Source organism: Dryobates pubescens, chromosome 15 (assembly GCF_014839835.1).
Source record: "Dryobates pubescens isolate bDryPub1 chromosome 15, bDryPub1.pri, whole genome shotgun sequence".
Lineage (NCBI taxonomy): Eukaryota > Metazoa > Chordata > Aves > Piciformes > Picidae > Dryobates > Dryobates pubescens.
The window spans coordinates 11,118,470-11,177,835 of record NC_071626.1 but is presented as its reverse complement, the minus strand read 5'-3'; the positions used below and the strand labels follow the sequence as shown (position 1 = coordinate 11,177,835).

The 59,366-nt window shown below is 43.2% G+C and overlaps 3 protein-coding genes across 5 annotated transcripts; 2 read left to right on the top strand and 1 right to left on the bottom strand.

The window, feature by feature from the left end:
• The first annotated feature begins 4,995 nt into the window (after window positions 1-4,995).
• On the top strand, window positions 4,996-23,175 carry PWP1 (PWP1 homolog, endonuclein). Its single transcript, XM_009908371.2, has 15 exons — window positions 4,996-5,123; window positions 5,212-5,270; window positions 6,672-6,826; window positions 7,265-7,350; window positions 9,756-9,852; window positions 11,515-11,625; window positions 12,293-12,423; window positions 13,743-13,816; window positions 15,941-16,037; window positions 16,910-16,971; window positions 19,016-19,127; window positions 20,353-20,443; window positions 21,226-21,347; window positions 21,842-21,947; window positions 22,653-23,175. Exons 1-15 carry the CDS (start codon window positions 5,058-5,060, stop codon window positions 22,763-22,765), a joined length of 1,482 nt encoding a protein of 493 aa, XP_009906673.2. The 5' UTR covers window positions 4,996-5,057; the 3' UTR covers window positions 22,766-23,175.
• A 2,057-nt stretch (window positions 23,176-25,232) lies between these two features.
• PRDM4 (PR/SET domain 4) lies at window positions 25,233-46,088 on the bottom strand. Of its 3 annotated transcripts, none has more exons than XM_054167843.1 (11): window positions 45,925-46,088; window positions 44,211-44,344; window positions 43,361-43,546; window positions 39,544-40,338; window positions 35,857-36,006; window positions 34,501-34,640; window positions 32,776-32,861; window positions 31,514-31,641; window positions 30,223-30,537; window positions 27,262-27,430; window positions 25,233-25,944 (listed from the first exon to the last, which is right to left on the bottom strand). In XM_054167843.1, exons 1-11 carry the CDS (start codon window positions 45,933-45,935, stop codon window positions 25,635-25,637), a joined length of 2,424 nt encoding a protein of 807 aa, XP_054023818.1. In that variant the 5' UTR covers window positions 45,936-46,088; the 3' UTR covers window positions 25,233-25,634. The 3 variants fall into 3 exon arrangements, with proteins under 3 accessions (XP_054023818.1, XP_054023819.1, XP_009906657.1); XM_054167844.1 differs by lacking the exon at window positions 45,925-46,088 and adding an exon at window positions 45,781-45,900; XM_009908355.2 differs by lacking the exon at window positions 45,925-46,088 and having other exon boundaries at window positions 34,501-34,619; window positions 44,211-44,366.
• Window positions 46,089-53,338: 7,250 nt separating this feature from the next.
• ASCL4 (achaete-scute family bHLH transcription factor 4) lies at window positions 53,339-53,905 on the top strand. The gene has a single exon (XM_009908356.2). The coding sequence runs from the start codon at window positions 53,339-53,341 to the stop codon at window positions 53,903-53,905; it is 567 nt and encodes a 188-aa protein (XP_009906658.1).
• The last annotated feature ends 5,461 nt before the right edge of the window (window positions 53,906-59,366 follow it).

The following is a 59,366-nucleotide window of genomic DNA, read 5'->3' as shown; positions in this document are numbered from 1 at the left end:
TGTGGAGCGCTGCCAGTTGTTTTTCTTCCCATACCCATATGTTTACTGACTCTACTGGCAAATCCTTAGCATCTTGTATCGTTCTACACTTCTTTCCAACTCCTTTCATTTTCTCTGTGTAAGTTGGCCAAGAACAGCTTGCTAGGTCCTTGACTGTGTCCTTCCTTCATGTGCATCTTAATCTTCCTCTCTCACATGCTTCCCTTCCTCTCAGCTCTCTACTCCTGGATTTCTACCAATGCATTTATTTTTCCCTATTGGGTGTATGTGGTAAATGTGTCTATTGTCCATATCCAGACATCTTTCCTCCAGCTTGCTGAGAGGGCACTGGCAGTATTTCTTTCCCTTCCTTTATGCTGCTTCCAGCACTGACAGCAGTCATTGCAGAGATGATAGGGTTCTTACTCCCAAACTCTCAGCACATCCTTCAGGGAAGCAAATGCTCCATAAACATGCCTCTCTACCCTGGTAATATATTCACTATATTCCAAGGGCCAAATTTTGATCTGGTTCACATGAGATCACACATATTACTAGGCACAGACTTAGTTTCTTGCATAAAGTTAAGGAAAGAGCCCCAAAAGCAATACCTCAGATCTGGGAGGATAAGCCTTAGCAAAAAAAACCCACAAAGTTTTATTATCTTTTAAAGTGAGGAGGTTGGTGATCTTCCAAAGAACTCCTTAAGGAGATCACAGATGAAAGAAAATCAAAGCAGTCTTGTTTCAACTACCTGAAAAGTTAACTTTACATTTAGCTATCAGTTCAAGAGTTCTTCCCTCCAGGCTACACTGCTGTGTGCAAACAGGGTATGCAGGCTCCCTTGACAAGATGCTGCTCTACTGAGATCTGATCTTCATTTTGTTTCCTCACACTATTCATGCTCTGTATTTTACAGAAACACACAGGGAATACAAATAGAGACTCAAAAGGCAACCTTGAGGACTTTTAAATCTGCCCTTGGTGTTTCAAAGCCACTCTTAAGTACTCCTTCCTTTCCTAAGTAAGAGAATTTCTTGATGTTGTGACTTTGGTTTTAGCTGCTCAGCATTTCTGGGACTGCAACACTAATATTTTGCAGCACATTTGAGAAGACAAGTTTTTGTTTTTTTTTTTTTTTTTTTTTTTTTCTTATTTGAGGGAGATATATGCCAGTGTATCAATCCCTTTCCCCTCTTCCCATCTGAAGAGGTCAACTGAACCACAGCCATAAGCCTACAATGTAACTTCTCACAAAACACATTAAATTCCCTTTGTTTTCTTGCTCACAGCCCACATGATTTGCAAGATGGTTTTGTAGTACCCTCAAGCTGTTGTACTGGAAATGTTGACAGCATCTCTGACAGTTTGATGATTCAAGGTATACCAAGGTCCCTCCAGAGCTTTGGACACTTGGAGCTCTTCAGGTTTTTAAAGAGTTTTGTGAGACCCTTCTGGCACCAGCTGCTTCAACTCCTCATCAAACAGCTCTCTTCTTCCTTCCATCCCTAGTGTACAGAGTACCACCTAGTTCTCTGGGCACCTTGATATATATCCTCTAAAAAAAGAAGCTGGACCTTCCATTTGGAGTAGCCACTGATTTTTCCCATTGACCCCAATATTCTTGACCTGGTAAATTGATGCCAGAACAAAAGTTTGCTCTTCTTGCTAGGTAGCTTAACCCACCTGAACCTTTCTGGATGTTTATGAGAACACCTTGAACAACATGCAGGCACACACTTCCTGATGATGAGTATTGTCTGGCACTTGCATCCTCAGGTCAAAAGCAGTAGGTTGGAATGGGTCAAATGTGAATCCAGAATTAGGAAACATGGTTTAGTGGTTTTAATTTCAAATGGGCAGAAATTTCTGATGCCAGAATAGGTGACTAAACTGAACCAATGAAAATCACTACTGGCACATCTTGCTTTACTTTGTAGAGGTCCACTGGGATGAAAAGATCATCAGAGGATAAGAAATGGGTCTAAGAGGGATTCCAGTCACAAACCAGCTCTGGAGGAGAAATATGGCTGTCTCCAATTGATGATGGGGGCAGGGGGAAGCCTTTTAAGTTTTTGAAGCTCATATTTAGGAAAGGTCCAAAGGCAGACCAGAACAGACTATGGCATGAGAGTGTTTGACAACAATTCTTCTGGTCAGAAACCTTTTACTTCTGCAGGAACTGAAGTTGGTCCTTGTATCCTTCCTGGGACAGGCATTTGAGTCCTTGTCTCCTGGTGCTTGTATCTTTCTTCCCAGCCATTTCTTTCAACTAGCAGAGATTCAGAGAGACTTCTGTCAGTATACAGCCTCATTTCTGACTAGGACAATGGCTGTGTCAGAATTGCATCCAGATTAAGAAATGAAGATCTGCTTTCTTTTCTAAGCCTTGCACCTCTGTGTCTGAGTCATCTTTGGACATTAAATACCAAGAAGACTGTTTTTTTGCTGATGTGCTATAACCTATGAGTCATCCCTTCTGGTTCCTTGGGGTGAGTGGGCTGTACCACACTACATCTCAGGTACTATCAGTTAGTATCTCAGGTGTTTTCAGGGTGCCTTGGACAGCACTGCTTCAACTCCATCTCTGTGATTGCCAAGGCATCATGGAACAATAATATGTTTAATGTAACAGTTCTGAAGAAGTCCCTGAGAGCCAGTTCCGAATCCCTAACAAGCGTGTGATGATGTATTGGAATCACCCGGCATTTATGGACAGGCTCTTGGATTACTAATAACTGCAGCTCTCTAAGCTGTAATATCCATGTACACAGTTCCTGGCTATTTTCCTTCCTTTCTCCTTCTCCAAGTCTCTTTGGTACTTCGGCTGGGGAGCCTCATCCTAGTACGCTGCTATTTTGTGGTTATGTATGTGGTGGGAGGGAAGGTAGAGCATGTGTGCCCCCTCTGGGTATTGCTTTGGTAAAAACAAGCCTGCATCAAGTGTTGGGGAACCTCCACGCTACAAATGTATCTATCTAAAACACCTACACACACATACACTTAAAAACAAAACCACAACCATATGCAGGAATAACAGCTACTGGAAAGTAACCTTGCTTTCCTCTTTGCTGCATGACTCTTCCTTCTGGCTGTCCTTTGGGGATTGCATCCGCTCACACAAAACTTCCCTCAGAATCTGGAGGAAGAGTGACACTCAAACAGTAGCCAACTGTTGTGTGGGAGGACAAGAAGTATTTCTTGAACACTGTAAGAGAAGGTGACCAACCAAGCAAATAATAACAGCCCAGCAAAAAGACAAACATACCAAAAGGGAAAACTGGTAATTATCTAGGCCCCAGGTAGAATTGGGGTGCCCCTGCGACAGGGTACTGGCAGCAATAACTAGAAATACACAGGTTTGCCTGGGTATGTTTGTCTGTATGTTAGGACAAAATGCAGCCAGTGGGTGAAGTGAAGAGGGTAGTGAAGGGGTAGTAATGTTTTCATAGATACTTATTTCTCTCTAGTGCCAGAACCACAGAAGAATCAGGATACAAACAAGGCAAAGGCGATGGTGGTGCTGTCTGGTAACACGCGGATGAAATAATGCAGCCGTTCTAGCCCCAAGCTGAAGTGCAGTTGCCAAGTCCATGAGCTATACCATGAGAAATGCTCCTTCCCCTAACCTCAGCCACCCATCCATGTAATTTGCAGTTATCCACTAAATTAAGAGTTCAGTAATGGAAATAGCAGTGAATTCTGTGTGCTAGCAAGAGACTACCTTCCTGTATACTCCAGCTGACATTTTACCTGTTTTCTCTGATTTAATGAGTTAGCTAGCATGGGATACCGACATTTGGGAGGGCAAAAAGCAGCACTCCCATGATGATGCCAGTCCTTCACAACTTCCCGCAGCTCCCCCTCACCATTGACTCTATGCATTGGTGTCTTCTCCTTGGATAAATTTTAGAGATTGGTAACAAAAAGGTTTTCCCAAACCTTTAATTTTGGCAGACTTCTGCTGGGATACTTCAGAGCCAAAACGGAAGCAAGTAGTGGTGGGGCAGGTCTCTTCCTGGAAGCAGAGGAAGACATGATGCAGTGCAGAAAGTAAAGGATTTCAAGCATCTGGAGATGGGGCAGCATGTTTCTTCACCTCAGCACCCAGGAGGAGCAGTGACAGGAGGAGCAGTGACAGGAGGATCTATTACATGGCAGAATTCTGGTGTCTGCTATTAAATGGATCTTGGGAGCTGGTCCCAGCCTCAGCTAAAGATGTCAGAGCTACCAAATGAAGGGCTTAGAGCACAAGTCTTATGAGGAACAGGGGTTGCTTAGCCTGAACTGAAGGAGACTCAGGGGAGACCTTATTGTTCTCTACAGCTACAAGAAAGGCAGTTGTATCTAGGTGAATGTCATTCTCTTCTCCCAGCTAACAAGCAATAGGACAAGAAGAAAGAGACTCAAGTTGCACCAGGTGAGGTTTAGATTGGGTATTAGGAAACATCTTCTCCAAAAGGGTTCTCAAACACTGGCACAGGCTGCCCAGGGAAGACACCATCCCTGGAGATATTTAAAAGATGCATAGATGTGGTGCTGAGGGACAGGTTCAACTTGAAGGTCTCAAAAGTCTCTTCCAACCAAAACGATTCTATGATTCCAAGCACGACAGGCTGGGCTGATTAAGAGAAGAACCCTTCTGCAACTAATTTAATGAAAACCAGAGCAACTGTTGCTGAAGGCCACTGGTCTCCCCAAAAGCCCAGTCAGAAACGGACCGTTTCCTAGCCCTCGGCCCTGACGCGCACAACCAGCGCAGGGATCCCCCTGAGACCCTTAGCGGCAATTGCCGGTCCCTGCGCCCCGCCCCTCAACGGCCGCACAGGCTCCGCCCCGCCGCGCCCAACATCGAGGCCCCGCCCCATCCAGACCTCTCCCCACCCCTTCCAATCTGGCCCCGCCCATGCGCTCCTTCCGGCCTTTCTCGGCGCTTGGTGATGACGTCACAGCACGTTCTGCCCTTTCCGTTTTCTCCCTCTATTGCAGGCAGCGCTCCCTAATACGTCACTCGCTGTGCGCCAGAGCCGCCCGCACGTGCTGCCACCGCACCGTTCCGTGCCGCCGCCACCGGTGCCATGAGCTGCCCGGTGACGTGCACTGCCTGGGTGCGCTGCGGCGTCGCCAAGGAAACGCCGGACAAGGTGAGGGCGGGGCCCAGTCTCGGCTCCGGGCTGAGGGTCCCCCTCAGACCCCTGCCCACTCTCAACCCTGCTTGTACCCTCTGTGCAGGTGCAGCTCAGCGAGGAGGAGCTGAATCGTCTCATCGGGGAGGCCCAGGACAGGCAGGGGTGAGCTGCGGGAGCGGGCCGGGGCTGGCCGGGCTGGGCAGGTGGTGTAGTATGGTGTCGTATGGTGTCGTGTCGTGTCGCGTTTCCTGGGAATTTCCGGGGCCCCGCCACTGATAAGAATTGTGGAGGGGAGCAGGCGCCCCGGGTCTGCTCGGGCACCGGCTCACCTTACAGTCGAGGGGGGCCTGGCTTGGGAAACAGCAGCGAGCGATGGAGATCGGCACCAACTAGCACTAGTTCTTCCTGGAATGACTGTCAGCTGAGCCTGATCGCCTGGGAAGGTCGTTTGTCTAGCCAGTGAAAGGAGAAATATCAGATGGCGTATATCCTGCCTTCGTAGTGGGTGCGACAGCGCGGGTTATCTTCCCATGCGGTTCTTCAGTTGTCAACCAAGTGTCATCTGACAAGCTGAGCGTTTCAGGTGAAGTCCGCAGGGACATGTTTGGGCATGGTCCTCGTTGGACTTGCTATTCCCGCTTGGAGTGTGGAAATAAGAAGTTGGGTTTGCAACCACGGGTGCTTTGGAGAGGTGACAAAGCAAGATGGAAGTCCTCAATAGTGAAAAAGTGGATGCTGAGGGTGAGATATTACAATCTACATTGAGTCTGGAGGCCACAGTGGAGCTCATAGTGATTTGCTATTTATGCTTTGGTAAAAAAGGCAGAACATGACTTGGGTGTATTTATGGCTTAGGTGTGAGAATGGAGACATCACAACTCTCCAAACAGCATTGAAAGTCCTTAGTTGTGTAGTTCTGTTAAGCTTTGTTTCTCTGCTTTTAGCAAAAAGGTAAATAAGCTTATGAAAAGAATTACAGACACTAGAGATTTAGGAAACAGTCTGTGGAAGACACGAAAGAAATTACTTTCTTTTATCTCGAAAAAGATGAAGTAATCTGTAATATATCCCTACCTAATGATTTTTATGTTGTTCTTTCCTTTTAATGTAAGTATCCAAAATATGAGAAAATGAGGTCTGTAAAATACTGAAGAAATGCAAGTTTCATCACACATGACAGGGCTTGTAGAGGGCAAAAAAAAAAGGAGGCATGGACAGATGAACACACAAAAGTGAGGCTGAGAGCATTGTATCCACAGAAAAAAGGGTAAGAGAAAGGGATTTGCACACACAGTTTAGCTTTGTTGAGCAGCTCCTACCAGTCTCTGTCTTGAAAGCTGTCAAGGAAAATCATTCTCTAGAAGCCTGAGAATAGTGGTGTCTTGTATTTAGAGAAAAGGTAGGAAAAGAGTGAATAGATTTCCAGATAACTGGCAAAAAATGCAAAACCCGTGTGGACAGCTGGCATTGTGCCCTGAGGTTGTTAGCAGTTCCCTAAGCAATTGCCTGGAAGCAGCATTGTAAATGTCTGTCACAGTTTCTCAGGGATGTTTCTTCAAACAGGGATGGCGCTGGTGGTAGTAATGAGGACCAGATGGCATGTGGCACAACTGATGCCACTCCTGGCACAGCTAAGTCTTCTCATCAAAGTGAAGACCAGTCCGATCACGAACTCGATGAATATGATTTGGACAACTACGATGAAGAGGAATGCACAGGTAAGAAAAATGGAACAAATATGCAGTGTGAGTGAAGAACCTTTTCACCACTTCTTGTACTTGGGATACTAATGTATCCTAAAACTACACAGTGCTATATTTTCAATGCTAGAAGTTCACATTTTTAATTATTTGCTTGTGCCACTTGTGGAAGTCATTTAGTCAATGAAACAATTCGGGGTCCCCCTCCTTGGTACTAGAACGAAGAGTACATAGGAAAGATTGTCACTCCCCCTGCTGTAGTGCTGGAGCAGAGCAGCAGAAGTGCCAGAAAGCACTAAGGAATTTAGCTTACTGCGGTTCTTGTGTTTGGAACTTGGAGGTTCATTTAGCCCACTCCTGCTATGCTGCAATTCAGGTAACACAGGTATTGGTACAGGAGTTTCTAACTTCACCTGTCATTAACATGTGTAAAAACGTTCTGAAATTCCCATCTAGGTGATCTGAAACTGGGAGACACTTTGGCTACTCTGGCTGTATATGGGAGTAATGAGCATGATCCATACATCACTCTGAAAACCACCGTAAGTACTGTAAAAATGCTAAGTATCTTAAACAACATAAACTTAAAAATCAGTTGTGTTTTCCATACTGCCTTAGCTTCTCTGAGTGCTTGCAGCCTCTTCCAAAGCTTTGCCAGACTTTTGGTCAGACAGAAGGTGGCTTTGTACAGTCCCCTCTGTGCTTTTCACGTGTAAGCCAGATGTTAAGGTGAATTGATTTATTTGTATCATGTGCTTCTGTATGTGGAGTGATTTGTCACCTGTCTAGTAGGACACAAATAATGCTTGGAGAAATAACAAATCTTACTAATTTGGCCACTAACAAGCCAACTTAGAAAACTGGTGGACCTGGGCTACAGGTCAAATTAGGGATAAGGCATGAAGAAATATGTCCCTGTTAAGCATATATGTACAGCACGTTATGTAGATGACTGCTTCTGCCTGTATCAGTTTCCACCAAGTATCAGATGGGGAGCTTCTTTACAGCAAGTGGCTTTGTAGGGGGCAAAGCAGTCTCTGGCAGCAATCTGACACAAGCTAAGTGTGTCAGCAGTGCTGTCCTGTTCTCCAGCCTGTTTGTCTCTTTCCGGGAAACAGGGATGCAGCGGGGACGGCAGGAAGCAATATTTGTACTAAATATTGGTATTGTGTTGGCTAGAATATTGGATGCCTCTTCAGAAAAGATAGGGAAATAGTCCAGAGAATATAGAATGGAATTGAATGGAATTGACCAGGTTGGAAAAGACCTTTGAGATCATTGAGTCCAACCTATCATCCAGCACTATCTAATCAACGAAATCATGGCACCAAGCACCCCATCCAGTCCCTTCCTAAACACCTCCAGTGATGGTGACTCCACCACCTCCCTGGGCAGCCCATTCTTTATCCCACACTTTACTTCAGAAGGATAGACTGCAATTTGTGATTAACTTAATTGACATGGGGAAATTACAGGAATCAGTTATAAGGTGAGGTTTCATCATAAGGGATAACTTACCCTGGAGAGCAGCCAGGAGAGACTAGGATCATCGGGGTCAGGGTGATGGAGCAGGTGAATTTTTGAGACCTCTTCTAAACATAAAGATTTTGAGATTTTGCTGTGTACTGTCCTTTCTATAAAATTTTGGGCTCTTTACAAAGCTAGTGAGATTGAAAGAAGAGTAGCTGTAGGTTTCTAGCACAACATTTAGTTTGTGTCAGGGAACACTGTCAGAGGTTTGTGGTCTCAGACAAGTTGTCATGGTGACTTCACATACTGTAACAAAGCTCAAGGAGGAAGCCATATATCTTATCTTTAAAACAATATCACTTGCTATATGCAATTTAGGGTACTGAATGTTTTCTATGTGTTCCACTGACTGGTTGATGATATTTCTTGCTCCTATGTGCCAGTAGAGGAGAGGAATGCTTTGAAAGTGATTTTTATAGTCGGAGGTATTCACATGGGAATTTGGAAAGAATATGAGCTGCATTTATTTTCTGTCAGAAAAGCTAACTTTCTTCCAGACAGTGGAAAAGTGAACACCTTTTTCTCAAGCCTTTCTTCCTACAATCAAGTCCTTTCCTCAGATTCTGAAGGGGAATTGCTTTTAATTCTTCAGCGTGTGTTTTAGGTTGACTTCTGGTATTTACTATTATTACCGTTGAAGACCTTGTGTAACATGAAGTTGATGAGTTCAAAGAATTGCAGCACTTGATAGAATTCAAATATTGAAAATATGCTTGAAGTGAACAAAAAAGAAATTTAACACTTGCAAGGAGAAGTCCAAAGAAGAATGGTACTCTGTAAGAGTGTTGACTTCTGTGTACAGTTCATTGTTTCCCATTAAGATAAATTCCCTGAATGCCTTCCATTCCTCAGCAACAATGAAAATTAGAGGAGAGGTTACATCTGTTCTGGTACAGCTGAATGCCCAGCATAGCTGCAGGCAGTAGCTCTCTGAAAATATTTTCCAGAAAGTAGACAGTGCTTTAATGCTCTTGGAATTGCTTCCTGGATGTGAGGAGCAGTTGCAGTGTGCTTATTGTGTAAAATGTTGTTACACTATATAAATGCTCAAGGCATGAGAGCACAGGGGAAATAAGCTATGTATGTGGGCTCCTGGTGGTGATTTTCTTTTCAGCTGCATCTTGGTAGCCTCAAAATATGGTTTAATATTTGGTAGTTAAACGGTCTTTAAACCCACCTAGGTCCACTAAACAGTCTGTCAGTCTGTATAATAACTATTCAATCTCTCCATGATTAGGTCTGGTTCCTGCCTTTCTCTGTTTACCGCCATAAGATGTTTTTGGGCAGATGGGCATCAGGGTGTTAGGTTTTCTTCTCACAGTAAAAATTATTACTGATCTGACTTTAGAAGGTGTTGTTTTGTCTGTTTATGTGCTTTGCTTAACATCTGCTGTCATCTCTCCTTTTTGCTGTTCAGGATCAATACGAACAGGAGGACTTCTTGATAAAGCCCAGTGACAATCTTGTCCTTTGTGGCAGAGTTGATAAGGATTACTGTAGTTTGGAGGTCCATGGTAAGTAACACAGGGTTTGTTCCTTATAGTGAGTACAGGAAATGTGTCTTGCCTAGAGTGTTCCATACATCTGTGTAGAAGGGGATTTGGAAGGGTTTTGTCTCACCATCTGCCCTATGTCAAGTTTTGTTCTCTTTCCTACATCACAATGCTTTAGTCACTTACCAGAACTGCAGTATTTCACATGGAGCTATTTAGAAGATAGTGTGCTTTTTTTCAGGATGCTTAGCATTTCCTTTCCTTATTTAATTTCTAATGACTAGAATAGAATAGAATAGACCAGACCAGGTTGGAAGAGACCTTCAAGATCATTGAGTCCAACCTATCACTCAACACTAGCTAATCAACTAAGCCATGGCATCAAGCACCCCATCCGGTCTCTTCCTAAACACCTCCAGTGGCAGTGACTCCACCACCTCCCTGGGCAGCCCATTCCAATGAGCAATCACTCTCTCCTCCCTTACTTAGAAAATACAATGGCATTTTCATTCTCTGAACAATGGCATTTTCATTCTCTGAACACACAATAATTTTTTCAGACAGTCTTGCTTTCTATATCATGTAAGCTTCGCGTAGAGGTTTGTTGTTTTGGGTTTATTTGGTTTCTTTCCTTCCACTTTCTCCTTGCTTCTTTCAATGGACTTTCTACTGCTAGGAGCAGAAGAATCAGCACTTTATCAGTTTTAGAAGAGATGATCCTTATTAAGGTCTGAATACCACTTGTTCTGGTCATTAGCTTTACTATGTAAAGGCTTTGTCTGTTGCAGCAGGGAGTGCTACTGTGTGTGCTGAAGCTACTGTATTTTCTTATGGTGGTTCTTTGGGGGAACGTTTCTGGCTACTTCTGCTGTGGTTTCTGCTAGCAAAATAATTCTGTTTTAAGAAAGCAAGACCGAAGTGTTTGAAAGCATCTCTTTGATACCCATCTGGTGTTTTCTGAATCTGGAGGTGTTTTCCCAATAAAAGCTTACAAACCAGTAGCACAGGCTTCTGCAGTTTGTAACACTGGATAGCCCTTTCTTAGTTGACTACCAAGACTACTTAGTTAATTGAAAACTCCAGTTGGAGTGTGTACCTGAAACCACCCATTAATGGGCTTTCTCTGCTGTCCAGCTAGTAAATTATTTTAGTATGAGGAGGAAAATACCTGGCTAAATGGAATGCTGTGTTTCATATGTGGTTGCTTCACCAAAACTCTCTCTGTATCTTGGTTACAACCTGCTAAAGGTAGCTTCTATTGACCTTCTTCAGCTTCCTCTAATCTGAAAACTGTTTATGTTTTACCTCTGTTTCTTCTTTGATTTAATCTGGATACACTTCTTTTCTTTCTTTTTTCTTTTTTATATTATATTCTGATGTAGAAAGTGATGGATTACAGAGCATCTATTTTGAAGGGATCTTACAAGCACAGTAGTGTCTGAGCTTTGCTGAACTTGTTACTTCTTTATCTGAAGCCCACAGGAGAATGTTGTTTGTTGTATAACATTAGTGCTTGGAGGCTCTGGTCTCTATGCTGAAACTCTGAACACACTGCAAATTTACTTCCTGTATCTCCTTGACAGTTTAGTGTTTACCACACATGCCCTTTGCAGAAGTGGAGTGTTTATAGTTGCTTGCTTTCACTCTTCACTGATGTTTTGTATATCTTGAATTCTTTTTCAGTATATAATCACGAAGAAGACTCATTTTATGTACACCATGATATTATCTTGCCTGCTTACCCTCTAAGTCTGGAGTGGTTGAATTTTGATCCCAGTCCTGAGGAATCACTAGGTAAATTACAAAAGACCCTGTAAATGTCAAATTCAATATTGTTTTGCTTGAAAAGTATATAAATGTAATGTTTTCACAAAATAAATTTCCTCCAGTGGTGCAAACAGAACTGAAGCCAAGATTTTAAGATGGAAAAACTGAATATGAGTTTTTATGGTTTGGTGGTACAGTGATTTGACTGATAACACTTGGTGTTATTACAAATAGCAGACCAGAGCAAACTCTTCTCTAATCTGCTGTGTTTTCCATTTGCAAATAAAAGGTTGCTTTTGTTCCAAATCATTATGGCCAATGAAGTTGATGAACTGTAAAACATGGCAAAATTTATATATATATTTATCTATTTAGTAGACATTTTGCTGTGATTTACAGATGGGTTTTTTACCATAACACAAAGATTTTTTTCCCCTTTAAAAAACCCAAACAAAACATGCAAGAGCTTCTTTGAACAGTTACTTGTACTGAAGAGGAACTGCGTCGGAGAGCAACATCTTCTGTCAGTTGATGTTTTAAAATTGCTCCTTGACAGTTAGGAACATCAGATCTGTTCAAATGGAAGATTTTGCTACTTAAATTTTACTTAATCAAAGAAAGAAGCAAGAGCTGAATTGGCCAAATGTGTTCTTTTGTAACTTTAATGTGGTTGCATTTGGGTTTCTGCTTGCAGGAAATTACGTTGCGGTGGGTAACATGACTCCAGTTATTGACATTTGGGACCTGGATGTAGTGGAATCCTTGGAACCAGTCTTTTCTCTTGGAGGCAAGAAAGAGAAAAAGACAAAGAAAAAAGGAAAGAAAGTAAGTATTACAAAATGGCTTATCTAGTTGGATAGATAAAGAATAATGTTATTACTCTCTTTTCCCTACAAATAAAACTCCTAGGTAATCTGGTTTTATTCTGTGTGTGGTCTTACTCTGGTCACACTCTGTGTGTTTGGACAGGTTACAGAAGATAGTGGCATGGTTCTCTGAATAGGTTAAAACTGGTATTTTCCTGCCACTCAAGAGTTGAAAAGGCATTGAGCAAAGGACAAAGTTGAGACTAATAAAATACAGTTTCTCAAGATTCACCTTTGTTGGCTTTGGCTATATAAAATTTAAGTATGCCTTAAGGTAGTCATCAACATTGCCTAAAGTGAAGTCATAGAGGCACATGCAAAGAATTGCTGACTTTGTTTTAGTGGACTGCAGAAAAAGCCTTAACTACCAAAGAGGAAGTCTGCTGTTTAGATTGGCTGCAAAGTTATGTGAGATGAATCTGACCTTCGTTGTATGCCTGAATGTGGTGTTATGATTTGTCCAAATTCTTTGGGACGTAAAACAAGTATGAAAGATAACATCACTTAACTTTCCTAGATTTTTGCCTGTAATAGATGCTTCAGGAAGTGCTAAAAGACTTCCAAGAGTAAGCAGGGAAGGGGAATGCTGCGTGTCTAGCTAATCTTGGCTTCCGGAATAAAGGAGCACCGCAGTGTTAGCTAAAGAACCACTCTCATTTTGAAGGGGATTTACTTCTTGAGCTCTCAGACCTCCATTTTAAAAACAGTAAAAAAAATGTCTTTGGAGGGGGAATTTATTTTGTGAAACTTGCTTCTGAAAATGACTGAGTTGATCAGAATTGCTGCTGAAGATACCATTCATAAATGCTGCCTCAGTTTGATATGCTAGTTGTTACCTGTATGGATAATTAAAGTCTGGAATTAAGAACAGAAGAATTAGGTGGCTTATGGGTGGTTTCCAGTTGCTGTCTGAGTAAACTGTAAAGCTGAACCATTTTAAAGTAGGATTTGTAGGAGCTGGCAGTTACAAATTCCTAAGGCTTAGTTGATTGGGAGGAGAGAGAGAGGAAACTGCTGGGAGTGTTTAGAAAGAGCTGAAGAAGCTGCACCTTTTCTGTTAAGGTAGTAACCAGTTCTGTAAGCCCACCAGCTGTGAATGGAGCAGTCTTGAGACCTGGGGTAGGTGGTGAGGTGCAAGAACTGCAGAGACAGTTCTACCAGAACAATTAAAACCATGAAGTTTGTGAAGGCATTAGGAATTCATACTGGTGTGATGTAATGCTGGATTTCCAAGGGAGGTGTAATGTTTGTCTGTTTATGTTGTGTCTGCACACACAGAGTTTATCTTCAGAGGGGACCCTGAAAGGACATACTGATGCTGTGCTTGATCTTTCGTGGAATAAACACAGCAGGTAAAAGAATTACTTGAATAATAGTGGATGGTAACAAATTTGCATTCGTTTTTCACACAAATCCAAGATCTGAATGTAATGCACTGTTGGATTTGAAAGCAGTGCTGAAATGAATCAATTCTCAAATTGAGCCCTCCATTTTTTTAAAATTTTTTTTTTGAAACTGTAAGTCTTGATTAATTACTTTATTTTCAAACCCCAGATATCGCTGATCACTTTTTACTTGCAGGTTGTCCAGGTGTGGGTAGGGCTTAGGTAGGTCTAAGACGTTTGATGAAGTTGCTACATTGAAATCGGATGCACAAATTGGAGAAGCAAAGGGCTGCCCTGATCTGTGCCAATCTACCAATGACCTAAATCACCATTTCCACAGTTAGAATTAGATTTCCAGAAGGAAGTCCTTGCTGTGATCGTTTTTTTTCCCCTCTGGCTTTTGCCCCAGATCTGTGAACAGACAAGAGACTGGAAAAGTCCTCATAGCACATGTGTAGAAATGCCTTTGACCTTTGGGTCATTGGAGAGGATTCCATGTTGCCTAAGTGTGCTAGCAATGAAGTGCTGCTGTTGTGGCAATATGAAGCTGGCCCATCTTGGGGGAAAGGTCAAAGACAATGTGCTGATTGAAATAAAGATACTGCTGGGCTTTATTGCTTAGGTGGTTGTTAACGGTTCAGCCGTCAGAGGCTCTTCAACATGGGCCTTGAAACTCTTGAGTCAGGCACAGGCTGGTTTGCATTTTGCTTTTCCAGCAGCCATAAATGCCTCTGAAGGTACACAGGTCACCTCTGCACACTCATGATGAGCAGGTGTGAGCCTTCACTCAAAATGCTTTGTTATCTAGGAAACACCCATACAGATGTGCAGTAAATGTACAGGAATTGCCCTCTTAATTTGCAGTGGGCTGTCTGTTCTTAAACACATATGAAGAGAATGTTAGTGATCATTCCATCAGTCTTAAAAAACAGTAGCTTTGATGTACCTAGAAATGGTTATCTGGTGATACTATAGAGACACAAAAATCATGGCTACAGTAGTGAAGTGTCTGGAATGCATAATTCTGTAACATCTGAGTTAAGAGCCTATTGATGCTGGTTGATCTTTCAGGAAATAAAAGTAGCCTTGAAGTGGGGAACTTAAGGGCAAAACAAGGAAATCCTTGGAGCAGCTTATATTTGTTTTGTTGTTGGTTAGTTAGGGTTCTTTAAAGCAAGACATGCTGTGACAGCTCTCCACGAGTAACCTTCTGCCTGTAGGTCATAATGGTGTTACTGTAAAATGCTGTCGTAGCCTTCACTATGCATTTGCTTAACTTTCCTTTTAATGTAGTTTGGGAGAATGTGTTTCCAGGAGAATGTTAGCTCTTTCAGTCAGAGAAACTTGGTTAATATAAAAAGAGAAAAGTAAGGGTAAAGCAGTTTCAATCAGAAACAACATCTTGAAGTAATAGATCAGGTTTTAAGAGTAGTGGAGCAGTGATATCAATTGTACTGCACGTTTGACAGGCCCTTGGGAATGCTTTGGGATTTTTCTGATTAAACTTTAAACTGTGTGTTTACTACTCTTAACTAAGTTGATTGAATTGAAGTTGAAATGTGGGGCCTCTGAACTGTTAGTGGTTCCTTTCAGCTTTCCACGAGGCCATACAGTGTTGGGTCTTCAGCAGTTACACAAACACTCAGACATTAGAGAGCAAAGTATTCTAAAACCAGGTTGCTCTGGCTCTTGGCTGTCTGTGTATGCAAACAGAACTGTGTTGCATAGGTAATGTTTGAAAATACTGTCTCAATGTCAAAGGAAAGAAAGGGCTTAAAAGCCTTTCTTGCTTTGTTTTCTTTGAGAAATCTTCCAGTAAATGATACTTTAAGTGGTGTCAGGGGATAAATACAAGAAAATTGTCAGTGTTGTTCTTTGTAAGCATTGTACTAACGTAATCTAATATAGTCTGTAGTCTTGTAACTTAGAATTACCTTCAGGGAGTTATTCCTTGAGCTTGAGAGATGCAGTCAACAGGCTAGAGTGGTGTTGATCTCAGACTCAGGCTCTGAACGTATTTTGGGTATTTGTTTATATAAAGACTTAGAAAACTGTTTGTTTGTTTGTTTGGGGGGTTTGATCTGTTCCCAGGAACGTTTTAGCAAGTGCATCTGCTGACAATACTGTGATTTTGTGGGACATGTCTGTGGGCAAGCCAGCAGCCAGCCTGATGCTACATACAGACAAGGTTTGTAATACTTGTGATGTTCCTTCTGCTGTGAAGTGCAGATGAAAAATGACTGCTGTTTTTCATTTGCTGCTTAGTAGTGAACCCTTAGAACAGCAGTCCTGTGATTTTTCTCCAGTAACTGTGCGGAGTTCTTTTAATTTATGAATTGGTTGCTTTTGCAAACAACTCTGTACTTGCTTTTACAAATGGTGTCTAACTTATCCTTGAGAAGGTCTGCAAAAATTTACAGCAGTTTTTTCCAGTCCCAACCATCAGGGCTTTCACACAAAAGGTAATCTAATATTCCTGGTATAAGCTACCAGAAAGAGATCTGTGAGCACAGGTCCAATGGTAGCTTGAGGAACCAATGAGTATCAGTGACAGTTTGTTCTAGGTAAGAATGGTCTCAAATGATACTAAAATACTGTAGTGATGGATACTTGAGAAATTAATTAACCTCATAGTAATTAAAATATGATAGATACTAGTAGCTACAACTTTATTTTGCTGTCCACAAAGTCACTGCCCTTGGCAAACTGATTTTGATTTGTTGTTAATATCTACATTTTTCCCCAAACTAGAAGCAGCTACTCTTTTACCTCCTCCAGACTTTTTTCTTTCCCTTAATATCTAGGGCAGAAAGGGACCATGTGGTTCTGTTCAGTTACATTATAGTGGACAAGATCATGTTTCCAGTGGGTGGGGGTGTTTGAAGAAAAAATTTCTTGCACTGTTTTATGAGAAATCTGAGTAACAACAGGAGAGGGCTTGGGGAGGGGAAAAATGTGCTGGTTTTGGGGAGGAGGGAGCGTGCTCTGTTCACAGAACCTTCCTGTATGTGCCTTACATCTCAATGCTTACTTTAAACAACAAAATCTTCTGTCATCTAGGTCCAGACATTGCAGTTTCATCCATTTGAAACTCAGACCCTTGTTTCTGGATCGTATGATAGGTATGTCAGGGTAATATTTTCAGCTGATGCACACAGGGAGGGTGCTGGTCTTGAATTAATCCTGTATTACCTTATGTTTTCTTTTGTGTTTGTGTGTAGCCCTGCCAAATTTGGGTAATGCTCATTTTTGTAATTACTTTTTTTTCCAGCAAGGTAGCCAGGTTTGTATGTGGCCAAAAGATCATTTTCCTTAGCTGTTTCTCAGGACTAGCCAAATCTTTTAGCCATCTGGACTGGCATTTTCTGTGCCAGGTGTCTGCTCCAAACTGAATTTATTTCTTAATTTGGCCTTCTGGCATTTTCTTTATCAGGCTATCTCCTGTGATGGCAGCCTGGAGATGCTTTGGAATGGTTTGAGTGTGCACACTTGGACTAGTTCTGTAGCTGTGGGTTCTTATAAATTCTGCCAGCCAAAAGGCTTCTCTTCTCCTGTCTCACAGGGATAACATTTGAATTTTGTTCTGTGATCATGTTTTTCTTACATGGATTTTCTTCAATTTTTATTCTACTTTCAAGACTTTGTCCTTGTGTTAAAACATTTATGAACTTGTCAATCTTTAGCCAAGGCTTTTTCATTCTCTGGCTTCTATTATGCCTTTCTGCATCTGCTTAAGTGAAAGTATGGGGCAAAAAATCCTAGTAAAATGAAGGAAAAAAATCCAAACACTGAGACCAGCTGCTCAAGCCCTTTGATACCATGGACACCTGTAAACAAGTGCAGCATCTATAAGCTTGCAGACTGCCTTTGTGGATTTTTCCTGTTAAAGCCTTCTGGGACCACAGGCTATTCAATGACTGTTGGCAGATGCCTCCAGAACCCAAAAATCAGACCACTGAAAATCGTGTATGCACTGCTGGTGCAAAATGCCTGCTGAAAGAGCTGAGTAATATAGATCACATTTCCTTGGCTTTAATTGTAGGACAGAGCAGGAGTAGGTTACATTGTGGATGTTCATTTCAGTGAGACATTGTGAGAGTCCTTGCACTGCATCCCGGAGTGTTTTTGGGCTGGGCTGGATTCTGCTGCCACTGGGCTGAGCACAAGCCTGTGAAGAATCCCAGAGGTTCCAGTAACTCCCATCTGCTCTTTCTCCTTTTTGGAGTAGCATTTCCCTAGCTACTTATAAAGAGTTTGATTTCCCCCCCTCTGCTTATTTGAAAATGTTTATGCATGTGTCACAAATCGATTTCCTTCCTAATTCATGCATTATTTTGAACAGCCATTGTTTTACTTTACTGATGTCTGATCATAATTAAGTGATACATTTGCATAATTATGATCTCATAGTTGATAAATGTCTTCTGTACTGAGTAAATTGAAGCTGTCTTTCCTTAGTTTCAATAAGGGCAACAAAGCTGGTGAGAGGTCTGGAGCACAAGCCCTATGAGGAGAGGCTGAGGGAGCTGGGGTTGCTTAGCTTGGAGAAGAGGAGGCTCAGGGGAGACCTTATTGTTCTCTACAACTACCTGAAGGGAAGTTGTAGATGGGTGAGGGTTGGTCTCTTCTCCCAGGCAACCTATGCCAGAACAAGAGGACACAGTCTCAGGCTGTGCCAGGGAAGGTTTAGGCTGGATGTTAGGAAGAAATTTTTCACAGAAAGAGTGATTGGCCATTGGTAATGGGCTGCCCAGGGAGGTGGTAGTCACCATCACTGAAGGTGCTTAAGAAGAGACTGGATGGGGTGCTAGTTGCCATAGTTTAGTTGATTTAGATAGTGTTGGGTGATAGGTTGGACTCTGTCTTGAAGGTCTTTTCCAGCCTGGTCTATTCTATTCTATTCCATAGAATGGGTGTTTGTAGCAAAATGAAACTTGGAAGCCTGTGGAAAATGCTTGTGCTTATCTGAGAAATTCTCATCAGTTACTGAGCCGCAGGACTAATTAGTGAAGTTGTTTCTATTTTAATTGTTGAGGTGTAGTTTACATGGACCCTCTAGATGCCAGTGGCAAAGCAAAAACTTCATGAAGTGTTCTTCCTGTTTCTTGTGTGGGCTTTTTGGTGGGGTTCTTTTTTGTTTTCATTTCCTGTCCCTCTTTGCCATAGATCAGCTGTGCTGTACGACTGCAGAAACCCACAGGACAACCATCGAATATGGCGCTTCAGTGGGCAGGTTGAAAGAGTGACTTGGAATCATTTTTCACCTTGTAATTTCTTGGTGAGTGCATGCTCTTCTGTTCTTGGTGTGTTGACTGCTGGCATTTCATTCAGCATGTATTTTTGTGCTTATAATGCTTCTGAACCGTCGAATGGAGCTGAGGGGCAGTTGGGCTGCTGGCATTGCTTATTTTAAAAATGCAGAGTGTGGAAGGATGGGTTTAGGTAGTTTTTGAACCAGTGTGTTGAGACCAGCTACTTATTTGGTATCTCAATCATGACAGTAGAAAAGCAGTTGATGCTGATGCCGTTTCGCTCCAGAGGTGGCATCTTTGCCATGTTGTCAGTGTGTTCAGTGGTAGGGATATGTTTTCCTTTGCATAGTTGCTGTTTCATGTAATGAGGCAACTGCAGCTGAGAAGGAGCTAATTATAACTAAGATCCTGAATCAAAGACTCAGAGAACAGTTAGAGTTGGAGGGGGCCTTACAGATCATTTAGTTCCAACCCCTGTGCCACATACAGGGACACCTTCCACTAGATGAGATTGTTCAAAGCCCCATCCAGCCTGGTCTTGAACACTTCCAACGATGGGACACCCACAACTTCTGTGTTGATCTCACCACCCTCACAGTGAATCACAGACTCTTAGAATTATTAATTCAATGCTTCAAATCAGCACTAGAGAGCACTGCCTTCCCAGCTGGTGTAGAGTGAAAGTACCTTGGTTTTGCTGAGGTTTTCGTAATAAAATGTAAAGAGTAAGTTAAAAAACCCAATGTGTTTTGTCTCAATGGCTGTCTGATTCTCTCTTCCTTTGTGTTTACAGCCAACAAAATCAGTTCTCAGTTCTGTTGGGTTTATAATGTAGATCTCTCTCAGTAGTATCATGCTTGGCTTTGGACACAACTATTATGTGCCTGCCGGATGGCTCCAAAGACTGTGACCTGACAAGAGGCCAAAGGCTCTGTACTTCATTGCCTAATTGAAGAGCCAAGCTTAGTTGCAACCATCTTCAAAATACAATTTCAGAAATTTGTATAGGATTAAGGCTTCCATGTAAGTCAGTGCAGCAGACTTTAGGTATATAGAAGAGCTCAGGCAGCAGCTGGATAGAGTCTGACTTGGAGCCTGCAGACCTGTGTACACTGTGTATATGCCCTACCAAGTAGTGTAAGGCTGTCCCAAATCATAGGGATTTAGCAGAAGGTGGTGTTATTTCATAGGAACTGTTTTCCAAGGGAGTGACTCTGGTTGGTTGGTTTTAAACTGTTGTGGTTTCTTTAGGCAAGCACAGAGGATGGCTTTGTGTACTGTCTGGATGCTCGTTCTGATAAGCCGCTCTTCACTCTGAAAGCTCACAATGGAGAGGTGTCAGGTAAAGTCTGTTTGTTGTGTTTGTGAGTGAGGCAGGTGCTTTAACTGACATGACTGAGGTGATAGTGATTCCTTGCTTAACCAATCAGTTATGCATACTGAGTAGCTAGTGCATGAAACAGATCTCTGCTGAGAAGCCACTGTAAGCAAAGTGTTCTAACATGTGAAGTTTGGTCAGTGAATGCCATGAATAAGCACATCGGAACAGATCTATCCACTTGGGACACTGTCCCTGTGGTCTTTTGGGTGAGGAAGAAAAAAAGAACCTATGGAATCTGGTCTAGGAGTATGAACAATGTTTACCTGCTGACATTTGCTCCAGAGATGATATAAGTATGGCACATGGAAGGGTTTTCACACTGCCTCCTTTGGGTTACTTTAATTATTCGATCAGTGTAGGAGCTTCTGAAGAACAACTTGAAGCAGCTGTTCAGGTGTCTAAAGTGAGATCATAATAGCAAAAGAGATGGTCTTTGGCCAATGAAGAAAGTTGCCAGGAGAAGCTGGATTACATGAAGTAAGAAGCAGAGCAACAGCATCTTTGCATTGTTAGATTTGTTAGAATGAGAGCCAAAATAGGCCCACCTGGAGTCAGTTTGCTCTCACTCAAGGAACCAGTGGCTGCATGAATCTTTCATTAATGTTTTGCACCTTTGTGCTGGAGCACAGCTTGGTGTGAGAATATTGGGTTTGTTCTTATGACTTTGTTTCAGAATCTGTCATCTCTTTGAAATGGTGATTATGTGCTGCTCTCACACCACTGCTGCACTCTTAATCTTTCAGGGCTACAGCTAAGCAGCCAGATCAAAGGGTGCCTTGTGACATCATCTGCTGACAAATTCGTGAAAATCTGGGATATCCTGGGGGACAGACCGAGTTTAATCCATTCCAGGGATATGAAAATGGTAGAGTAATATCAATTTCTAGATTCCAAGAGGGTATCTATATAAACCATGTCTGCTTATTCCTTTTTATATATTTTGGGGGGGGGGGGTGTGTGTCTAAATCTTGTTTTATCTAATTTACCATCTTTTAGGCAAAAAATAATGGCATCTGTGTATGCTGGGTAAATCATTCTCATTGCAGTGCAGTGTTCAACATGTACTTGGCAGACTGCTTCAGAGCCTCAGACCTGAATACCAAATAGAGCAGTCTGAGTAAATATAGGTGCTCTGAGGTGTACCTGCCAGGTTCAAGACAAAGATGGGGTTGACTCTTTGTAATTAGCAGCTTTTGACTTTAATTTTGTGTCTTCACAAAGTAAGTTTCAGGAAACTTAGCTTACATTTGTTAAAACTTGCTTGGTCAGAGTGTTTCCAGATGACATTCATTTTAGGATGTTTTGTTTGGTGTGTTTTGTTTTGTTGTTAAATTCTTTTTCTTCCTCCCACCTTCCCAGGGTGTTCTCTTCTGTGCAGCTTGCTGCCCTGACTTCCCTTTTGTTTTTGCCTTCGGAGGGGAGAGAGAAGGGCTGCGTGTTTGGGATATAAGCAAGATTTCTGCAGGTAACATTCTCGTTTCTTTGAACCTTGTGGTTTTCCTCTTGCCTCAAGGGTTTATTTGCATATTCTGTAATGTGTTGTGGCTCTGAGAGGGTAATGTTTTTCGCTACCCCCAAGGCTGCATGTGTTCACAATCTCAGCTTCAAGAAATTGATTTTTTTTTCTACATTGGAGAACTGCTGTTTGCCACAGGATTTACTTTCTTGCATTGGAGTGCAATGCATGAGTTCTTACAATACCTATGCTTCTCTTAATGCTCCTGGTGTAATCAAGCATTACATTATAGAGGGTACTTGTAGGAATCAAAGTGAGGACTTGTCTTGATCAGTTGTTGTAGCTACACGTAGCTAAATGGCATGAATCTTTGGAGAGAGCTTTTAAGAGCTTGGTGGAAACCAGAGAGTCAAAAACCAGAAATAAATTATTTAAACTTAATGTTTTGGTCTACAAAACATCAATTTCACAGTACTTTATGCACTGGGAAACCTCTAGAGATGTTTTAGGGTAAAAAGAACAGGACTTGTAATTTAAGTACCATAGGCATGAGATTTTCTGACATGTACACTTCAACTCCTTACTCTGGGGAAGGGGAAAAGCTCTGAAAATGCACCAGGTTAGGATTTCTGTTCCATTCTGTGATGCTCACCATGCTATACTCTGGTCTCTGTAACAGAGTAACATGAAAGCAATCCCTTATCTGTGTTGCAGTGAATGAAGTTTTTGGAAACAGACAGAGACTTGTGGCTGGCACCAGCTCTGTGGCTTGCAGCTCCACAGCCGGCAGTAGCAGCAAAGACTCAGAGACAGCAATGGAGTCGTGATGGACCAAATGTCAACAAGATCAAAGTAATTATTGGGACTACAACTGATGTGTATTCTACAAATCTCTCTGTTTGGGGAGAATTCATAGAAATTGCTTGAGTGTCTTGCAATCTGCAGGTTTCTTTCTCTCAGACAGACACAGGGTGATGTGGTTAGCTCAAAGTCAGCAGTTTCTGAGTTCCTGCCTGTGTTACTGGCTTTGAAATACTAAATCACTTGCTTTTGCCTGAGACGATGATCTCTGACACAGAGGCTACTGTATGTAAAGCTGATACATGAAATGAAAGAGTCACTCGAAAAGCATTCTGCTGCTGCCAGAAGTTTGCACAATACTGCGAGGAAGGTAACTATCTTCAAAGGGCATAAAGAGAAAGACTTTAGGCAACAATTGTGTAACAAATACACAAAACCTGAGATGACCATTGGAAACAGAGAATTTATCCTTATTACACATTTCTAACAGCTTGTGAAAGTTGTTCTGTGTAATGTCTTTAAGGCTTCTTGATCATTTCTTGGGCAGTAAGGTGGAATCCCCATGTAGAATCTTGGAATGTATTTGTAACACTTCAGGTCAGCAATAGCACACAAGAGAGAGCCCAGTTCTAGCCCATCAAGATTTTTTTCTTTTCCCTGGTTCTACAGCATCTGAAGCTTGCTGGTGTTTGTGTATTGGGTTTTTCTCTTGAGCTGAAAATGTAATATATATAAAGAGAATTTCAACTTAAATAAGGAGCTATTAGTCAGGAGAGGATGAGAGGCTGTCAGGACACAAAGCAAAAGTCAGCTGGTCACTGTCATTGGTGAAAGTCGTCTGTGTTATGTACTTAGGTACTTAATTCCTCCCAGGCATTTCTACCTGAAACCCAAAGACATTCTGAGGATCAGTAAGCACTGACTTAAACTGCTTCATTTACAGCATTAGGAACCTAGTCAGGGAGTGTGACTCAATTTCCTCACATTTAAAATGAACACCCAGGTGCCTTACCCCCAGGCCAGAAGTTAAATGTTATGATACTCCTAACCTCTGGTGAAGTGCTTCCCTCTCCACACACTAGAAGATCTGTTAAAGTGGTGCTGCTGCTAAAATACCCTGGATATCAAAGCAGCCGTAGGGGCAGTGCATGCAGTTGACAAGATCTTGCCACTGTTTTCCACCCTAGCTCACTGTAGCTAGTAGCTATCGCTGGTGAGGTCAAGCAGATGAATTGCAGCAGTACAAGCTGCAGATAGATAGGGAAAAGGTGGAGCTGTAGGTTTTGTTCTCTTGCCTTGAAGTGGCTGCTTCTAAATCAAATTCAGCTGTTTCTAGTCTGGTGACAGGTGTTTAACATGGCTCTGCAGGAACGAAGAGTGTTTTCAAGTTGTTGGGATTCCTGCCTCAATCCTTTCTCTGCCAAGCAATGTGTCAACAACAAATGAACAACTGCTTTTAGAAGCTTAAGAAGGTGAAAGCCTCAGGCCCACCTCTGTTCAAGTGCTCTCTGATGAAAAGCTGCAAGCTTTTCAAAGCTGTCATTTGAAATAAATGGGTTGTGTTATCCTTTGGGGATAGCAATTTCTGATGTCACTACTTCTGGTATGAGCTGGCAACATAGCTCTACAAGTTGCTTTTTGTTACTGTAAGCAGCACATCTTTCCCTGAACTAAAACATCCATTCACATTTTTATTCACATGCTGTGATGTCAGAGGGCAAGCATTATGCATTTTCAAGTCTGAAGCAGCTCTCCAGGAAGTGAGTGTACAGCTTACCTTAGGCCATTTAGAGCAGTAACTGCAGCCTCTTTCACAAGGGAACCTTCACCTACCTTGTCACAGAGCAGAGCTCAGCTGACTGGTTTTTCAGCACAGCCAGAAGAGCCACACAGCAAATCTACAAGGTTAAAAGACAAGTTCTTAACTGCACCTGTTCCTGGAGGTGTTCCTACCCACACCTTGTCCCAGGAAAGCTTGGAAAAGTATTGTTAGTAGCATTATCAGCAATAACAAACTGTCTTTTTTTTATCTGTAAATATTTGAAGAGAACACTGGAAAAGAGCCACATTTTTATTTTTTTTTCAACAACAGAATGAAATACAGCTTCATTCCATAAATAGCAGCAAATCCTCCTCTCACTCTAGCTGGTAAAAGGTTTACAGCACAAGAAATCATAGGTACTGTAAACACTGATCAGCCTCTGTAAGCCTCTGCCTTACTGCGTATGTACAGTCTTCACCTCTTCACCTGCCTTCATGTTGTAGGGAACCAGACTGAGAAGAGGCAGTAGCTGTTCCCCAAAAGCCAGTACTTGATGTTATGTAGTAGGGTAATTACTGTGGCTGCAAATGCCCATTTCACTGGCTTCTTTTAACCAAAGCTTTGATTATTTTTAGATGGCAAGATAAGCATTGAGTCTTTGTGCCAGACAACATCTTTCAGTTAAGAAAAACATCATCAACTGTCACCCCCATATTGTTTGTTTGTTTATTTATTGTCATGGCTTTGGCAGTTAAGGACAGCTGGCTTACAGGTCACTGCCATCACTTGACTACATTTCCGGTATGTGGCTCTTTACTCAAAGGTCTATGCAAGGTGTGACACATATCCCAGCACTGGATGGATTCGTTTGAGTGATTTGGAAAGCAAGTATGCACAGTGTGTGTGAAAAAACCCTCCCTGCCTCATATTTCCTCCTTAGCAACTCCTCACTTGTACATCCAGGATCCACTCTCATTCAGTGTTTTGGCTACAGAGTTTACTAAGTGATGTGGTGTGGAGACCAAAACAGAAGGAAAACTCCGTATTCGTCATACGCTGTTGACTGGGGAAACGAGGAAGAGTTGGGGTTTTTCCTTCCCCAGTTGTAACACCCAAGAAAACTTCCTCTCTCTTCATTTGTGTCCAGAGAGGGCATCACCTGTTGAATACACTCCATTGTTAATCCTACAGTCTTCAGTCCTCACTGAGTCTATTAGTTCCTCCTCTGAATCCTCCTCCTCTTCCTCCTCTGGGGCTGACAGGCTGGATGTGGGGCCTTTACATATTTTTAAGTGGCGAGTGAGGTGATATTTGGTTAGATAAGCCTTGGAGCATTTTTCACAGACATAGTCCCTCTTTCCTTCATGTGAATTGAGATGCTTCTTCAGGTGGTTTGTCCTCAAAAACAGCTTGTCACACTTGGGGCATTTGATCTGCCGTTCTCTGCAAGACATGAAAAAGCTAGTTTGCTCCTGTTGTGAGGCTGCTGATCGTGTATGAAGTAGTGGAGTGGTGGTGAGAAGCAGAACAGAAATAGCAGCACTGAAGTGTAAATACTGCTCAGTTTCCTCACACTGTATGTACACAATGCCCCACCTCTCTTCTCCCCCCCAACATCACTGGCAAAAGTCTAGCTCTTTGGATTAACCACTAGCTTGCAACTGTTCTGATGATGATAAATTAAGGAAGAAAGAATTCTACAAGGGGTTGGTTTGGTAAGGGTTGGTTTAAAGTAAGAAAGACAAAGCTCTGGTTAAGCTCCATGTTGTGGCCAGGGCAGAGATGTTGCCATGGTGGAAAGCTTAGAATCCCTCCTTCCCACCCAGCATAAATGGGAGCAGGAGAGTGGGAAGAAAGAAAGAAAAAGAACAGAAAACTACTGTTAACAACCCTCTGTAAAAGCTAAGCAGAAGCTTACCAGACTGCAGCAGTCAAATTCTGTAGATGACTGCAAAACATCTCCCAGCTGTAGTGCTCCTGGCTCAGGCCATAAGAACAACCAGCAAAGCAAGTCTGTCTGTCTTTGTCTACCTCTTTCTTGCTCATGCCAGCTGCACTCCTAGGCAGCATGACAGAAGCAGCAATTGATTCCAAGTGAGTACAAGAACCAGATGCTGAAAACAAAATAGGCAGAAGGACTATCTTTGGACAAACAGCCTTTAAGGGAAGACCTTGGATTAGGAGGAATTAAACAGGGTAGAGAGATTCTCAGAGCAAAAGGAAAGACTGGAGATGGCTGAAGGCCTGCAAGAGACCTGCAGATAACTGGAGGACCTGGGAATGGGGATCTGCCCTGACCATGGGCATCTCCCTGCAGGAGAAGCAGGTGACTTAAGTGCACAAATGAGATCAGCAGGAAGGTAAGAGCTGGCAATGGCTGCATCCCCATTCATTAACAAGCTGCTTGGTGAGAACAGCATTGAGGAATTTATGGTTCTTCATGGTCACACTGGGACATCACAACAGTTCTCAGCAGAGAACTAAATGTAAATCAATAACCCCCTCTCCCAAATGAGGAACACTCCAGAATGCCATTTCACAAGACAAGGTGCATGCCTGAAATTTCCTGTGCCATTAAAATACTGCTGACACTAGAACAGGGCAAATTCAGCCAGAAACAAGAAATTTGTCCAGACTGCACTCTCCTTTTTAGAGAATGAGCCTCTGCTCCCTAGGCCAAACTGGAGATTCTCTCCTGGGTTGTTCAGCTTCATTATTTATGGCACTCGCCAGTCCAGCACATGCTGAGAGGTCACTTACTGTGTGTGAGTGAGCACGTGCTGCTTGAGGTCCTGCCGCCGCATGAAGAGCTTTTCACAGTAATCGCACTTCAGATTCTTCTCGCCGGTGTGGATGACCATGTGCGATTCCAGGTGAGCCTTCTGGGTGAAGGACTTGTCACACAGCGTGCAGCGGTAATTCTTCTGGCCTAGGTGACAAATGGGACACCCACAAGCTGACAGTGTTCCAAAAAGGACAGTAAGGAAACGAGCCCAACCTCTTCTGAAAAAGAAAGTTTTCCTTTCTTTGTGAACAGGAACCATGCAGCTGTTTTGGCTGGGGGAGACCACTAAGATCATCGAGTCCAACCATTGACCTAATATCATCATGGCCATTAAACCACATCCTGAAGTGCCATGTCCACGTTTCCTGAACGCCTCCATGGTTGGTGACTCCACCACCTCCCTGGGTAACTTGTTCCAATGCCTGACCACTCTTGCAGGAAAGAATGTTTTCCTGATATCCAACCTAAACCTCCCCTGGCACAATTTCAGGCCATTTCTTCTCATCCTATCATCTGGTACTAGAGAGAAGAGCGCACCCCTGCCTCCCTCCCCCCCGCTACAATCTCCTTTCAAGTAGCTGTAGAAAGCAATGAGGTCTCCTGTCAGCCTCCTCTAAGCTAAACAATCTGAGTTCCCTCAGCCATTCTCCCAAGTTGTTCTCTAGACCCTCACCAGCTGTGTTCCCTTCTCTGGACACACTCCAGCAACTGAAGGTCCTTCCTGTAGTGAGGGGCCCAAAACTGAACAGAGTATTCCTCCTGCAGTTCCTCCAGACTCACCATAAAGCCTTACATAGTTACAGTCTACTTTTAGCTATGTTTTTCCATCTGACTTACTTCATCTCATCATTCCTAAAGCTTTTCATCCCCTACCCTGTGCCCCCAAGCCAAAAAATCTCCTTCATACTACTTTTTGGAACCCCTGAGTCCTTTGTGTGTTGCACAGTTCTGTACTTTGTCATCTGAACAGCACCTCTGATTCCTCCTCCTCCTCCTGTGCTTGTGGTCAGTCAGCCTTCCTTGGAAGGTAAGACTCTGCTTCTTGTCTACGCCCACTCTGCCTCCCAGTTCTGCATATCAAAACAGCACCAGCAGACTTGGAAATTTTCCAGCAAAGAGATTCAGACAAGCACTTACTAAGACCAGGCTTATCCAAGATGAATTTTTGAGTAAGAATAATGATAGCCTCCTTGTTAATAGTAACCACGGTAGCCATCTAGCTACTGTACAGAAGTACATCCCCATCTCTGCTGATTTCCCACAGGAACTCTATCTGATGCCTTACTGGAGCCCAACCACATTTGATTCACTGCATTGCCTTTGTCTAGAAAAACAACTTCTCTTATCTAACACACACAGGTACAAAGCTCATGGCTTTTTGCTAACTCCTATGTTTTCACCCATTTTCCCACTTATCTGTAGTTCTTCCATTATTCTTTGCCAGAAATGATTCAGTGCCCCTGCACACCACTGAATTCAGTTTGAATACCACTTACATCCCTATCTCACTGAGCATTTTGTGGTCTTGTATGCCACATCAGTTTATTAAACTCCTCACTACTGAGCCCACAGTTTTCTTGGCTTGATTCAAATGCACTGAATTCCCAGTTTTATTCCCTTTCTAGATTTGTGATTTGCATTCTGTGGATTCCCAATAGTTATTTCAACATAAAGGAGGAAGGAAGGGGAAAAAAGAGAGAAGGAAGGGGAAAAAAGAGAGAAGGAAGGGGAAAAAAGAGAGAAGGAAGGGGAAAAAAGAGAGAAGGAAGGGGAAAAAAGAGAGAAGGAAGGGGAAAAAAGAGAGAAGGAAGGGGAAAAAAGAGAGAAGGAAGGGGAAAAAAGAGAGAAGGAAAAAAACCCAAGAAAAAAAAGTTTAAAAAAAAAAGAGAAGAAAAAGAAAAGAGAAGGAAAAAAAAATAAGGAAAAAAAGAGAAGAAAAAAACCCAAACCAGCAGCACAAATACCCACACTATTTATTGCTAGCCTGTACTTGACCTTCCTCTCCCATCTTCACTCTTTGTTATTTTCTCTCTTCTTACACAGTTGAAAAATCTTTCACTATTCTGGTTTTCCTAAAAAGGTCACTTTGCCTGATTGTCTGGCACTTCTCCCTTTACTCCCCAAGGCTTCCAGTCATAGCCAAATGCCCACAGAAGACAACAGCATGTTCAGACTTAAGTTTTGATGAGTGACAGAGACCCACATCAGTCTGACCAGAGTCACCAATTTTTGTCTTGTCCCATTTCCTTCAGATGGAAAACAATTCAAGTAGGAAAGAGGGTAAAGATCTCAGCCCTATGTTTAAGTGGACAACAGTTTGCATTACAAGCTCTCAGAGCCAGTGGAACCTTATTTTATAGCTGCTAGCACTGGATCTGTGTGGGAACAGAGTCTCTGTATCCCAGGTGAAGACCAACACTTCTTCCTAACTGTAATCAACTTCAACTCATTAAATGTTCTTTTAGACATGGCACAATAAGTCAGAACACAGGTTCTGTGAGCACCCATACCACTGAACCCAGCACAGACCTATCCCCCACACACCCACCAGCATTCTCTCAGGTAGTGTCCCTGCATTAGCCACGGTCAGCATATACTAGAGATCATTCCTATGGTCAGATTTAGACTGGACACAAAGAAGGTGTTTTTACAATAAGGGTGGTGTGACAGGTTGCCCAGAGAAGTTGAGGATGCCCCATCACTGGAAGAGTTTGATGTCAGATTAGGTGGGGCTTTGAGCAACCTGATGCCCACAGCAGTGGGGCTGGACTAGATTTTTAAAGGTCCCTTCCAACCCAAAACCTTCTATGACTCTTAAGAGTTTAGGTTTATGGACACAAGCTATGCCCTGCCAACTGGCCAAGGGAACAGAGAGAACAGGCCCTTTGCCAAGGTTTTACTAACACAGACACCTCTGTAAAGTGCCCAGCCCTTACCTGTGTGGATCTTGAGGTGTGTCCGTAAGTTGCTAGGATCACTGAAAGCTTTGCTACAGAAATCACACTTGTGTGGCTTCATGCCCATATGCCCCATGAAGTGGACGTGGAGCTTGGAAGGGGAGATGAAAGCCTGGGGGCACATGGAGCACTTCCACTTCCTCTCCTTGCTGTGGCCCGGCCCATGGCTGCTGCTGTGCCCCTGGCTAGGGAGGTGGTTGTGAATATGGCTGCTCAGATGGGCCTTGAAGTCAGTGTAGGAAGCGCACTCCTTTCCGCAGTGGCAGATGTGTACATCCGGATGTTCAGGGACACCTGTGGCACAAAAGCATCACTTTTAATGAGGCACAGCAAGGCCTAGCAGAGCCATGGCAGCAAAGGCAGCTGCAGACTTTCACCCTCATTCATTTTGGTTCTGGTGCTTGCTTTTCATCTGTAAAGGTAAGCCAGTTCAATGATTTGGGGGGGTGCAAACCTTGTGATGGTTTTGAAGACAGCTCTACCAAACTTAAAATTATGACAACCAAAGGTGGGGGAGGACAGGAAGATCTTCTGTAGCAAAACTGCCTTAGTGCCAGATGGATGGAGAGAAGGAAAACAAACTTTTTTCTTTGAAACTGCCACCTTTTACTCCTGATCAGTGGAATTAAGATAGTGAAAACTTTCTTTCAAGCAACAGCACTCCTGTAGTCTTGAAATGTAAGAGGAAACGGACATACACCACTAGGAACTGAGAATAGCATAGCATAGCATAGGTTGGAAGAGACCTTTGAGAATAGGATAGGATAGGATAGGATAGGATAGGATAGGATAGGATAGGATAGGATAGGTTGGAAGAGACCTTTGAGAATAGGATAGAATAGAATAGGATAGAATAGGTTGGAAGAGACCTTTGAGAAGAGAATAGACTAGGATAGAATAGGTTGGAAGAGACCTTTAAGAGAATAGAATAGGTTGGAAGAGACCTTTGAGAAGAGAATAGAATAGGATAGACTAGGATAGAATAGGTTGGAAGAGACCTTTGAGAAGAGAATAGGTTGGAAGAGACCTTTGAGAAGAGAATAGGTTGGATAGAATAGACTAGAATAGGTTAGGATAGAATAGACAAGGTTGGAAGAGACCTTTGAGATCATCGAGTCCAACCTATCATCCAACACTATCTAATCAACTAAACCATGGCACCAAGCACCCCATCACATCTCTTCGAGCACATCATGCCCAGAGGTGGCACTGAAATGGAATCCTAGCTGAGTACTCCCTGCAAAGCCAACAAAGATGACCACACACTTACCAAGCTGTCGTGCATAGTCCCGACTGTAATAGAAGAGGAGCTCGTGTTCAGGCGGGATGTCCCGAGAGGTGCAGAAGTAGATTTTTCCATCGTGAGGGTAAGCTACCAGATTCTGCTCTTCCCGGTTCCTATAGCAATAATGAGAGTTACAAAAAAAAAAAGCCCTCTAGAAATAAAGGCTCTGAGAGAGAAAATAACAAAGGAATTCCTATAAATAGTTAATGAGAGGAGCTCAATGCTTGTCAGCACATAAAAATGTTCATGTCTGTCACTCCTGTCCTTTATTAAAGGAAAGTAAAGGAAAACTGGACCTTGAAGGGCCCATCTGCTCCAGTAAACACAACATTTTTCTCACCACTGTGGTATCTTTCTGAGAAATTATTAATAGACACTGGAGTGGGCTGAGAGAATTTCTCTTAAGAAATTACAAACATATATTTTTCATATTAAACCCCTTAAGAAACAGAGAACACACAAGGGAGAAATCAATACCATTAAAGTCTTAAAGTGACATTATCTTCAAAAATAACTCTTGAAAAGCATTTCCAGGATGTGGTAATTCATCTTCTGAAGCTGTATCTTACATATGTTTGTTCCCAGTATCTGAAATCAGTGAAAGCTCTGCTAAACTGCAGTGGGAGATCAAGCATTACCTTCTTCAATCCTGCATAGGGGAGCACTGAAAAGATCTGCAGGGTAAACCTAATTTGTGTTACAGACTACAGGAAAAGTTCAGCTTTCTCATTGGACCATTTATGGAGCAATACTAAACCAGTCTGGATAGTTTTCATTGCAGGCTCCAGAAAGACTGAAAAGGACAGCTACTGTGAGCTGTAAGAGCTTGGAACTTGGCCAAAACAACCAAGGAAAACTGCTAAAAAGTATTAAAATCAAAAGACAATCCATACCATCTTCATAAATGTATCCATGGAGAGAAGGCAAAACCAAGCAAATAAACAGTAAGCTAATGTAAAACAAACCTGGTTTAAAGCTTTAGATCAAGAGAAACAAAGTATGCAGTCAAGTTTGGGGCTGTCCTACTACAGCACGCATACTGCTTCCCTGAAACATTTCTCCACTGCACACTCTGTTTCATTCTCCCCACCAGTCCAAGATGTCTAAATAACTCCTGAACATCCCTTGGTCCAGAACTCATTACCCATCTGGGCAGTCAGTGCAGCAGTGCACATTCTCCAGCACAGCCTCCTAGGAGCCTGCAGCTCAGACTCCAAGCTACTTAGCTTAGTACAGGTGGTTCTCACCTGGCTTTGCGTACAAACATCATCCAGTTACATTCATTTTCATCAGTTGTAATGATGCAGAACTCCAGGACACCATTGTGATAGATCTACCAGAAAAAGGGAAAAAGCAAAGGCAATCTTAGGACAAAATACAGCAACAAAAAACGTGAAAGCCAGCTTCTTTCTTTAAGGGAGAATGTATTTCTAGAACAAGCCAGAAGGTCTCCATTTCCATTGCAAAGACCACAACCCTGTTCTTACTCCTCACTTTCCTCTTCACATAGAAATCTTGAAGTCTCTGCTACCCAGGAGACTAGGAAAACTGTTCATCAGCATCTTTCCCACACATCACCTTTAGCTTCCAGTAGAAATGCATTTGGCTGCTTTTCTTACCAGCCAAGCCTTGTGAATAATAATATCTGGGCAAACAGTGCATGTTTTATTTATATAGATCAATTTTACATTCTGAACATGAAATGCTGTGAAAAAGAAAGCTTTAAAGCAGCTTTCCTAAAACAAATCATTCATCACCTGGGGGAACTTTCAATAAACAGTGATACAAAACAAACAAACAAGAGCTGCCTAGTAATTCATACACAATCTCTGCTGCAACTGCACACAAATACTGGAAACCACATACAGCCCTTTACAAGAAAACACATTAAAGAAGTTCATTGTACTTCAGGATTGACTATCAGCTTGTTACATGATGGCAATTACGTATTTCCCCTCACTACAAGAAGAATACTGAGGTGCTGGATTGTTTACAAAGAAGGGCAGCAAAGCTGGTGAAGGGTCTAGAGTACAATTCTTAAAAACAGTGGCTGAGGAAACTCAGCCTGGAGAAAAGGAGGCTCAGGGGAGACATTATTGCTCTCTACAACTACCTGAAATGAGGTTATAGCAAGGTGGGTATCGGTCTCTTCCGCCTAGTAACAAGTGATAGGACAAGAAGAAATGGCCTCAAGTTGCAACAGGGGATGTTTAGGTTAGGTATTAGCAAAACTTTCTTCACTGGAAGGGCTGTCAAACATTGGAACAGGCTGTCTAGGGAAGTGGTGGAGTCACCACCCCTGGAGGTATTTAAAAGATGCATAGATGTGGTGATGAGTGACAGTTCAGTGACGACAGAGTTTAGTGAGGACACAGAACTGTTGGAGCAAGTCCAGAGCAGGGCCACCAAGATGTACACAGGTCTGCTACACTGATATTTAGTATTAAACAAACCACATTAACTTAGACTTTTGGCTAGGATGATGTTAAAGCTGCTGTGCCATGTGGTTTTCACCAGATACAGAACTTAACACCAGTCACTGACATTTCCCTTCTAACATTCAAAGTGTGATACCCTGAGTTATTTGCAGTGTGCCCAATGCTAGAACGACTTTAAACATTTATTGTTTGCATAGGAAATGCTTAATAGAAGACACATCAGTGAGTACTCCACATGAACAAATGTGGGCATGTGTTGTACTGGGTACCCTCCCTCTCCTCAGATGCTTGTTAAGTTATGCAGGAATGGTTTAAATTCACGTAAGAGAGAAGAATAATTTCATTCTAAGGGAAACTGAAGACACTTGAGTATTCAGGGCCCACTGGTGGAGTGAGATTCTTGAAGTCTGTTCCATGTGACATCAATTAGATTTAACATGACAGCAAAGACAGAGCTGTAAGTTTATCAGTCACTGAGTGCATTGAATAGTGATGATTTTATTGGAGACTCTGTGGGCTGTAACATCCACTGACCTTCCAGATGTGACTAGCTGCTTTGTCTGTCCAGTCAGCCACCTCCAGAGAATGGCTCTGCTGCCCGATCAAAGGTCCAAAACAAGTCCTTACAGGAATGGTTTCTCGTGCCCACACACCTATCAGTAGAAGACCAAAATCTGCAGAAATCAGTTAGTTAAACAAGTAATCATACATATAAAAAAATCAGGAGGTTTATGAGGTAACACTCCAAGGGTAATATCTAGCCATAAGATCATCAAAGCTTCTACTTCACAAGTAAAACACACCTAAGGCAGAGACAAGAACCACCACCACCACATGACACTATTGGGAGCCACTTTGTTGTAATTACAAATATTTTGTTTGTCAAAAGCAAGTCATTTACTTTTCAGTAAGCTCTAATATAAGCTAAGATCCTAGCCACTGGTACCAGTTAAAATTTTCATGGCACGCACTTTCTGCAGAAGCAGAAAATACTTAGTTTCAGTAACTACATTTTGCCTACCTAATCCCCTGGAATTTCCAGAATTGTTGCTGGGCATTGTTAAACAGCTTCTGCATTTCTCCCCAGAGGCAGCTGTATTTCTGTCATGGGCAGAGGGATTCCTGCATGTATATTATTTATTATTAAACATTTTTGCGTATAGATATATATATATACACATAGGTGTACATGAATACACTGAAGAGCTTTTAGGAATAACCTGGGAACTAGTGCAGCTTGAAAAGAACAGATGTAATCTACTCTCAACAAGCAGCAGCACTAAGCAAGCCAATAATCACATTCTTCTCTAGCCTTCAGATCCTTAGGGTATTGCACTGTACTCTTCAATCTCCAGATGACAATGGCGTGAAACACAGTAACAAGGTCCACATCCAATGACAAGGTCACAGTCTACATGCCAAATGTAAATCGAGAGGAGGGGAAAAAAGAGAGGCACTCATGATCAATACTCCAATTAGCATCCAGAAGACCCACAGGTAGCAAATGAAGCTGATGAATGAGCAGACAGAAATCTCCCATTATTTCTAATTGTTATCTTCCCCCAAACTGCACTTGCTGTAAAGTTTTCTTATCAAAGCTGTATCTCAGCTGTGCAGCACATGATAAAAATCAATACCATACTTTGCTTGTGCTTGACCTTATGAAATGTTTCGGTAATACTCCGTGGCAGCACTCCTAGAGTCTGATGTCTGAGCAGTAACCAGAGGACAAGAAGCTCTTGCACTACAGAAGAGGGAACTACAAAAGAGGGAACCACCTCTCTGTTGCACTGTCTCTTTGCCACACTAAAATCCCTGCGGTTTTGGATTTCAGGTTGTTGAGTAGATTTTAAACCACTGCACAGAAACATACAGTCACCTGCTTCTTACCTGCTTCGGCTCCCATGATAGACTGCCGGAGGATGAGCTGCTTAGGGAGAGAAAGCCTGGCTCGGCTCTCTATCGGGGTGTCAGGGACAAAGGTGACGGGCCCGTGGTCTGGGCAGTCTGATGGATATGCCTTGTCACACAGTGTGCACCCTGGAGTGAGGGGAAGCAACAATAGGGATTAAAATTATGCAACAGCCCCAGTGCTGCAGTCAAGTCCCTACCAACACAGGTCAGCTGAGCTCCTGCAGAACAGTGCTTGTATCTGGTTTAACTCGGCTGCTGTTACCAGCTTTTATTCAGAAGAAAACTAATCACATGATTATGGTCAGGTGCCCACCTGATGTACATCTCTGTTCCTATACAATTCACATCAAACGTGAGGATCTCTACCTGCCTTCCTGATATGTAAATTAATCACCTAGACTCCAACAATGGGACATCAAAAGTACTGCAAAACAGATCACAGTTGCCACAGAGACTGGTAGTAATGATGATGAGGGAAGAGCCACTTTCTCTCTGATCATAAGTAAAATGACCTTCACTTGCAGAAAAATCCAAGCCATACCAAACCTTTTGGTATGCTTTTGAAATTTACCAGGTTATGCTTTTGAAATTTATCAGGAACAAAAGAGTTTTCTTGCACTGTGAACCTCAACAATATTCACACAAAGGGACAATTAGGTCTTCTAAAATTTGTCCAGTTTGAACCCATAAATCCCCTTATCTCCATTTAACTTTAGATGTGTGCAGATCTTCACAGCAGCAAAAATCTGACCTTACTGCTGCTTTTGACAGGTCCACTGCAATCAATGCATACAGTACACCTCTGTGAGATGCCACTGAATGGAGCAAAACCAAAAACCCAAGAAGGATTAGTAGCATCACTTTCCTGACCTGTCATTCAGCAGTCCTGCTGAAAAATAAACCTCTGAAAGTCTTCAGTCTGGTAAATCTGGGAAAAAGTACAGTGTAAAATGCTTTCATCTAGAAAAACTATGCCATTTTAATCCTCTAAGAATGGAGGAACTGACTTAGCAACCACCCTCCTCTTATTCTTCTGAAGAATGATGCTCAGCTAACTAAGCAAAATCTCCATAAAGACCTTCCTTGGTTTCTTGATGGCCCAGCTCTGCTATAAAATACCTATCACAGAAGATGGCATAAACAGCAGCTTGGTTATTACTTGTTTAGAGAGATCTTTAGGACACTCCCTTTATACATCAGGATACCAGAATGTGACCTCATACAAAGTATAGTTTGAGCAACTACACGATTACAGATAGGAAGGGACTCAGAAGAGTATCAAGGAGAGCCTATGTAAGCATTACTTCAAGTACACAGATGACATGGAAGAGCATAGCAATGACAACCAGAGAAACACTATTTGGAACAGGTGGTTTTAAGCATTGTCTAGCACACACCAGGCAAGTTCTAGGTACGTGACACTTCTGCTTGGAAAGATTTAAGGATTCATACATTCTTAAGAAGCTGAAAATCCAATAAAACCCTACACTCTGCAGGAAGTGAAAGATACCATTTCCTTTCCATTTCTACCCTTGTCAAATAATGAAAACCACAAAACAACAAAACCACCACCTGTCGGGAAGAAATCCAACGGCGAGGAAAGGTGAGGGAAAGACTCGCAGCAATCAATATGATTGATAAGCAAGCTTCAACTTTATTGTTCCAAAACACAGCTTATAAAGCATCTCGGCTCAATGTGCACAAATGTCATTGTTTCGTTGGCTATTAGTCCAGGGTTACATTATAATATCCAGCCTCCTTGTGGTTAGGTCTACGTGCAACTTCACAAGCTCCCTTCTCAGTAGTTCTTTGTTTCACATATACTTTGTTTCACATGCAGTTATCTTATAAGCAACTGCGAGCACCGCCACAAGACTATGGTGACCTTGCTGCATCAGCACACTAGCTAACTGTGAGCAGTAAACAACAAGATGGAGTCTGGCCTACACACTTTGTTCAAGCAGCTGTTCCATAGAACCATGTCCCTGCAATTCAAGCCATTCCTCAACAACCACCAACAAAAAGCACACCAAAAAAATCCAACAAAGATCCTAAACAAAACCCTGACCAACCAACCAACCAACCACTCAAATGAAACAAAACCAAAACAGCCAAGACAAAACAAAAACCAAACCAACAAACAAAACCCCCAAAGCACCTCGGTAATTACTTCTGAGTACCCAGAACTGTAAGCAAAGAGCAGACACAAACATTTAGGACTGCAGAAACAGCATACTTTTTTTCCTCCTGCTTACAAGCAGCTTCAGAAAATGGTCCTGATTCCTGCCCTCTCATTGAGGAAAAACTACCAAGAATCTCTAAAACAGCAGCTCCTCCTCCTTGCTGTCAACCTGTCTGGACACAAACTCATGCTTTATTCAGAAGTTTAGAAATCACAACAGAAAGTTAAAATGTAACCCTCCCCGAGTTAAAGATCTATTATGTAAATCTCGTGAAAGCACTGGGCATGCAAAAGCCATTATTACATCCTACCAATGGGGAGCATCACACAGGAAACAGTTTAGGACTATTTCAGTGTAGTGACAGAAAGCTGGCACATCCAATCTCATGTAGATGAGTAAAAGAAGTGGTTTCATTAGGAGCATGTTGGATATGATAGTATTTTGACCACTATTTGATCAACGTGCAGTAGATGCTTCTAAGAACTTCTGAGTGTATCAACTGTAAAACTCTTCTTCAGGGAGTTGTAAAATCACCACAGTTCTACACTCACCTGATTTATTTTATCCCACAGAATAAAAGTTTCAGTTGTAATGTATGACTAAACACTTTGCACTGAACTGCACCTCTCCCATTACTAACCATGGCATTATTTCTTTCCATTTCTTCAAAAATGTTCTGCAGGCAAAGCTTATTATAAGATTCTGACAGCTACAGGGCCAGATCTTGTGCAAGAGCAGGACTCAGCAATGCTACCACAGCAATAAAACTGAATACAAAAGCTGGCCTTATACTTCAGGCTCAAGAAGTCAGGCATGCTGTGGGTGAAAATTCAATCTGTCCTAGCAAACAAGAATTTCACATCCTTAAACATCACTCCCTGAATGACAACAAGATTGAGAAAGTTCAATGTCCAGTGCTCTTCTCTTCCTGGAAGAGCAACTAACCTCTGGACTGAAGTCTTTTGACGAGCACAACTAGAAATATTCAAAACTTCCCTCCCTCTCTGCTCCTTTTTCCAGCAGAGACCAGAGAGGGAGAACAACATTTTCATGAGGATTTTTTGTGGGTTAATAAAAATTTTGCAAAATCACATGATGTCATACTGAGCAACTATACCACTTGGCTTGTGGTGGGGGGGGTGTTTTTTTTCTTTTCAACAAAGCAAGAAGAGGCATTTGTGATGTGACTTTAAAAGACACTGAGAAGGATAGCATCAACATATCCACAAAAGGCAAGAGGAAAACTCAGCTTCCAACCACAAGGCAAAGAATGACACTAACACATGCTATTATGTCCACTTCCAGTTAGTGTCATCTCAGTGCAGTTAATCTGCCCCTGCAGATGCAGTCTAGCTTTCACAGACTCCTGAAAAAACTAAGTTTCTTTCACCAGAAATTGACAAGACTAGCAACAAGAGTCCTGTCATCCCACAGCTATGCAACAAATCCTACCCCGAAAAAGCAGGAAATGCTCACTTACATATGGTAAATAAGGTTGCCATGTTCTCCTTGTTCGAGTTGGAATCTTCCATTTGCAGAGAGGATGGTACGAAGGCAAGATTGTCTGCAGACACATCCACGTGACTTGGCCCCATGGCTACTTCCTGATTTATGGAAGACACTGCCACTGGCTCAAGGCTGAGGCCCACTTCATGCAAGGCTACCGAGTCCAAGGAAGCAAGGTTGTGTGAGGTAGAGAGCGCCACGCTCACGGAGTTGGTGCTCATGGCCACAGTATGAATGGAGTCATTTAGTGTGCTGTCCGACATTCCTGTCACCCGCCCGGCAATGTGGTCGGGCTCCATGACAACAGGAAGTTCCAAAGTGCTACCATGAATGGGAATGACACTGCCGTGTCCCACAGCGTCCGACGTCAAGTTACTCCCTACTGTGTCTACAGCTAAAGGTTCGTGGCTGCGGGAGCCGTTGGGGATCTGCGAATGATCACCAGCTACATCATCCATCGTAAGCTCCTCTGTCATTCCATCCGTAGAGATGGGGCTGGTTACCCTCGAAACACTCTCCATAGTGATTGTAGTATCCAGTGCTACCTCATGGCTGTCACTAGGATGCAGATTTTGAGCGCCATGTGTGTTCACTGTGCGAGAGTCCATGGAGACAATCCCTGGTTCCAGCCCTACAGTTCCACTGGGCTGGTAGGGATCTAGGGCTGACGGATTGCTGGAGACTGACAATGCCGGATTGCTATCAACATTCATAGTGTTGGGATGGATGTACTGAGGTGGAGGTCTGTCAGCCAAGTAAGACAAGATACCTGATAGAATGAGAGGGGGAAGGAGAGAAGGGTGAGATGACATGAGTTTTCAAACAAAAATACCCCATCATTGTAGCACAGTACATTAAGACCTAGCTCTTTGAAGACATATTCTTAACATTATGTACAATTAAAACCCACTAACTTTAAAACAGCTGACAAATTTTTGCCAACTCAACACTCCTGCCAGAGTATCATCTGACAACAAATACAGAGCTTTCATCCAACAAAGCAAATCTCCAGTTATTTGTCATGCTCTGAACAGCCAAGTTTCCAGCAGCATTTAACCTAGGCTCCTCAGTACAAAGACTGAATTATAGTTTAGGTACTTTTCATGCTCAAGAAATTGCTCACAAAAGATGAAGGACTACCAGTGGAATCAGTCTTTGCTAGGAGAAGCACAAACAGTCCTCCAGTTCTCCTTACAGCTGAGGAGTTTGGGCTCTTTCCCACCCATACAGCCTATGGCATAGTTTTTCTTCCTTTTTTGTTCAAGGTGGTTTTCCAAAGGCCTAACATACTGATTTCTGTCTTGATTTCTCTTTCACATGTTTTAGAGTATAAATGTGTAAGTTTCCATGTTAGTATACGAAGACACAGAAATTCAAGTTTAAATATAGTCCTCATAGCTGAGATTGAGAGGGTGGAAGGGGTTAAATAAACTTCTTTTAGGGTCAGCAGCGAGTGCTGTTGGTTCAAACTAGGCTAAGTAAAGAAATACAGCACTCCAGATCTCATCCAACTACCTACAGACTAGTGGCTGAACTTGCAAACTACTTAGGAGCAAGCTTTCCTACTGCAGTACATGCCTGCCCATTTCACAGTATCACAGTATTAGTAAGGTTGGAAGAGACCTCGAGGATCATCGAGTCCCACCTGGACAAGGCAAAGAGGAGAGGAGGAGACAGTGCATTTATGAACCAACATTATTTGCCATTCTTCTGAAATGGAATAACTTACACAGAAATGTGGGGGGGGGTTTTCTTTCTGGTCACAGAATGGTAGGGGTTGGAAGAGACCTCTGAAGATCATAGGGTCCAATTCCCCTGCCAGACCAGGATGACCTAAAGCAGATCACATAGGAACACATCCAGACTCTGGCATGTAGTCTGGTGTTTCATAGGGGTTCATCTGTCAATCATTTTACTACTTTCAAGGATCCTTGTTCAAGCCTCAAGGCAGCACTGCATGCAGAAGATGCAGCTGGTTAATTTAAATTGCCTATTTCTTCGCCTAGCCATTTTTAATGGGATTTTGCTGCAAAAAGAGTGCCCATGCACGTGTCCTTGTAATAAAGGACATGTTTAAATTAAAAACTTTTACAGAACAAATGGCTCATAGGGTTCAAGGCTAAACAGAAATATTCTGAGCCAGATGTTGCAGAATCTGCAGAATTTCTGTCTCTCTCTGCTGGGAGTAGTTTACTTGAATGTGCCGATGGGTTTCTGCTGAAGGTTTCAAAAATCATTTTTGGGTAGGTTTGCTCAATAAGAGAGGTTAGTAGCATGTAAATATAGGTTAGTAGAATAGAATAAACCAGGTTGGAAGAGACCTTCAAGATCATTGTGTCCAACCTATCATCCACCACCACCCAACCAACTAAACCATGGCACCAAGCACCCCATCAAGTCTCCTCCTGAACACCTCCTATGATGGTGACTCCACCACCTCCTTGGGCAGCCCATTCCAATGGGCAATCACTCTCTCTGTGTGAAACTTCCTCCTAACCTCCAGCCTAAACCTCCCCTGGCGCAGCCTGAGACTGTGTCCTCTTGCTCTGGTACTGGTTGCCTGGGAGAAGAGACCAACCTCTGCCTGTCTACAACCCCCCTTCAGGTAGTTGTAGAGAGCAATAAGGTCACCCTTGAGTCTCCTCTTCTCCAGGCTAAGCAATCCCAGCTCCCTCAGTCTCTCCTCATAGGGCTTGTGTTCCAAGCCCCTCACCAACTTTGTTGCCCTTCTCTGGACTCGTTCCAGCAAGTCAACATCCTTCCTAAACTGAGGGGCCCAGAACTGGACACAGTACTTGAGGTGTGGCCTAACCAGTGCAGTGTACAGGGGCAGAATGACCTCCCTGCTCCTGCTGGCCACACTGTTCCTGATGCAGGCCAGGATGCCATTGGCCCTCCTGGCTGCCTGGGCACACTGCAGGCTCATGTTCAGCCTACCATCAACCAGCACCCCCAAGTCCCCTCTGCCTGGCCACTCTGCAGCCACTCTCACCCCAGCCTGTAGCACTGCATGGGGTTGTCGTGGCCAACGTGCAGAACCCGGCACTTGGATGTGTTAAATCTCATGCCGTTGGATTCTGCCCAACTGTTCAGCCTGTCAAGGTCCCTCTGCAAAGCCTCTCTACCCTCCAGCACATCAACTCCTGCCCCAAGCTTGTTTCTTTATGTCTTAATTTCCAGGGCTGGTTGACGTTGAGCAGCTTTCCAGAACTACCGGAAAAGATGTTCAGGTTTCTGATTGAGATTTAAGTGAAGCGTTGTTTTAGGAGAAGTACCACACTTTTCATGTAAGGCAAGAGTCAAGATGACTCATGATACTTGTGAAAGATCTTATCTTGGTCTTTCAAAATCGCAATTCATGATCTCCAAGATGGACAGTTGTGTCATTCAGTACTAAAGAAAGTAAGCAGTCATTGTTAAATCTTACTGTAACCTACTATTATGCACATATGAAGTACTGCTTCAGCCTACAGGAGGAAAAAAGGGAAAAGAAAGAAGGCACTTTGAAGCTACAAGCCATTTGAGATAAAAACCAGGTGTGCCTTGTTTTCTGTTAATCTTAAAAACAAACTAGCAGCAGGAGAGATCAGAGTTTTGGCTTAAGTAGGAAATGTCCTGCAGTTCTCTTCATACACATACACAGCAACAGAGACTGGAAAATAAAGGGGTGTAAATGACATAACAGACTCCAGACAAACTCAGGGAATTCACAGCTCTGGAAAACACTTGGTCTTGCTTGCTTGCTTAAAATTTCTCTCTCTGGTCCTATCCATCAGCACTAGACCACTTACCAGGTAGAATGTGTCTGAAATAGCTGCTCTCCAGGTGAGGGTATGGTGGTGGAGGTAGAGTGTAGTTTCTCTCTGGTATACCACACATCACTCCTCGATCCCCAATACCCATTGGGAGCATCAGAGACAGAGCAGAGGGCAATGAACTCAAGGAAGGGCCCAAGTTTGGAATTGCAACAGGCAAGCCTGCAAGAGAAAACACTTGTTTAAATTAAATGGAACTACTTGAGCTTATGAACACACATGCTAACAAAGAGGTTACTAATTCCTCAGGAGCTCCCTGTGGAAGTACCGTAAGGTACTGACAAAGTAAGGTGACAAGCTTCAAAGAAAGGATCACAGTTATCACAGCATTGAGAGGCATGCTTGAATGTGGCTAGAGCTTTTCTGGACACATTACATAGGGCTTGTTTCTGCTTTATAATTGCAATGGACTTTTTATGTGTGCAGTCTACTGAAAAAAAGAGCTACAAAACCAGTTTTGCTTTACAGGTGAAAAAAAATCATTATTTTCACCTGAGTGAAGATACAGCTGGATGGAGATAGATTTGCAGCTACATTTCATATTTCAAAAGATTCTGCTACCACTCACCCATCCACCCACAGTGCAAACCACCCCATTAGAACAAAACAAGATTGCCATTAAGGCATAAACCTGGTAAACATACATCCCTTTTGCTTTGCCCACACAAGCAACGGTTTGTGGTCTACCCTTCCCCAGTCCTACATCACTTCATTACCTGATAAAGACATGACTTCCTATTGAGTGCAAGCACTGCTATCCAGTTACAAATGTTCCCATGACAGTAATGTACAGTAAAATGCCCTTTGTGGGAGCTTTTCCCTTTACCTGGTGCTGGTATGGCGTTGTGAGTGGGTGACGCTGCCAATCCCAAGTGACTCCCTGAGACCGGCAGGGCATTGCTTACAGAGGATGAGGTCAGCTGGTCCATCCCTACAGGACTCAAGTTCATTTCATTCATTCTGGGGCCAGGGAATAGAAAGGGAAGGGGAAAAAGAAACAGAAGCAAGAGCATTCCTGATTACTGACCATACTGTGGCAAGGAAAGGCTGAGCAAACAAACTCAAATTCAGATATTGACACCTTAGAAAGCTAAGCATAAAGCGTATCAGCCACTCACAGTGATCACATCATGATCAATACATATTATTAGATGGCAATAACCAGGATCAAAAAGCTAGTCCAAACAGACAAGTCAGATCATAGCTTTTTCCTTGCCATTCAGAAAACAAAGCTTCACTCCTTGTAGTCAAAGCCACTGTGATTAAAGTATTGCAAACAGAGATCAATTTGCAAGCTGAATGTTACAATTACTCAGACAACAGCATCTAATTTATATTTCATGACTTCTGGACACCACACTCACATTCAAAAACCAAAGTCAGAGGGAGAGGAGGGGGAAGGATCACTTAAAACTGGTAATGGACACAAAACCTCTAATTCACTATCAGTCTGAACCAGGCCAACAGTGACAAGAGTCATCCCAGCAGAACAGCCATTGTATAGTTTTAACAGGCTGCCTCCGTCTGGTTCTGCAGACACGGCACATGCTCCCATGACATTAAAAACTGGCCCTGTGGACAACCTGTTATTTCAGAGTGAGCAAACAGTGCCTCGAGAGCCCGCACCTCTCAAGCTACTCAAGTGCGTGCACAGCAGGAGTGGCTGCAGAAACCGCCAAGCTGCCCAGCAACCCAAATCCCCAGCCCTAGGAGAAACCGCACCAGCTCAGGGCACATCCATTCTCTGGGGTCTCAAGCTGCCTAAGCAGTCTGAACCAGTCCACGGGGATGAGGACGCCAAAGAGATATAATCACTAGCTTGTCAACAACTTTGTAAGCTCTGCCACCACGGGAACTTCTTTCCACACACCAGCACCTATCAGCAGCTCGAAGGATCAAAAGCGCCGCTGCCCGCACATCGGTCACAATACCGGCAACAAGACCTCCAGGCTGATCCAAGCCTCTCATATGCCCTTTGTAAGCAGCAGGCCTAAGCTCTGCAGTAGTGACAGAGAGCTAGAGCTTGGATTGCCACTCCAGTAAGGAAAGATACCATCTACCCTGAAATAAAGGCCAAACACGCAAAACTCACGCAAGTGAACCCTAAGGTCTGAGCCGCCCAGAGTCACCGACTTTCATCTTGCTTCTGCCCAGTTTTCGCATTAAGTCCTCTCCTACTTTTGTCAGCCACCCCGCTTGCCTCCAGGGCTTTGCAGCACGGTGCCGAGGGGTCCGGCCACGCGGCCGGACAGCGAATATCCCGGCCCGGTCCGAACGGCTGTTGAAGGTGGCGGTATCCGAGGAGGGATCCACCATCCCCGCTCCGGGACCGAGGGGTGGCGAAGGACCGGGGGCAAGCCTCGGGGCCTGCGGGAGCCGCTGAACGCTTTACGCACCCCGTGCCCTGCTCGCCCCTTGTCCACTCGGCCGGGGTACGCGTCGCCGTCGCAAGGCCCGAGGTGCCCGTCCCTCGCTCCGCCTGGCCGCAGCGCTGCCCGTCTCCTAGGCCTCCCGGCCCCGGCGGACGCGAGGGCGCTCACCTGGGGTGCATGGGGCCCGGCGCCGGGGCGGGGCCTCTCCGGGCGGCGGAGCGGTCCGCGACCGCAGCCGCATCAGGGCCCTCAGCTCTGGCCCGCCGCCGCCCCTCGGGCAGGCGCCTATCCCTAGCCACAGCCCGGCCGCAACCACCACCAGCACTGCCGTCGCCGCCTCATGGGCGGGACCCCGAGCGGCGCGGGTCCGGCCGCGGGAGGGGGAGGGCGGAGGAGTAGGCGGGAGAGGGAGGCGGTGGCGGTGATGGCGGCAGCGGTGGCAGGAGGGGGACGGGGGCCGCTTCCGCCGCCGTGCGCCACATCCAGGAAGCGGCGCCACCGCCCCGAGGCTTGGCCACTTTCCCGCCTGCTGCCGCCGCCAGCAGGGTCCGTGACGGGCCCAGATCTGAGTGCCGAGGCAGGCCGTGCTGGCGCGGAGGAACCGCCCGGGGGTTCTGATGGACCCCTCCTGGCCAGGCCAGGCCCTCCCTGACTTCCTGGCAGCCACCTGCCCGCCACAGCTAGCCTCCCAGGCAGCCACTGCAGGGCTCGGTACCAGCCACCGTGCTGAAGGCCAGGGCCGGCCCACCTTCGAAGAACCTCGGCAGCATTTCACCTCTTTTCACTGCCTCATTTGCAGCGTCGTGGGAGCTGCTGGGGCGGGAGAGCGGGCCTGAGAGCTCCGTTGGCACTCCAGCCCTAAGGCAGCACTCCTGGCTTCGTCAGCTGACCAAAGCCTCTTGCTTGTGGTTGACAAGCCGCCGATGCCAGGAGGATGAGATGCTTGCTCAGGTTTTCCATGTGATAGGCTCAACTATCTCACTGCTTTCTTGTTACACCTTTGTATCTTGTATTTCATGTCCAGTACCATCGGGCTGTATGTGCCCAGCTCCCTTCTGGACATTGACTGTTGTTCAATTACCTGTGATTATGGCTCATGTATAATTCTGGCAAGGGCTGCATTGCAAAGGAATCTTTTGATGTGTGCAAGCAGTTTTGTAGCTTGCTTTTGCCTGTGACACGTAGATATTCATCACATTAGCTGCTCAAATCAATCTACAAGTTCCTTAAGTGCCGAGGTGAACAGCTGTTTCCTGAAATACCATAATGTGCTTCTGTAATTTGATCGTGCCTGACACTTAAACGATGCCTCATTAAATGAGACATCCCTTGATAGGATGTCCACACAGAAGGAAGCTTAATGGTGTATTTCTGCCCACTACCTTTTGATCTAAAGAGCCTAAATGAAGGATCTGGAAGGATCATTTCCCATTCAGTACAAACCCATCAGTTCTTCCAGGTATGGAAACACACTCTCCTCATTTGGCTTTAGCTGTCATAAAGCTAGACACTTTGTATACACTCATTCTTCAGGCTCTGTAGATGAAAAAGAAGCAGGCTATTGCAGAGACTGCTTCATCCCATCCTGAGATAGGTGCTTGAGAATGTCAGAATTCCCCATGGAGCTGTTTCTCTGTGTCTATGGCCTGTAACTGGGACCCACGTAATTAGTTTAGTCTAAATATATAACTTCTAGAGGACTACATTTAGGCAAAATAAATCCAGGACCCTGTCATTTGTGACCAGAAGAATGACCTCATTTAGTTTATCACACAACCTCTCCAGTTCTCCACTAAGCCAGATAATCCTTACTCTAACCATGATTGAGTGTATCTGAATTGGCCTACAAGCATCAACTCAAGAAAGAACTCATCAAGTCCTCAGGCTTCTAGGGAGTGCTAAGCTTGCACTGTGGTGTTTATCTGTTTCATTTTTATGTGTACAGTACCAAGTATTCACATGGTTGGTGCTAGTACTTCATATCTTTCTTACAAACCTCAGCAAACAATTACAAGCCCAAAAGTCTCTCTGCATTCTCCAATACATAGATGAGTGGGGACCTTCCAGTTTCAGTTGACGTCCTTACAACTTCACAGTTATTCTCAGTAGATCCCAGTTCTGTCCCAAAATGCTAGGTTATCCCAAGCCCTCAGCTTGTCTTAATGCCAATTATGATAGTGTAAGTCTACCGCAGAACTGCCCTGGCACTGAAATCCTCACTCTTTCAACAATCTGAGCTGAAAGTAATACTTTGAGCCTATGAGCCAGATTGGATGTAGTCATACACAGATAAGAGTGTTTTTTCCTACTGTCAAACACGAGTCCTCTGAGATTCCAGCTTTTTTGTAGTCACGTTACTCCCTTGAACGAGTGATATCTTAACTACCAGTTTAAAGCACAAGTATCAAAGGAAGCCAGTGATAATATGAAGTGTCACTGAATGAGAAATTAATCTTTGTCTACAGAGATGTACTCTGCACGCCCAAGGTATCGTGATAAAACACATTGGAGAACTGTTTCTTCTGCAAGGGAAGATATTTTTTTATATATCAAACACTTTTATTATATGTGAAGTGTTTTGATAAGACAACTGCACTGTGTCCCCTGAAAGCTTAGTTTATTGACATTTATAGCAGTGCTTGCTGTGTGAGGAACAAATTGCAGAGCTATTTTTCAAGTCATCTTCAGATCCTGGAGACATACTGAAAGATAAGGGAGACTTGTGAAACCATGGAGGAAAGAAATGCAGTAAGCACACTTCTTTAGTCCTCCCCTATTGTGTGAGCAGAGGGCCCTGCTGGACCATGACCAGTTCTCAATACAATAACTTCTCTTCTGCTATTGCAAATGTGCCCTTGGGTTCTCTTAGAGTGAGCAGAATTACACTGAATGAAGATTACACAGAAAGCAGTGGTTGAAGCCAACCATTTTAATGACCAAAATCTAAATTTCTCATACCTTTTATTGGCCTGTCAGCACTTTGCAGGCCTGTATTTTGGTGACAGTCACAGTATGAAACCTGGGTAGTTTAGGTGCAGCTCTCACTTGTAGCTACAGAGCTGGAAAGAGATGGCCCATGCTTAAGGGTAAAAAGGTTTAGAGATATGCAAAACTATTCAATCTTGTATTTCTGGATCCCAGTCTAAATTGCAGTTATTGCTATAATTCTGTTGTATGCAGTTAACAAGAGGAACTGTTAATTTCACAGTTTTATACCTGTTAATAAATTACAGCAGCCCAAACTGTGATATGTATAATAAATACTAGAAGTTATTATAATAAAATATAACAAAACCACAGTGTTGTGAGAGTCTCTTTTTAAACTTCTGATGTATTTTCCCTTTCTTCCTTCTCAGTAATGTGTTGACAGGTGAAATAGTTGAGACATCATCTGTTGGGAATTAGGTGGACTTACCTGTGTTCAGCTGACTCCTGTGTTTCTGCTACAGTATTTCCACTGATGGATTTCTTTTCAGATGCAAAGGAGCATGGTGCCAAGGAGAAGCTGTTCCTTTGAGTAATTCAAAGTAATCACTCTAATGTCCATAGTATTATTCATGAATCTGTGGAAGAGTGAAAGAGTTGAAGGTTCTTTTGGTACAATGTTACTTCTTGCAGTTACTCTATTAAGATATATACAACTAAAAGAACCTTCTGGAAGGAAGATGCCTCAACGTTTTATTTTTAGGTGCATCAGAAATATTTTCTGTTCATTTTGGCTCAAAAATCAAGTGCATACAGTGAGGTAAAAAGAAGTAGAGAAGGAAGAGAACTTGTTTGAATGCCATGGTCGATGGTGTATGTAAGGAATCTCCTGGTGTCCCCATTTAAACTTTGTATTCAAAAACAATAGAAGCAGCCCAACATCCCACCCCCCCAAAACAAACAAACCAAAGCAAAACACAGAATATAAATAGAAACATTACAACTTCTGCCATCGTAGAGCAGTCCATAACACCTGATTTGTATCCCATGGGAAGCAAACTAGGCCACCTTGCTTCATATCAGCATGGAGGATACTGCATTCTGGAGTCAAAGCATCATCCAGGCAAAGGTGTGAAGAAGAGTTAATTGGAGAAACAGTGTAAGAATGAAAATCAAGGACTTCTCTTAGAAGAGTAACATTATCCATTTAGTCTTAACCTACAGAATCACAGAATCACCAAGGTTGGAAGAGACCTCAAAGATCATCAAGTCACCACAGACCTCATGACTAAACCATGGCACCAAGTGCCACGTCCAGTCCCCTCTTGAACACCTCCAGGGATGGTGACACCACCACCTCCCTTGGGCAGCACATTCCAATGACAAACGATTCTCTCAGTACAGAACTTTCTCCTCACCTCGAGCCTAAACTTCCCCCAGCCCAGACTGAGACTGTGTCCGCTTGTTCTGATGCTGGGAGAAGAGACCAACCCCCTCCTGGCTAACACCTCCCTTCAGGTAGTTGTTGACAGCAATAAGGTCTCCCCTGAGCCTCCTCTTCTCCAGGCTGAACAATCCCAGCTCCCTCAGCCTCTCCTCAGAGGGCTTGTGCTCAGGGCCTCTCCCCAGCCTTGTTGCCCTTCTCTGGACGTGTTCAAGTGTCTCAGTGTCCTTCTTAAACTGAGGGGCCCAGAACTGGGCAGAGTACTCAAGGTGTGGCATAACCAGTGCTGAGTACAGGGGCACAATGACTTCCCTGCTCCTGCTGGCCACACATCAGAAAGAATGTGTGTTAGCCTTTCCCATTGGTGGCCCCAGTCCTACAACATTCACTGCATCTGCATGTGCAGATGTTGAAAAGGGCCTGCTTTGTGCAGAAGTCTCTATGGAATCAATACCTTGCTTTAAGCCTGGTCATGCTCTCAATGAGGATGCTCAGTGGGATGTCAGGTGCATTGGCCTTGTGCTGGCTCCCTGCCCTGGGACAAATCCCTTTCAGAGCAAGCAGCATTAGACTGTCAACAAGATTCAACAAAAGCCTGTGGCATATTTTCTTATTTTTCTTGCACACAAAAAAAGTCCGACTGCAGAGTCCATTTGATAGGAGATCAGCGTCAATCATTTGAATTAACAAGAAACCATTTACCTGTCATTTTTGTTCATGTATTGTACTAAAGGATTAACAGCAGGGGGTTTTCTGTAGGAAGAGCAGATGCCTGTTCAGCACAGGTGCAGTTCTGACACTCTGGGAAGTGCTAGTGACCTGCATTTACAGTAAACATAAAAAAAGAGGTCTGGCGGCAGGGAATGGTGCATTTGCACAACAGCTCTGAAATGTAGCTCTGCCTTTTGAACATGACTAGACTTCTGGCAAGGCCACGGAGGGCTGTGAAGCATTCTGGCACCTGAGACAGCACACCACCCTACCCCACCCCCCCAGGAGGAATGCTTCCATTTCCTTTAAGGAATACTGCCAGAGAGCAGAGTTTCAAACCTAATGATGACACAAATCAAATGTCCTTTTCCTTCTGAATGAGTGAACGAGTTATTTTCATTTAAGCGTTCCGTTCAAAAACTTTTCTGCTGGGCAGTGGTTTATAGTGGAAGTGATACTGAAAAGCACAGGATGTTCAACCCTTTCCCAAGATCTGTTAAAAGGCAGAAAGGCTCTCTTGATTATTTAATCTGAAACAAGTCATACATAATTCTTGCCTCACACCCATACCTTTCACCTGATCTAGAGCACATGTTTTAGAAAGACATTTAGCTGTGACTGGAAAAGATCTCAAGTCTTCTTGAAATGCATTAGCTAACTCGTAGATAATGCTACAAACTTTGCAGCTTGAAACATTCAGCTGTTGCTACCCAGTGTTAGTGACAGAGGCAAAAGTAGACGGATAGCTGCCCTGTCTTTTGAGCTATTTTGGTGCTGATCCTCTCCCTGGCATAGATCAGAGGCCAGGACTGTTCTCACCCATGTCTGTCTGGAACGTTCTGCCTGTATGTTCATCATACTTTGAAGATTACCATTGTTTTTTGAAGCTACAGAATAGGCCAGCAAAGATACAAAGGCTGACTTGAAAATGCACACTGACATCATTGCTGCTGGTTTCTGACTCAGCAGAGACAGATGTGCTTCTCGGAGTGGAGGATGTTGTTTCAGTTACTCATGCTTCTAAGGCAGTTTGGCATGAAAGACTGAACAGGGCGGAAACTTTCACTTTGAGCAAAAGGACAGTTTTAACAGAGCCTACGTGGCTGTACCTTTTCACATCCCTCTCTTCCCACAGCTCTCCTATACCAGAACGTTCAACTCCTAACCTGGGGGGGGGGAGGTTTTGAAAAAAGCAATTAACTGTGAAGATATGCCTTTGAGAAAAAAAACCAACCACCCAACCAACAACAAAAAGGGATGTTGCTCTTGAAAAACTGTGTGGGAAAAGTCAAAGGTCCTTCAGTTGCCGCAGATGAGGATCCTAAGATATCTTAGAGGAAAGGCATGGATGAGGGCATCATGCTCTTTTATTTCCAAGAGTCCTTGTCTTTTGCCCACTTCTCCTTGTCAAGCTGCAGGCAAACTGGAGGAAGCAGCACAAATCTGGCACAATAAAGAGGGATTTTCAGCTTCCCAGTGAAGGCAGTGTGTGGGGTCCATCAGGTAAGCCAATATATATGTACACATCTAGTAATAGCTACATGGGAGGCAATCGGGGCATCTCACTTTTCTACTTCTCTGAGGCAGGTGCTCATGGAGCTAAGCAGAACATTCCTGCAATGCACAGAGACAGGCAAAATGTTGCAGATTTGTACAAAATGCTCATGTTCAGTTTGTGAAACTCACACTTCTTGAGAAAGCCTCTCTGCAGGCGAAGAAAGCTGTTTCCTTCAGACGCTTGCACGTATGCATTCTTGATCTGACATGACTTGCAACCACAAGAGAGCACTCTTTCCTTTGAAGCTTTCTCGGCTTCCCCAGAAAGCTAGAGACATGCCATATAAGTTTTGCAAACTGCTTGTGAGCCGTTTCAGTTAGACCAGAGCAGCCGAAACAACAAAGCTTGCAGTTGTTTTTTTGGATTTCATTGTGAAAAGCCTTTGGGTAGTTTTCAGATGACAGAAGATCCTTGGTTCCTGAAAGGGAGGAGTTCTGCCAAAACTTTGAAGATCCCTGTAAACTTTGCAAATTACCCATCTTTTGGAGACAATTATATCAAACGCTATCGTGGATTACAATACATGAGAAGTGTTTAGAGCCTGGAAGATTATTTATGTTTGGCATTAACTCTTATGGTCATAATTTCAAGCGGGGAGGAAAGGAATACACGAGAACCCTCTTATTATCTTTTGAAATATGAAGATCAGAGGAAAAGAAGGGTTTAAAGTGTGGAGTGATGGTCCTCAAAACCTGTCTGTAAATTAGCTGACATCCTACATCTATAAAAACAACAAGGCTTAGAGCTGATTTCCAAGCACAGAGTGGACCTTATAAGTCATTAGCAGTGCTTTGAGATCTGCATTTTTATATGCCACAGGAGGAAATTGCAGCCTGCGGGGCAGAGCAGCTATAACAAATGTTTCCTTCTTGCTTGGACTGATACACAAGATTTGGAAGCCAAATTCAGGAACTGATATTCCACGGGTGAGAAAAAGAAGCAGCATGGAAAACAATAAAGATGATGATGGACTACTGAACAGGATTGCGTTTCCAGGAGCTATATCCCTGGCAAACAGCCACGTGCATCCCCATGGGATCCCTCTGAGAGAGCCATTTGGGGTTCCCTTCCATCTGGACCCTTCTTACTGGGAGCAAACCTACGGTGGGCACACAGGTCGCATCTCCTACATCCCATTCCCTGGCTATGTGGGCGTCTATGACTATTCCTTCGAGCCTGCCTTCATTCGAAAGAGGAACGAGAGGGAAAGGCAGCGTGTGCGCTGTGTGAACGAGGGCTACACACGCCTCAGAGAGCACCTGCCCAAGGAGTTTGCTGACAAGCGCCTCAGCAAAGTGGAGACCCTGAGAGCTGCAATAAGCTACATCAAGCATCTGCAGAGCTTGCTGGACTGCCATCCCTTAGGGTCTAGCAGCAAGGAAACAGTCTCTGCCAAGGAGGTCCCAGAGGCTTGCAGTCCTGCTCCCCTGCGGGAGTGCAACAGTGATGGAGAGTCTAAAACCTCTTCAGCTTCATCCCCCTACAGTGAATTTGAGGAGACGGGCAGCTAGGTAATGACCTCTCTGGAGACAGAAAGCTTCGAGTGCAGCTGAAAACCACATATAAAACCCTGGGTGTTTTTTTTTTTACAGATGAAAATGAATACCAGGAAAAGGAAAGAGCTAGGGGGAACAACAACAACAAAAAAAGGATATTGTCAATCTTCAAAGGACTTTAAATATTGCCTGTACAAAGATGATTTGTAAGCAAACAGATCTCTCTCAGGTTACTTCAGATGTGTTACTAAACTTCCTTTGGATTGTTAAAAGTGAAGCAACATTTGCATTCTACTTTTCATTCAGCTTTGATTCTGTTTCTCTATTTTCTGCTGCCTTTCACTTGAGACATCAAAATCAAATGCATCCATTTTGAGACATTCCCCTCCCCTTTCTCCTTCTTCCTCCCATAAGTTTTATTGTCTGGGTTTTTTTTTGTGACTGCTAACCTGAGATGCACTGGGTTGCAAACACTCGGACTGGGAAAGGTAAGATTTGGATAATGTGTCTTTCCCTATTTTATTTTTTTAAGGAAATTCACATAAATTCTCATATTTATGAAAAGACAGTTAAAAAAAAATAAAAAGCTGACTATATACAACATCTTCTAAATGGAAAGAAGCAACTTATACATTGGACACTGGCTGTTTGGTGAGTTTTTCAAAGGTGATCTTCAGGAAAAGAAAATCTGTCACTTTCACTCTAATCAGTGGCAGGAGTGAAACAGTTCTGTGAAACTGCACCTTCAGAAGCAAAGCTCCACTCATGATACTGCAGGGGGGGGGGATTTACCAGCCTTTTGTCTTTTTTGACAATAGAGTTTATGGACAAAAAGAGTCTTGATTGTGGTTTTTGGCAGGTCAAAGATTATATGCTTAGAAATGCATTCCTCTAGTGGTTAGATGCTGGTGTGTACAAAGAGGGTAACATTGAATATATCAGTTCACATCTGTATGAAAGTGTGACTATTTGTCCTTTTGTTTAGAATATTGTATTGCTTTTTCAAAGAATACACCATTTAAAATGACTATCTCAAAATCTATGGAGTACCTTTAATTTAGACCATGTCTACTTAACGTGAAAATTCCTCTCCAAATGGCTTGAAAAAAATCTTCCTTTCTCCAAGGCCAGATTTAAATAACATCTAGCTAGGTGCTTAAACCCTATTCTGAATATGGGGTGAACTCCTTCTTACCTATAATTCTCATAAACATCTCAAACCTTTTTTTTTTTGTTGGCTTCATGTTGGTGAAATGGTTTTGTACCTTTCTGACTTTCCTTCATGTCATGCTGACTGAACACCTGAAAAAAAACACTTGTGTATAAATAAAAACAAATGCAGATCAAATACCTCAAAATGTGCCCATAAATTTCATTTAAATAAAACAACAAATTAATCCTGGCTGTGAGGTTGGTTTTTTTCCCCACTTTCAGTTGCTAACAAATGAGAGAGCAGTGTTTGTGTAGGACTTTCAGGAAAGAATTAAGAAAATGGATAGAAAGTGCGTATGAACTGTTATCTCTGAAACCAAATTTTTAATCTATATTTTAAAGTCTGGATAGGGAGCAGGTTTGTGCTGTAGGAATCTAGTCAAAATTATTTGGCATAAAAATACTCTGCTGATTTCTAGCAGACTTGTACACTTTCAGCTACTGTGTCCATGGCAGTCTCAGGCTTCATTCTATAACCTTTTCATGGTGATCTGCTTCCTTTTCTATTAACTGCTTTGTTTTTCTGAGGGCTCTTACTTCTGCAGGGTATGCTTCCCAGACCCAAAGAGTAGAGGTCTAGTTACTTGGACAGTTCAGCTCTGGAGCCAAAGCTCTCATTTCTTAGTCTGTGTTTGTATTTTTAATCCAAGAAAGGGGAGGAGGGCAAGGTAGTGGTCTGAATGTCTGATTAGGATCCAGTATTTTGAGTCTTTTTTGTTTTGGTTGGGTTTGTGTTGGGTATTTTTTTTCCCTTTCCTTTGCAGTCTCTGAGAAATTCTGCCTCTCTCTCTCTCTCTCTGCCTCAGTTTTGTGGTTTCTGGAAATATGGTAGTGCTGCTGGTAACTGTCGGTAAGCCTGAATTGTACTTCCCCTTCAAATGAGAGAGAAAATCTCTGTTATCTATGAAAAACATACACAACCTCAGAGTAGATGAGATGAATTCTGTGCAACATACAGTTGTTTGTAAAGCATACTGAAGATGAAAAGCACATATAATAACAACAAATAGCCAAATCAAACTGAACAACTACAACTAAAAACTACAACTACAACTAAAAACTACCAGCGTGGCCATTACTTCCTGGGCAGGACACATCAGATGCTGCCCCAAATAAATGTTTCTGATAGATGGTTATCACAGAGGCTTGACTCCTGCAGAGATATATTCAGGAGTCATAATCCTCTGACTTCCAAATCCCAGACAGATGATGCAGCATACCACCTTCTCCATGATCAGCTAGTCAGGCTGGCTGGAGAAGAGCACTAAGTTGTGGCTCTGCTCCATTTCATCTTCATCTCACATGAGATGTGCCTCAACAGGAGTCAAACTGAGTGGAATGCATCATACCTTGGGCCTGTGCTTGTCCATTGCCACTGTAGGCTGTTTCTTCCCATGTGAGATGCAGGCTGATCTGCTACATGTCTAGATGGGATTGGTTTGGTTTTTTGCACTTATTTAATACTCTACAATCAGAACCAAACACTGATTTGGTGAAATATTACTCTGGAAAAGGCCTCTGGATCTCAAATCAAGGAGTCTGGTTAAAAATCTATGTTTTAATAAAGCTGCAGCTACCTTTTTTTTCCTTTGTATTATACATCTTTAACAGCTTTTGAGGTAGGCTTAATGTACCTCCAAATCCAACCTCAGTACTGAAGATGCAAAACCTGAAATGTTACATGTAGCTTAATTTAACTTTAAAATAAAATTATTTTCTGGAATGAAAAGAAATCCTTCCCGTGGGACAAGGTTGTCACAGGCTGAACCACTCTCCTTAGGCAAGTTGGACATTTTTAGTTCTCTCAGTTCCTGTTGTCGTGCAAGCCTTTTATAGGCTTTTAACATAAGGAAGTAAAAAACAGCTCAAGATTTCCCAAATATGGATCAATGCTTACTACAGGTATCAGGAAAGGTTTAGAGTGAATGCTACATTTCAAAAGCTTTCTTAAGCTGTTTCTGTCTAGACAAAAGTTTTCTTCAAAGCTTCTAGAGTGTACCATTATCAGACTGAAAGCAGACAATGATCCCACCTTGTCACCATGAGAATTAAAGTTTTCATAAAAATGGTGACCAGAAGAATTCTCTTCATGTGACTCAACTACTATTTACAAGAAAGGTGAGCACTGATATCTGTAGGCAGCCATGCTTAAGTTTTATCAAACTCCTGCACACCAAATGCAGACACTTTCATCTTTCTATCAAATGTGAAAAAAACCACACATCTGAAGTCTTCCCTCTTCTCTCATTAAATTACAAATCCATTTGCTCCTTGATATTATCAGCATTTGAAAGATGTGTAATCCTGGCCATGAGATTGCTTTTAATCCTCTAATAGCTATTTAGCTGATTTCTTTGTAAAAGCCCATTCACAGTCCTTTCATGTTATATTACCCAGGGTCAATAACATGGCCAGAGAAAACCGGAAGGCACTATAGAAAAGTCATGTTCAGGCAGTAAAACAATCAGAGCAAATTTATCTCTCTGGAATAAATTAACAGGCAAAGTCCACACAAAAATAAAGATTCTTTGAAAACATTTGTCACCAGCATACTTGGGAAGGAAACAACACAAAATCCAAACTATTATGAAGAGAGATTTTCAAGTGGTACCAGTAGAAGAGCCCTGCTGAAGTCAGCTGAGGTCAATCACAATAGCTGATCAGGGTCTTAAGTCTCTCCAAACTAAAGTTTAAGTACATATAACTTCAGCAGGTGCTCAGCACTAGGAAGTCTCAAAGTACAGAAAATGGCTACATAGCAAGAGGTTAATTTGTTCTAGACAAATGGGGAGCAGACAAACAACAAGACTGCATCTGTATCCAGCTCTTTCACAAGGCTGTCCAGCTGCTGCTCTGAAAGCTCTGTAAACACAGGATGAGCAGCATTCTCCATCAGCCTGAAGGTGTGCTTGTGGGTAAAAATCTGCTCTAAATGCTTACTCATTTATTTCCTACGTGGTTTTTATACATTCTTTCTACAGCACTAGGACTACATCCACAAACAGAGCAGTGGGAAACTTCTCCAAGTTGTCCCTCCTGGAAGAACAAACTAGAAGAGTAGGATTCAACAGGGTCTGTTTCAGCATTCACACCTCAGTAGCCTTGAGCTCTAGTATCACTCAAAAAAATTCCCATTTAAAAATCCAAGACAAAAAGCACACCTGGGAAAAGACAGAGGAACTTACCACAGGAGCTTTCAAGGAGCAAGTCTGTCACTGAACTCAAGTGAGCTTTTCTCACTGGATAAAGCCCTGTATGAAAGTCACCTGGTGTCACACCTGTGCTTGGTTGTCACCCTTGTTAGAACTTGTACCTCCATGGCCTGAGCACACAGCATGGCTGCTACTTGAGATGAAGGGCATGGATAGTTCCTGAGCCTGGGCTGATGGTGAGATTCAGAGCTGTAGCCTGGTAGTGAGGTACATACAGCCATGGAAGTTAAAAACCTTTGCCCAGTTGCAAAATAAGTTGCAAACTGAAGTGAGCAACAGCAAAATCTCAACTCAGGAATGGACAGGACAAGTATGTGCAGAGGCTGGATTTATTTGGTATGCTTCAGAGGAAAGGCACAAGAAAAGGTTGGTTTAACTGGTTTCAATTTATTTGTCACATCTTAAACAAGAATTATTCTTCCCCAAGAAACACAGTAGATGCATGTATACAAGATGGAAATGCCAGGGTACCCACAACCTGGCCCTGGAGCAGAGCTCTGTCACTGTGCTTTTCTTGGGGAGACCAGGAGCTTTATGCAGACTTGCACCTTGCAAAGCCAAGACAGCCTGGTCTGCTTTCCAACGGAAATAAACTATGCTCTGTGAAATGTCTTGTCCAAAAGCTGAACCTTTGACTGATTTTCAGGCAATCCCAATGGGAAGAGAGCCTCAAAATGCAAGCCAAATTTTTTTTTAAACTCAAACCAGGGGTTTGGTAGAGGTTAGGAGCCCAGCTCTGGGCAATGAGCTGTGGTGCATCATGCTGGGTCCGATCCCTGTGCTACTCAATTGCTGGAGGCCTCAGCCCCTGGGGCAGACACAAAAAAACAGGTAGTTCATCTGCCCTTTAGCCACTTTCAGTCAAAACTTCATGTATTCATGTAAACTTTCAAGGTCAAAACACCCATCTGTGAAGTTGATTCATTACTACCACTGTCTTTAGGTATGCCTGAGGGGGCCAATACCCCCAAAAGTGTGGGTTGCAGGGGTGGGGAGCAGCCAGCAAGCCTGTATTTCATTTTGAATTCCCTTTTTCAAAGTTTTAGAGCCAA

What these genes read in the sequence shown, in the direction of transcription:
- ASCL4 (XM_009908356.2), top strand. Translation starts at nt 53,339, where the DNA reads ATGGAAAACAATAAAGATGATGATGGACTACTGAACAGGATTGCGTTT.
- PWP1 (XM_009908371.2), top strand. Translation starts at nt 5,058, where the DNA reads ATGAGCTGCCCGGTGACGTGCACTGCCTGGGTGCGCTGCGGCGTCGCC. An exon ending in CAAAGAAAAAAGGAAAGAAA is followed by an intron (nt 12,424 to 13,742) that starts GTAAGTATTACA and finishes CTGCACACACAG; the next exon opens with AGTTTATCTTCAGAGGGGAC. An exon ending in TCACAATGGAGAGGTGTCAG is followed by an intron (nt 20,444 to 21,225) that starts GTAAAGTCTGTT and finishes TTAATCTTTCAG; the next exon opens with GGCTACAGCTAAGCAGCCAG.
- PRDM4 (XM_054167843.1), bottom strand. An exon ending in TATCATGGGAGCCGAAGCAG is followed by an intron (nt 34,641 to 35,856) that starts GTAAGAAGCAGG and finishes TGATTTCTGCAG; the next exon opens with ATTTTGGTCTTCTACTGATA. An exon ending in CAGCTAGTCACATCTGGAAG is followed by an intron (nt 32,862 to 34,500) that starts GTCAGTGGATGT and finishes TTTTTCTGGTAG; the next exon opens with ATCTATCACAATGGTGTCCT.